Consider the following 72,089-nt stretch of genomic DNA (forward strand, 5'->3'; position numbering starts at 1 on the left):
GAAGTAAATTTCAGAGTGTCTATAAGAAGTTACTTTAATTTATTGCTTTCATCCTTATATAGTGTATATAACATGCTAGGCACTAAGCACTTTACACATATTAACTATGTTCATTTATAGCATGTTATAACATGTTTATCATCCAATAATCCTAAAAAGTATGTACTAGTACAGATGAGGAAACTGAGGTGCAGAAAAGAGGAATGACTTGCCCAAGGTCACACGGTTATTCAGATCCAAAATTTGAACCCAGGCTTTCTGGCTCCAGAATCTTCGCCCTTAACCAGCACCCTTAGACTTCAGAGGTGTTCCCATCATGGGGTTTGAACCAGTGATACTGCTATTTTGTTTAACAAGCCTGATGGTCTTATCCTTTCTGAGCACAGATCCACCTTGAAGATGAAATACATTCAAATTAATGACTATTTTAATAGCTAACCTGGGGCTTATTAAAATAATTGCTGTGATTTAGGCTTTTGGTGAAAGAGAGCTATAAGACCTTGGGGGCTCTAATGTATGGGATCACGTCACTCTCTGAAGGCTCAACTAAGAACACAGCAGGGACTTCTCTTGTGGACACTGATTTTTTTTCTGGAAAAAAAGAATTATTGACTTAATCTAATCAGTATCTTCCGGTTGACACGTTTCAAAATGGGCTCTTAGCTGGTTCTGTAGACCCTAGATGTTTAATCTTAATATTTTGTTTTATGAAATAAATCTAGAGCTAAAAGAGAGATACAGCCATGGCATTCACATTTAACATAAGCATTAGATATTACTTCAAGACTTTCTCCATCTTATTACCTCAAAAGCAGACACTCAGGCAAGAGAGATCTGTGGGAAGGCTCTGACTCCCTTGCAAAACATCTCTAATTATCTTTTAATAAAGGAATCAGGTCCTGTCATTTGTCAAGGAGACATTTGCAGTAGTAAAACCTGTGTTTATATAACCCATTTTTATTAGTCATGATTATGATAACATTTTGTGTACACTTGTTCTCACAAAACACTTTTATGTGAATGTAAAGGTTAATTAATGCATTTCAGCAATCATTTTGCTAGACATCTGGAAATATAGCTTCTCTAGGAATTGTACTTAAGAAAAGAAGTCACACATTATACTGTAAAACCATAACAAAATTTTAAGGCTTTTCCTCATTTGCAATTTTGTTGACCTCCAGATTAAAATATTTAATACTATGAAAAATTATAAGATTTTAAAAATTTGTTTTTGTGATCAAAAATAATTACAGTTCTTGTATAGTCCATTAAATATAGTATTATCTGGAATTGATTTTTTTAATTGCAAAGCAATGCTTATAAGTGTGCTTATTTAGCCGTTATTCTTCTGGAATAATTGTACTTTGGATGTCAGAATTTGTACATCATCCATTAGCACAAGTCCTTAGTATCACAATAGATGATCAGTAATATGAAGCTGTCAGCCTTTTAGTTGTATGTCTTTATATCCAGAAAAGAAATGGATGAAATTCATCTAAACTTAGTTCCACAAATACTTGTACAAGAAAACCTTTTAAAGTTTAAATTTTCATTCTACTCCCTGTTTCAGAAGATATTTTTTCTCTGTTAATGGCAGCCATAAAATTTAATTTCCATTCAACAAAACTGCTTACAGTAAACCTAATAACAGTCTTTCAGTTTGGGCTTCCTAGTAAATAGAAACCTAACTCACATGATAAAGCTCAACGGTATAAAACATTTGACTGTTGCAAAACTGAGACCAGAAAATCACATCAAGATGTCATTGTTACCATTTCCAGACTCTAATGGGGAGGGGCACCAACCATCTCAGGCGATTGAACAGCAGCCAGTTACTGCAGCCTGCCTTGGAACGCCGCTTCAGACCATAATTGTCTTCACTACTGCGTGGTTCTTTTTTGTTCCAGACACACTAATATCTACTGTTGTTTTTTAAGTCTTATAGCTTTATCTGAGCAATGCCAGTTAGCATCCTTCTCATAGTCATTATTCAAACACATGACAAATTACCAGAGTTGATTCTAGCCTTTTCATGCACAGATTACATGATCCAAGACTCCTGTCGCTTTTAAAATCATCTTTTCATTCTATTTCTGACCTAATCTTTACTTTTAGAATAAAAAAAAAAAGGAGCAGATAAACACAGAAGATTGAAAACATTCAAAAGAAAAATTGGATATCATGATCTATCAATGCGGGACCTTGTAGTTCTCAGAAAATACTCACCTGTGCCATACTTTTTAACCTTCCTATAATCCTTATGAGATGGGCATAGTATACATGTCACTCTGTTTAAAAATGAGTAAATTTAAGCTCAAAGAATTTAGTAAAGTTCACATGTGGTAAGTTTTAGAGCTAGGGCCAGAACACAGGTCTAACAAAGATATATGTATCTATGTATACATACAATATGTGTGTGTGTGTGTGTATGTAATTTCACTGATATGTGGAATCTACAAAACAAATGAACAAACAAAACAAAATAGAAACAGAGTCATAGATACAGAGAACAAACTGGTGGTGGCCAGGGGGCAGAAAGGGGAGTTGGGCAAAATAGGTGAGGGAGGCTAAAAGGTACAAACTTTCAGTTATAAAATAAATAAGTCACAGGGATGTAATGTACAGCATAGGGAATATAATCAATAATATTGTAATAACTTTGTATGATGACAGATGGTAATTAGACTTCTTGTGGGAATCATTTTATAATGTATAAAAATATTGAATCAGGGCTTCCCTGGTGATGCAGTGGTTGACAGTCCGCCTGCCGATGCAGGGGACACGGGTTCGTGCCCCAGTCCAGGAAGATCCCACATGCCACGGAGCAGCTGGGCCCGTGAGCCACGGCCGCTGAGCCTGCGCGTCCGGAGCCTGTGCTCCACAACGGGAGAGGCCACAGCAGTGAGAGGCCCGTGTACAGCAAATATATATATATATATATATATATATATATATATATATATATATATAGAATCAATATGTTGTGCACCTGACACTAATACAATATTGAAGTCAATTATACTTCAATAAAAAGATATATATCTAATATATATTAATATATATATGTATTAGATAGGATTCGATTAGATATATATATGAATATACCTAATATATGTTACATCTATATTAGATATGATAATATATAATAAAAACAAAACTAATAAAATGTAGCACTTTCTCCTGTCCAGTAACAATAGGCACAAGTGAGGAAAGGCACACACTAAGTGGGTTTACCATCAGTCTAAATTTATTAATAGTTAATGGCATTCGCATAGTCCAGGGAGATCAGCTCGGTGCTTTGTGACCACCTAGAGGGGCGGGATAGGGAGGGTGGGAGGGAGGGAGATGCAAGAGGGAAGAGATATGGGGACATATGTATATGTATAGCTGATTCACTTTGTTATAAAGCAGAAACTCACACACCATTGTAAAGCAATTATACTCCAATAAAGATGTTAAAAAAATAGTTAATGGCATTAACTGCAGTAAAATAGATTCAAATACCAACTTTGTTCTGAAACCTATGCTAGGTAATGTAAAAATATAAATAATCATGGTCCTTACTCTTGGAGAATTTAGTCTTTTGAAGAAAACAGGACCCTGTACATACAAAAAAAATTAATAACCAGTAATAGTAGCTTGTAACTATAAATAGAAGTCTCCACCATTTTAACAATCTTATTACACTACCCTACAATATTATGAGGCAGCATATAATGATATACTAAGAGCATCAATTAGGAAGTACAGAGAGCCACTCAAGTGTTCTAAGAGACCTCTAGCAGATAAGAGGTGGGTATGGGGATTAGATGGATGTAATTTTACATCTTGCTCCACCTATTCAATAGTTGATAATCCTTGAGTGAATTATCATTTCTACACTACAATTTTCTCAGTTATATCTCACAGTATATCTCACGTATAGCTCAGTTATATCTCAGGGGGAAATAAGACCACCTAAATTACACGGTTGTTGTCAGACAGAAAGAAATACTGTATAATATTCCTTGTATGGGATTAACAAATACAAACTACTATGTATAAAATAGATAAGCAATAAGGATATACTGTATAGCACAAGGAATTATAGCCTTTATCCTAGTAACCTATTATGGAGTATAATCTGCAAAAATACTAAATCACTATGCTGTGCACCTGAAACTTATAATATTGTAAATCAACTATACTTCATTTTTTTAAAACATCACATGGTTGTTGAGAGGATTAAGTAAGCAATTCAGTGTTAAGCACTTTGTAATCCAAAAGAGTAATCCTCTTCTCTGACACCCTAGATGGATGATGAAAACACTAAATAAAAATATTAATTTAAAGTAAATAACTAAATTCTTATACTTTGTAAATTTCTACATATAATAACAAATCTGGAGTTACTTGGAATTCAGGAAATGAGCATCACTCAATAATTCTTTCTGGTAGAGGGAAAACTGATGTGATATTTATGACACAGCAGCCAATATAGAACACCTCCAAGATAAATCCATTCCAGGTAATGCCAGAATTAAAAATACATTTCTTTTGCATTTATTTCTCATCTCATGTTTCCCCGTTATACTTCATATCTCATCCTCTGTCAAATACGTATATAGCTTCAATAAAACTAAACCTTCTTGCCTACCCAGTAAGGCTCATCAACATAAAATGTCACATTCAGTAGAAATAAAAACTGATTCCAGAAACATTAAAATGTAAAAGTCTTCCCTGACGTTTCTTGGAGAGCAGGAAAGAGGAAATTACATCACATACCACACACACACACACGCACACAGAGTCTTTTGTTCCTAAAATCCTCTTAACCCATCAATTTCACCCAAATCTCACATCACTTGACTGTTTCATAATCTCTCATTTCTGTTTCTCCAGTCTCCTCCCTGCCTGGAACTCTCCTGCTCTCCTATTTCCATTTTCAACACCTATCCTTTAGCTAGATCTTTTCTTTCAGGGATAACTTCAGGTATTTCTTACCTGGATCAATTTAGCCTTGCTACTCTCCACCCATTAGTAGATAAGTACAACAAAAATACTAGAGCCGAACAGTACAAACAGAATATTCCTTAGATGACTGTAGTAAGAAAAAAGATATAGATACTTAGAGTTTAGTATTATTCTCCCAGTACTCATGAAAATAATACATTTTCAATCAGTAGTGTTCCAGGTACCGATCAGTAAAACACTAAAATGTTACTGGAATGTCATTATTAAAATAATAAAAATATCCTGAGAAATCAAATTAGCATTCATCTGACATCTGGCTTGACAAAGGCTTAAGGGAGCATAATTCTGCTATAAAAGAGCATTACAACTATTTTGTTTTGCCTCCAAAATATCATTTCATATAAACACATGGTACATAAAGTTGGAATTATATTTATGACATAATTACAGGCATATTAATAGAAATATGTTTACATTTACAAGTATAGTCCTTTTCAAATTAGATACTGTTGATAATAACAATCTACATATAAAAATACTCAATATTGTTCGTATTTATAAGCCATAAAATGCAGATGATAAGATATACTCCTACTTTCTCATAAACGTGAAATAATGACAAAGGAGGAGCTTTATATGAAAGCATCAATACAGTTTAAATCCTCACGAGGTCATAAGATATTGCAGTGGGTAGAAGAGTTCAGCTTTAAAGAAAATGTAGACATTCTTTCATTTTAAAAAAATTGAACAAGCTTCCGAAATGCCTAACCAAAACACAATGGTAGAAAGAAAACAACTGCATCTCTTCTATCAACCAAAAAGTTGGTTTAAAAAAAAAAGTTTAGTAGTAGAACAAATAAAAGAAAATGAAATTCAGTATCTAGCATGAGAATTTTTTCTAAGTTCAACATTAACATTGAAGAAATATTGAATTATGCTGCTTTGAAAGAACTGGATTCCACGTGCTGAAATTTGTCTTAAAATGAATTTTTTTCAAGCATGTACAGTAGCAGTCTGTATTTTTTATGAGTTGCAGGAAGCTGTATTCCAACTTATGCAAGAGAAGAATTGCAGAAAAATATAACTTGGGAGAGAATGATGAACTTTATGACCTGCTTGCATAGCCAAAGAGAATAAATGCCTACTCACTTTTGCAAAGGGACGATGCTGCTGACAACAAATAGCCAACATTTTATCACTTTTGCTAAATTTTAGACGTGAATGGTGAATACATAGGGTGAGGACGGTCAACTAAGAAGTCAAATAGGATTTCTCAGAATTGCTTCTGTAAAAGCTTTGTTCTGCTTGAGACAAAGAGTAGCAGGCTTTGCAAGGCAGCCTCAAATCTAGCTTTCCTTGATCTTTCTTCCTGTGAACTCTACAGGTTTACTGTCTAACAATGAGCTTGGGGATTAGCCACATACCTACTTGCAGCACCTTTTTGTGGTCATCATATTTCCCATCACTTATTGTCCCTTACTATGCATGAACCAGTCACATGTCATGTGTCCCTATGCCCTTTCTCCCATTTCATTTTTATGGCACTCTTAGGTTTCATTATTCCCACTGGACAAGGAAGGATAGGAGAAGCTAAGGGAAGTTAAGTGACTTTGTCGAAGTTTCACACCTTGTTCAGGGCAAAGGTGGGTTTCAGATCTCAAACCCTCTCTCTTCACTCCAGCTGCCTTACCGGGAAAAGTTGTTAACTGTGTGTTTTGCTACAGACATTTCTTTACCTTATATGCAACTATACTGAGGGCTTCTTTTAGGCCAGAACTACGTTTCATGTACTTTGTCACCCTCACAGCATCTTGTGGCCGGAAGTAATGATACTATTGGGTAATGTGTATTGAGTGTAGTGTGCCGAGTGCAGTGAAAGCTGTCCCAAGCACCTTGAGAAGATTATCATGCCCATTTTCACAGCTGGGAAAGGAAGGCAGGGAAGGAAACCTACATGCATCCAGTAGGTGCTAAGGTCAGGATTTGAAACAAATCAGTCTGACCATGGAGCCCTCTTAGGCAACCACTATACCTACAGTGTCCCTTGGACATAAGTAGGGGCTCTGGCTATGTTTGGTAATTTGATGAGCTAAGGATGAAGAGAAACCACAACATTACAAGAAGCAAGATGCCACAGCATTTCACTATAGCCACGGCCTGTAGACTTCAAAAATCACTCAAAGAATAAAGAGCAAATCAGAGAAGATTAATCTTTGCTAACAATATCTTACCTGAGTTAGCACTTCAGTTTCACAATACATTATTTAATTCGATCTTTACAATAATATCCCCATTTTGTGGATAAATAAACTCATGTTTGGAAGGTTTAATAAATTGTTAAGGTTGGATAGATCCTGAGCTAGAGCCCAAGTAAGTCTTCAGCTCTTACTCATATTTTTTCCATTATCCCAGGGTAATATCTACTCATCTTAAGTCAGTATTGTGGCCAAAAAAGCAACAGAACATATAAATGAATGCAGAGGAAACATTCACCTGCCTCCTTTTTCTCCTTGCATAGAGAGAGGTGATTACCTGTTGTCATGAAGTTGACCTTATGAAGGATAGAGGTAGGTGGGGCTGCTTAAATTTTGCCTGGGAACCAAGCAATTACAGTTGTGCCACTAACTAGTGCCATTTTGAAACTATCGCCATAGCTACAGCTGTGGGATAAGGACTAAGTGAGATAAGTAGGCCACTTCAAAGCACCCAGAAATACCAGTCTGTAGCATAAAAGGAATTTAGTAAATTTAGTGAAGATAATCGGTGAGCTCAATCTGGCTCCAACATCTGGACTCCTAATCCCCACTCTTAAACTAGTCTCAATGGGAAGCCAGCTGAGCCACTGACAGATCCAGGGGGTATCATTTGCAGCTGGTGACAGCTCCTCCCTGCTCAGCCACCAAAAGATAAGCATTTATAGAACACTAACTGCTACATATAACTACATGCATGCGTTAAATGAGACACCTTCTCTCGCCCTAAAAAAACAAATATAGTTGGGAAGAAATGATTAGCAGCAAACCCAACAGTAGAGGAATAAGGGCTAAGCTTTGTGAAACAAGCCAGGAACATGACTGTGTCTTTGAAAGGAAAAGAGACTCAAAGCCCTTTGCGATGGGAACAATTAAGTTTGAGTCACTTCTGTTTTTAGGGAGATGGGAACTCAGCCTTATGGAATTGCATGAGTCAAACATTGGAGACATTTCTGAATTGTCACCACATCCTCATACACAGATCCTCTGTCCTGCTCTACACATTATTACTTGGCCAACTTTTTGAAATTGTGAGCAATATCCCAAACCACAAGTACACTTTTTTATGAATGTATTTAGGCTGAATAAATCTAGAGAAAACAGAACGTGAAGGAAAGCCCATATTGTGCCTTTAAGTATTATGTATTACCAAGTTATGATTTTTAAAATAATATCAGCAATTTATTATGCCAAATTCTGATTCACATTTATTGATGCAGATCAAACACTTGATACCATTTGACCTTCAGTTTTTTACCGGGAGTGTTTATGACCAAGTCTTGTAGTACTAGCTGCCACAAAGAAAATAAGAAGCATAGGTTATTCTGATCTCACTCAGCCAGTTATACCAACATGTAATCTTTCTCATATCTTAGGAATGAGTATCATGGATTCAAAAGGGGCTCCAGATGGCATCCAAAAAGCTCATATTTTATGAATCACCTATTCAGCCTAATCATAAAATATATATATTTTATATATATTTAAAATAGATCTTCCTTGTAGTATGGGGAAAAGCTAAATTTGCTCAAATAGTTTGACAATTTGAAATTCACATGATGAGTTGCTTTATGAATCACATTATATATAACATTTTGTGTCTATCATGTAAATATTTATTATGAAATACCAAGATTTGGAAAGAGGAAACAATTTACAAAGCAGAAATATGAAGAGTAAGTTTTCATTTTCTTTAAAAATGTAATGCCTTAAAATAATTTGTTTAAAAGAAGGTAGGTAAAGAAAGCCCTTAGTGCAGAAAACACACAAAAAAATGAATCTGCATGTAACGAGGAAGTTAATTCATTTAAAGACAATATTTGCTAAATTTGTAGAATCATAGAATTCCAGAGCTTGGAAATACCAACTATCAATGAAAAAAAGGTCCAGAAAAATTAAATGACTTGTTCAAGTTCTTAACAGAAAAATCTTAAGTTTTGAGAAGACCTCACAGGTCATATAATCCAGTCACCATCTAATACTTATTTTCCTACCTGAAACATGGGGTTAATTAAAACTTGAGCTACTGTCCAAGAGCGAGTTTAATCACAACACATTACATAATTTTGTAAAGTAAAAGAGAAGTGCCATTCTTCATGAAAATTTTGTAAATGGAGGAATTCTACAAGTAATACATGGTACATATATATTGCCTTGGTCAGCAGAAGCAGCAAGTACCACCATTCTGGATGCATTCCAAGAATTTTGTATGTATACATGAGGCATTGGTCTTCACATGCAGATGAACTTGCTTCCCAAGAAGGATGAAAGTGTGTGAAGCCCTCGGAAAGGCTGTTCCAAGTGCTCTGGAAGAGGAGATCAATGATCCTTAGGTTTTAGGAAAGGAAAAAAAAAACTGCCACAATACAAATAAATTGCTTTATATCACCCAACATCAAAAATGCACAACCAGATTTAGAAGCAGGAGAAAGAGTCAAATATCGAAGAAAGATGATTTTTTAAAAGCCTTTCATCACTTCCACTATTACACCTTTCTCCCATTGCTGTTTTCCCCTCTGCCCCTGTCATCACCACCACCACACCATCTGCCAACCCTAAAGTGGGGGGAGGCCTTTAAAAAAACTAAGGTTATTAAGTTTGATTTCTTCATGTATAAAATGAGACTATCATTAGATTATTTAGATTATTTCTGCTGTTCCTTCCAGTTCTACGATGCTAAGGCTAGTGATTCCAATTGCATTAGACAAAATGCAGACTTATTAATAATCTAAACATATTTATATTGATGACCTTAAAGTAACTCTTTTTGAGGAACTGCTCACCAATCCAGGTCAACGAGATTTCACTAAAGTAGGAAAACAAAATGCATAACGAAAACAAACTAAAAACCTCATAATATGTTTCCTCAAAGTATGAACAAACCCTCCTGATCACTCAGGTATTTTTATTTGTATCTTATAGGTTAAGCGTGTTATGAAATCCACCTGTAAGAGAACATACAGTTACTTTTTAAATCTCTCTGGGGTTTTTTGTGATGCGTATTGCTTATTTCAAATAAATCAAAACCCAAATTTCAATCTCTTTATCCTTTCTGTAGCCATTTACTTTATTACAAAAAAGGCAAAGTGATACTTTGGCATACAAAGAACAATAACTTAACAAAACTACATTTATCATAGCACGAGCATACAAAACTTTTGCATCACTGAAAATTACCGTTTCTTAGAAGACCTTTTATTTCCAGAAGAAACAAAATGCATGTGGAAGAAGGAAAATTTAGAAAACTTTTCTTGGACCAAGTTGTCTTTTATATTTTAATCTTGTTTGTAACAGTGATGACACAAAATGGACTGTGGAATTCAGAAGCTCCCGACATTTTTCTTACTTGCTTTTTATACTGTTTTTCATTCCTGGCAGAAAATTTTACTAATTCAAGTTCTAGTATATGATGGGATGAATCCTATTTCAGAAATGCAATAGTCAGTCTGCATAAGAAGTATGTTTTGCTGAATTAAGAATGGATGCAAAGTATTTTTTTTTACTCTTCAACCAAAAAATTAAAAAATAATGGGAAGAGATTTAAATCACTTGGGTGTCACATTCAGCCATTGTGGAGACACAATTCAGAGAACATCATGACAGCCCTCAAATGGAGGTTGCCTCCCCATCAGGAGACTGAAGGGAAGGGGAGAAAAGAGTCATTCCTCTACGAGAACTCCACTCAGCCAGATGAATGGTCTCTCTGTTCTTTCACTCTGGCTTTGTCTCATTTAAGTCCCAACCAATTTAGCTATCATCCTAGGCTTGTGACTACTACAGGTGACTTAAGAAAAAGACATCCCTCGGTACCCAGAATTAGGCTTGCTGATAAAATCTTGAATTGCAGATAGAATAAAGTGTTCCCATTACCCCTGTAAACCACAGCGTAGTTTGGTCTCCATGTAGAACTACAAGAATTTCTTTATCAGGGGAAAGATAAAAGAACAAGACACTGCATGATACAGCGGAATTCTCATTAAACTCAACAGGCACTTGACCTGGAATCAAGAGTAAGGTGAGGTCCCAAATTGATACAATTTACTGCTTTTATTACAATTTTTATCACAAGGACTGATTCATGTCACCCAATTTCTTTTCCTTGTCACAATTGTTTTTCCAAGAATCAGTGGAATTGAAATTTAAGAGCCTCATATGTTTCTGTAAAATCCAATGATGGGTTGTACAGCTTTGACCTTCTTAAATGTTCCTTTACTTGATTTGATATCTATTCCTACAGAAAAAGTATGCTGCTCTGACTGATCAAAATATTAATCTTTCAGAACCTCCCTGGTTATTACAGCTTAGGAGATCATAATCCTTGTGGGGAGATGTGAGTTGAACAAATATAAACTGAATCCATATTTATATAGATTAGCATTACATCATCATGGCAGAAATATCTGAACATTACTTCATATCAGTGATCTTCTGGGATGTTAAAATAGATCTTGAAAAATCTGAGATTTCTTTTTCATGTAAATGTTGAATTCTCAATTACATATTCATCAAGCTAAGGTTTTTTTAGGGTCCAAATTGAAGCCAATATAGTATGCAAATGTTTAAAATAGAACCATTTTAGTCTATTTCATCTTTCAAGAAGAAAATCAGTGATGGAACTCCTGAAAGTATTTCTAAACAGGATGATAGATTTGACTTTTAGAAAATAATCTGACCTCAGGCTCTAGGACCTCAAAGCAATCAGACTACCAAACACAATACACATATACACATACACACACACACACACACAATAACACAATATGGCCAAAATCAAGTTAAGATGAGCTGCAGGACCTTAATTTATGACATGGATAAAGAAGGCATCAAAAAAAGGGCTTATAGGTAACGGATTCCCATCTATTTAAAGATAGATAATAGGAGGCACAGAGAGAAGTCAGATCTAGGAGATCAGTGGTAGAGTGTGGGTTCAGTGTTTAATGACTGTGGGTGTAAGTCTTGAGTCTTTTTAGAATCAATTAGCAGAGTACCATGTTTCTTCAATTATCTCTCATTTAAACCCTGGCAACAGCAACGAGGACTACCAGGAATGTCCACAACTATCGCCCCCAACTTGCCAGATCCTAAAGATGCCCCTACCTGGAAATGACAGCATTTTTTCCCAAAGAAAGAGGTGCTCTTAATTCACTGTTTATATAAATTGGAAAGCTTCAAATAAAAAAATGTTGTCAATGAAACCTCTTAGAAACCAATGCAAATCTACTTGCTGTAAAATCATTGCAAGGAACTTATATCCTGCATTCTGTATATCATCTAACTTTGTCCTTTACTTTCTTCCCAGAGACCTTTCAAAAGAAGAAATTTAGGTTGACTCCAAACTGAGTATCTTAGGACTTGTCAAGAAATCCCACCCCTACCCCCTACTGGACTAAAATGATCAATGATCGCAGGTAAAACATGAGAAAGGAAAGGAGGGAAAGCAATGTGCTAACAGACCCTGAGCATCCTTCATCGGAACCCCCAAAACACAAGTCCATGGTCAGGCAACGAGTTCCCTGAATGACTCTGTTCTTATGGTTAACACTGCTATGTGAGAACACAGACCAGTAGCGCATCCAGAGATTATGAGATATTTTCTTCCAAAGTAGTATATTAATGACATTTTCAGAGCATTCCTTAACTGTCTTTCACATGTTAACAGGAAGTCTAATACATATTACTTCTTTTTTATACTCTGCATTAGCCAAAACTGAGTCAAATAAAATTTTGCCCAGAATGAATAAATGGAAGATATTTTTGTGATACTACTGATTCTAAATAAAATAACAACAAAGTAAGTATGAGACCTCATATTGATGGTCGTTCCCACACAAGCCAGGTGAAATAGAAAATTGAACATTTTAAAAACACTTATTTTTAATTATTCAAGCCTGTCAAAAGTAATGGAGTATATTGTCATGAATAATATAGATTATTGTCTTGTTGAAACACAAAGTGTATAAAATTAAGATGTATTTGAAATTTTGAGCAAAGGGCTTAGAGCTTGTGATATATATTTAGAAAAATGGGAGAAATAATTTTATATGTATATACATATATATGTGTGTGTGTCTATTTCATATTTTACTAAGTAAACAAAATCTCTCTGCTATTTTAATCTATCCCAAGATCTAATCTGATAATTAAATCTCTAGTACGGATTGTATTGTTCTCCTCAACCACTCTTTGTTCCTCGAGGGAGGACTACAATCTCCAGATTCACACACACACACGCACACACAGGAAAAAACAACAAAAAAAAAATTGAGAAAATTTAGATGATTGCCTACCAAAATATATCATCCTTAAAATAACAATCCAAATAACTGATGAAAAAGTACTTTTATCCTAAAATACCTACCTAGATAATTACCACTTTCTCTTTTTACCTCATTAGCTGTAATATGAGTGTGTAAGGATATATTTACTCATATAATAAAATATACATATACTCAAAGTTCCTTTTGAGAAACTGTTCCTGCATTTTCTAGCCATCTCTGTACCAAGTAAAACCCATAAGTAAAAGAAAAGTTACATTTTCTTTCTATAAACCCCTACACTTACCTATAGCCATGTAGTCAATAAAGTTAAACAACAAATGCCAAAGAAAAAATGGGAAAGAAAAAAGTCTTGAACTCATTATTTTAAAAATCAGTAATAATATGCATTATTTTCTAGTTAGAAACAACGTGTAGATGGTGAAGGTAAGTGTAATACACCTGAACAAATTCTTGGGGAAGTGAATAACATTAGCAGCAAAGCATTTAGAGTCAGGCAGACCTACATTCAAACTAAACTCCACACTTTATCATCTACTGCACATTGGGCAAGCTACACCACTTCTCTGAGTCTTTTAATTTCATCTGTAAATCTGGACTAATTATAGTACCTCTCATTGTATTGTTGAGATGATTAAATGAGAAAATACACGCAACCAGCTAGCAGCATGCCTGGTACATTGTTTGGTCTCAACAAATCGCAGCTGTTGCCATTATTCATAGTTCATTGTAGCCATTTAGAAGAATGGAAAAAATATCAGCATTCATACACCATTAGGTTAAGTGGATATTGCTATTAAATCATTATGCATCATATGGGTTGAATTTTAAATGAATTTACTAGAGAAATACACTTACCTGTAAACATTAATAGTAAATAGCAAATGCAAGCAACAATGAAAAACCTTATATGGAATTACCTATCTCCTCCCACATCCTTACAAACCATGCACACTCTGCTTGGTGTTGGGTATAGTGAAAAGATTAATATATGCTGATTTCCAAAAACCAATGAAGAAAATGATTGTCAATTCAAAGTATGAAGTTTCAATAGTGAAATCTTAATAACGTGTTTCTAATAGCATTCACATTTGCTTGGGATTTGTTTTACTGTCAATAAAAAAGTTTATTCAAATTATATATATTTCCATATCTCAACCCATGGTCTATTTTCTACAAGGTCAGCTCATCCTAGATGAGCTGGACTCAGTTTTAGCGACCCTTTTTCTGGAAAGCTTCCCTTGGCTACCCATCCGTGAGGATCTCTCACTCTCTTCCATCTGCCCTTGACTCCAAATTTAGTTATTCTTTTCTATCAATTCATCTTTCATAAAGTCCCCTGCATCTTCCCTTTCCTTTTCCTCTGCACTACCATTTCCCCAAACCACGTTACCTGCTGAAATTTATTCAATTGTTTCTTAAGTGTGTCTCCTAGTGATGGGTCTTTTCTGCATAAAACGGCCAAATAGGTCTAAGAAGAGCTTTTATCAGGTAATTCCATTTTCAAAATGTTCAATAGCTTCCTATTGCTAGGATGACTCCTAATAGCCAAACGTTTTGACCGTGAATAGGGATGTTATTAATGGGCTTAAACCAGAACGATGCAGGCAAACCAGGACTCACAGCGAACCAACCTATTGCCAACTGTGCTTTTCAAACTTTCTCACCTAAATATTCCTAAGGGTGGACTCAAAACTAAACTCTCAAATTCAAATTTCTTTTACATTTACACATTTAAAATACTTGAAATTCTAACATTCTTGTATATATCCATGTTCGTTTTAATGTACACATAATGTTTTTAAGTTCCAGCAACCCTTTTACATGAGCAAAATTTCAAAACATCTTACCCAAAATCTTGGAGCCAAATTGACCTCAAAGAAGACTTACGATCAGGACACAACTTCTAAAAAAGTGTAGTCTGTGAAAAAGCTGTCTCCTGAAACACAGAGAAGGCCATTCACAAAGACCTGGAAGTGAATTATGCTCCCTGAAGTTGAGTTGAATCATCCAACCTTATGTAAACTCACTGTTCCACTCACAAAAGTTTTCCATATGGTCTCTTTATAAACCCATTTCCATGTCAACAATAACAAATATACCTCCTCTCTTCTTTGCTTTCCTCAACACTACTCAATCTTATGATCCTGGTCCACTTGCTCTGGTTGCCATATAAAATACAAGGTACCCAGTTAAATTTGAATTTCGGAAAAGCAAGGAATGGTTTTCAGTATGTCCCGTGCAATATTTGGATTAAAACTGAACTAGGTATTGGTATTTTTATTTGCTAAATCTGGCAACTCTAACTGTAAAGCCATTGCTGACCACCCTCCCCACAGCCCCAGGGCTTTGAGGTTCTTCTGAATTTCTAGTACAAATCATCTACCTCTATTTGACACTTACCCTATTTTGCATGTGTTTCTATCGCTTTTTATATCCATATACTTCATTTCCCTGACTTGAAAGCTCCTTAAGAATGAGGACACATATATCTCTTTTTAATTTCATAATGCCTCACAGAAACTCTTGACCATAGGTGGTGATCATAAATATTGATACTTGTCAATTGAGAGATTGATTTAAAATCAGTGAGCAAAATAGCCAACAACTATTTATTAAGCAACTGCTTTCTGTTCCATTCAGAACTATGCTGTAAATTATTTCATAAATGAGTAAGGTGCAGCATTTGCCTTCAAAGAGTTTAGTTTAGTAAACAAAAATTACACATCAAAAACCAGTAGTGAATGACCTGAAACAGTATATAATCAAGTATAACAGTGTATAATCATGATTATGTAGTATAGCCTACTAAGGACAGCAGGATATCAATGTGGGAGTACCCCCGAAGAGAGGGAAACGCTGAAGAGGGGTGATCTGAATTGGGATTCAGATCTTGGGAAGGATGTAGATGAGTGGAGACGATTAGGAAGGGTAATGTCATCTGGGGAAAGTCTCGGGCAACTGCAGCAAGTGGAAAGGAGACCCATCTTCACAGTATGCCTTTGCTGCATGGAAACAATCAGAATTTGCTTGGGCTGTGGTTGCAACTGGTTTTACAGGGTTCCATAAGATTCAGAGCAACTATATTAGCGAAAATCTATGCAATGGCTACTACTGGATAGAGTCATGCCATGTAGAGTCACAGGCCCTGATGTTTAAAAAAAATAATCAAAGTAAGGATGCCATTAAAGAAATCACCCACGGAGATGAGCTGGGGTTTGTCCCCAGACCACCTAAGAGAGGAAAAAACAAAACATTTTTATCAGTCACCATTATATATTACACATGGCCTCTAAATGTGTTGGTTCCTGACAACGTTTACACCTTTATCAATCTTAATTAGGTCAGTGACCTTACTGAAAATTGGTGAACTTCATTTCCAAGAAACTGAGGACAGATGTTGAGGAATGTTTTCTTCTGTAGGAATTCATTTTCTTTTACAGCTTTAATCTGTTACCTCTCTATAAAATGGAAAATCTTTTTTTATTGACGTATAGTTGATTTACAATATTGTGTTAGTTTCAGGTGTACAGAAAAGTGATTCTGTTTTATATATTTTTTGGATTATTTTCCATTATAGGTTATTACAAGATATTGAATATTGTTCCCTGTGCTATACAGTAAATTCTTGTTATCTATTTTATGCATAGTAGTTTTTAATCTCTTAATCCCAGACTCCTAATTTATCCCTGCCCCCTCCCTTTCCTCTTTGGTAACCATAAGTTTGTTTTCTATGTCTGTGAGTCTGTTTCTGTTTTGTATATAGATGCATTTGTATTATTCTTTAGATTCCACACATAAGAGATATCATATAATATTTACCTTTGTCTGACTTAATTCATTTGGTATGATATTCTCTAGGTCCATCCAGGTTGCTGCAAATGGCAACATTTCTTTTTTATGGCTGAGTAATTTTCCATCACATATATATATATATATATATATATATATATATATATATATATATATATATATATATACACCCCCTACATCTTCTTAAACCAATCACTGGTTGATGGGAACTTGGGCTGTTTCCATGTCTTGGCTATTATAAATAGTGCTGCTATGAACATTGGGGTGCATATATCTTTCCAAATTAGAGTTTTCACCTTTTCTGGATATATGCCCAGGAATGGGTTTGCTGGATCATTCGGTAGTTCTATTTCAGTTTTTTTAAGGAAACTCCATACTGTTTTCCATAGTGGCTGCACCAATTTACATCCCCACCAACAGTGGCTGCACCAATTTACATCCCCACCAACAGTATAGAAAGGTTCCCTTTTCTATGAGACAGAATATCTTTTATTTTGCTTTTGGATTGTCCTTCCCTAATAAATTTGATGTCTTTAACATGTGCTTCTAATATGTGCTTAGCTTTGCAAAATATTTTGGGTACCATTTAGCATCCTCTTACCAGAAAAAAGGTACAAGCCTACAAAGGCTTGCTGTTTTGGTTTTAATCAGTTCATGGAATTAAATGCATTGAACCACAAAATGCTTTTATGTGACAGATATTGTGATTCACGCTGAACATCCATGTGAAGATCGGCTTGGACCTTTATAAGTGACATAATTTTATTAACTGAATAGACACATAGGACAAAGAAATATGGTTTAAGCCTTCTAAAATTCCAAAGGCATCCAGTAAAATCTCTCAGAATGGGTATTGGCAGGACTATTCCGGCACAAGGCAAATTATGTTGCTTATTTTAAGGAAATAAGCTAAATAAGGATGGAGACTCTTTTAGAGAGATGCTCTGGATGTGTTAGGTTGAACCATATGCAATATGACACTACTGGTCTTTGTGTATGGTTCAACGGTGTGCAAGCATGTCCAGCCCTCTTGGCACATTGAATCTCATTCTGAAAGTAGAGCTAGAAGAAAGCCTCTTGGCAATCTTAAGACAGATTGATTTACTACATTTTATCCAGAGATCCCAACTTTGTCACCGTCCATATATGACGTCAGCCTCTGTGGGCCATTTCATTTGCAAAATTGATGGTACAATGGGTGGACAGTTGACTAAATGATCGCTTAGAATCTTCCCAACCTAAATTTCTGTAGCTCTGAAACATCCAGATACTGAATCTGTTTCCTACTGGCTAACCAAAGATGCACCTGGCAATAATGCCCAAACAATCTTCTGCAGATTCTCACCTTCCCAATGTACTCTTCTTCCATGGGTTACATAATGATCCAAAGACCCTGCCAAGAGGTACCTGCTCCCTGTGAGGTTCAATATGGTAGGACATCACCATTTGTTTATACTTTCTCACAAGTCAGTGCACATTATCTCTATTATTTTTCTTCCATTTTCCTTAATTTATTAATTTTGCTAATTAAATAACCAACAAAGGTGAGAAGATCCCACCTCTTTATCCCCATCGGGTCATCACTTGTCCTGGTGATGACCAACGTGATAAGAGGCCCTCCAAGTTTGCCTGGACAGGAGACCTCTTGAAGGACAAAGGGGAAAATGAAATGGGGGGGGGTTGGGGGGAGTGAAAGGGGAGAAAGGTCTGAACTCCGACAGCTGTTTGGCATCCAAACTGAGTGTGCAGAGAGGAAGAGACATCCTTATCAGATCTCAGGTCCAGGTTTTTGGTGTGTGTGGAAAGAGGGAAATAAAAAAAAAAAGTGCACTTGGGATGAAGAGAAATAAGCAACATTGGTCCCTGCAAGATATGTCAATATTTGCTTAATAACTCTCCTGATGAGTTCTCTGACTCTCTCCAAATGTGTATGTGGCCTTTCAGGGTCAACCAGCAAAGGACACCTCCTGAAGCTGATTTATATACAACAGACCTGCGTGCACATGTACTGGAATGGACCTTTCTCTTTGCCTATTTTGTCTGTTTCTGCTTCCTCTGTATCTTTCCTGTCTCTCCCTCCTACCCTGCTGGATCTCCTTTCCTTCAACCTTCCTTTCTTTCTCTAGCTCCCTTTCTCTCACTTCTTATCTCACCTGCAACAATTTGTGCTTTATGTCCTCTGTAATAAGGAATATGCACCCCAGGGTCTGTTTCCATCTTTCGTTCATTTATATTTTGTGAAAGAGAGCAGTGTCCCTGACAACATTCATTCTGCAGGAGGCTACAATTATTACTCAGGTTAAAACGTTCAGAGGAAATTCAGAAAATGATAGATACTAATCTTGAGCCTTTTGTTTCAGCCTACAAGGAAAAAATGAAGGAGCTGTCCATGCTGTCACTGATCTGCTCTTGCTTCTACCCGGAGCCTCGCAACATCAACATCTACACTTACGATGGTGAGATGCCTACAATAGAAATGCCCCTGCTGGCTGGATCAGTTGGCAAAGCTTGGATATATTTGTTTCTGTCTCACAGTTCCTGATATAATTAAATCAATATTTTGTAGATCATACTATTGACCTGCCGGGTCTAGCTAATGGGTCTTATTGATTGCCGTTTGCTCAAAACAGTATGAGTTTGATGCTAATAACAGCACATTAATGTCTCTTAAGAAACATGGCTGAGTGCTTATTAGCCATCGCATCCAGCATGTCAACATCCACAATACGTCCGAGGCTTTTCTTTGCAAATAAACATGATATGCTAAGCTGTAATTAGAGATCACAATTTGCAAGAAAATGCTTTGTAGTTAGAAAACTCAGGAGAGAAAATCAACCACCATCGCATCTTTTTAGTGTAGTCTTTATAAAATCCCCATATTTTGTGTGTGCATGTCAACAACCTAATAAGTTCCAGTAGTAAAACTGACCTATGACTGAAGCCCCAGATAAAGAGGATTTTAAAAGAAAATCCTGAAGAACTGGCATAGCTATGAACCTTATTTTGCAGTAAAACCCTTTTGGTTTGATTTATCCTGATTCATACTACTTAATTTGATTACCTTCCTGGTTCTGCCTCTATCTGCATGACCTCAGGCAAGTAACTTAGATTCTTTGAGCCCGATTTAACTCTAATATCTTCCTCCCTGTGGTGTTGTTGGGTTTCAATGGTTTCATGTTTAACATAGAGCCTGGCCTCTTGTAAGCATTCAAAATGGTAGCTGTCATTATCAACAATACCATTTTTACTTAATTCAGTCCATTTAATCAAAATGTTTGGTGCAGTTATATATGTAGTAGATAAAGCTGAGGCATATTTGGCTACCTGTTTGGCTCACAACGATTTTCTTTTCCACATGTATAAGGAAATACATTAAAGGTAAGGTGAAATGATCTATGGCAGTTAACCCCTTCTATGCCTTTAAAATATTCCAGGACTCAAAGACTTTTTCTTTCAAACTGATTCTGTCATGGCACAAGCATCATAAATATGAATTAACTGTTTCACAAGGAAATGTCTTTCATGCAAAAAGATTTTGGTTTCCAACCAAAACTCTCATTAGAATGCAGGTCCCATGCCTACTTCGTATAAGTTCGTTAAGTCAACAAATACACTGGTCCTATCCTTAATCTGCTAAATGTGGCTGTGACTAGTAATCCAGCTATGTTTCTTCTGAGACTGTATCTCACCATGTGTTGTCACTGAGGCTCCAGTGATGAATATGGCTCAGGCCTCTTCTTCAAGGCACTCATGGCCTAGTAGGAGAGAATTACAACATACAAATAACCAGTAAGTGGAACTCAGTGTGATTATTTGCTAAGGCAGCATTTACTGGTAGGACACAGAAGACAGTGATGGTTTCTGCCCTCTTAGGGACTGGGGAGAGGGAAACGAAAATCAAAAGTTATATATAAGCTGAATCTTAGAAGTCAAATAGACAATTCCACATCGCTCATGAACTGCTTCCTGAAAGAACTGATAGAGAATTTCAAATTCCCAAAGTCTTTAACCTTGTCTTCTCTTTCTATATTAAGTAATAATGTGAAGTGTTTATTGTAGACAAATATTATAACACGAATTAATAATAATAATTTATTATTAATAATTATTATTTATTATTATTTATAAACACTAAGTGCTATGGCCTGTGCTTTATACTTAGTATCCTTTATATCTTTTTTTGGAACATCTTTACAATTTAATTTTTTTAACAGCTGTATTGAGGTAACTTACAAATCACTGCACATATTTAATGTATATAATTTGATTAATTTGGACAAGTATCCTTCACCTTTTAATCTTCACAACAGTCTTATGAGAAAGGTGCCTTTTATCTCCATCTTTTAGATGAGGAAATGAAAGCTTAAAGAAGTGAATTAACCTTCCCTGTCTCACACCCTAGTAAGCAGGGCTTACTATTTGGATGCAAATACAGGCAGTTCTGATTTCAGTGTCTCTAACCCTATCCATTTAAAATCCCATCACCTCATCAAATAAGTGATTTTTATTTGCCTCTGTTCTCTTGAAATCATTTTCCATAAATTTACATAATTTTTATAGAATTGTACTTAAGATATAAGTACAAATTTGGATGCCTTCAGGAAGATTTAAAATATTTTTACATTTGTGAAAAAAGCCACCTCATTTTTAACATACTTACTGAATTGACTTTGTCTATATAATCTGTTAGCATTCACACATCTAAGTAAGTAAGGTCAGTTCCTGTTCACCTGGAGTCTTACCTGACCACAAACTGAAAGTGCACTAACCGGGCTGCTAAAAGAACATTAATGGAAGCTAATTTATAATTCTTCTCTGCTCTGCTCTAGTCAGAACTAGCCTGGAGACCTGGCCAGCTTGGTTGCCACAGTTTTCAAGGGACAGTAATAAACGAGTGAGACCTGTGAGGTTAGGGTATGATGCAGTAGTAAAGATCTAGAAACCGTGTCACTTTAGGACACTGAGGATGCTTTAGACTGGGGAAAATAATTGAAATGGAAAATCATAACTCTTTTCAAATACTATTGTGATGCACAACAGAGACTGGCCTGAATTTGGGTGGGTTCAGAGGACCAAACAAGGACTGGGGGGCCGAAATGAGAGGGGTGTAGTCTGAGGTTCAGAATAAAAAACACTCATCTAAAAGTTAGAGCTGTCCAATGAGCTTTTAAAAATCAGGATACTTTACTAAGCTGTAAGTTGTGTAATTACACTAATATCCTAGCAGGTGCTAGCTATCACTCCATTTTATATTATAAATGATATTATTTTACGTTATAAATTATATTATGCATTTATTTTCAGGTTTTTGCCCATTTAATTCCTATGCATATTATGCAGCTATTGAGTTAAATATTTTTTAAATGTACAGAGTGTATAAATCAGATAAGCAGATGTTGCCCCCTCCCTCCCCTGATACAATGCCTCTTCCCCCGGTTCCTGTCTACAGCTGAGGGAGATGAAGAAGGACATTCTAAGTAGCAGCAAAGTAGAAGCAAAGATATTACCATGGTACCCTGTCTTATTGTCTTCATTAGACTATAAGCACCTTGAAGACAGGGACCCCCATCACAGTGTCCTCCCCAGAGTGGACATTACACTGCTTGATGACTCAGATCAACAGACACACTGAAGGGCAAAACAGGAGCCAGCAGGATACCTTGCACATGAGCCTTGACTGCTGCAGGTATTTCCAAACATTCAGGGAGCTACATCGGTTCCAACACAGCTCCTGTGATTTCTAACCACAGGATTAGGTGTGAGAACTGGAGGACTTTGTTATTTTCCTCATTCTTTAATCCGAAAATGTTTCCAGCTATGCTAATTTCCCAAAAAATAAATAAATCTAATTCTATGCTCCTTGGTTTTCATATGAGGCTCATATTTATTCAAAAGGAAAATCAAGTTAGTTTAAAATTGATTCAGGCTATATTTTTCTGGGCACACCTACCATGATTCAACTCCCTATGGACATTATTGAATTTCCCAACACTGTAAATATTTATCCAGTTAAAATATATCTATAATTATACTAAAGAAAGGGGTCTTATAAGTTCAAGCAATGTAGAGTAAATGATCATATGCAGCATTTTATTCATCTTTGCCAGAATAACAAGGCTACTTTTAATTGCCAGAATTCAAATTATTTTAGTAAACCCATGCCTGTGTTCTGTGTGCTTAACCTCAAATATTCATCTCTCAGATATGGAAGTGAAGCAAATCAACAAACGTGCCTCCGGCCAGGCTTTTGAGCTGATCTTAAAGCCACCATCTCCTATCTCAGAAGCCCCACGAACTTTAGCTTCTCCCAAGAAGAAAGATCTGTCCCTGGAGGAGATCCAGAAGAAACTGGAAGCTGCAGAGGAAAGAAGGAAGGTAAGTTTTTCCATAGGGTTTTAAATTCTGCTCTCTCTTTTCCTTGCCTTCTCTCTCTCCTCTTCTCTCTCCCTTCCCCTCCCCAACCCCTCAGCTTTCACACACACACACACACACACTTCCATCAGAAGTTCCAGGGGAAAATGATGCCTGAACCTGCACATGTAGGTCTTCTAGACATAGATCCAGGCTACTTCAAGTAAAACTGCTGCTTTGAGGCTAGTTAAAACCAAAGATCTCAGACACTGAAAGAACTTCAGTGCCCTAGTGCCCTCTCCCCATCTTGGACCCATTTCGATAAAAGCCTCCCTGCCTTAGCCTATCCTGGCTGTCAAGAAAGCACAGCCTTAGGTACCGTAACTCCAGGGGTTGTGGTGGAGAGAGGTGCCCAAGTGGTGAGTCCTCGCTCTCAGACTCTGCATCCTGCCCCAAAGCATAGTACATGGTTTTCCTCGGAACTAGAAAGCACCAGATACTCCCTCTGAGATATTTCCTGCCCAGAAACACTGTTCACCCCAGGGTAAGGGTCAGAAGCTTGCCCCTGTCCCCAAGGCTTCACTCCCTGTCCTTGAAGTTGGTTCATCCAAGATCAGAACCCTCTCGTGAATATATGAGTATCTTCCTCTACCCATTTCTAAGCCTTGATGGTATTTTTTTCTTTTTTCCATTGGTCCTTGTTTGTATTAAAGAGCTTTTTCTTACAGAGCTAAATCTTTAATTTTCCACAATCAGCTGAGCCAAGGGTATTAAAAATGGAGGGCATACAGAAATCCCTAAGACTGTATACATAGAGACAGAAGTTATGTCTGAATATGTGTGTATCAGCTGTGTGATTATGGGGGTACATCCCATCGAGACACTCTTGAAACCCAAATGAATTACTGCAGGTAATTCATTCCTATGTTGTATTTTCCACTGACTTTATCATGATATATTTTTAGAATCATGTATTCACTAAGAATATGCTCCATGCATGGTCTCATGATTTAAATGGAAACTCTGCATTTATAATAATTTTTAAATTTTATTTAGATGTTTATAAAAAGTTAGCCAATGCATTAAACACTTCTATGTTGGATACTTACAAAGAAAAGGAAAATAGTCCTTCTCCTAAAGACTGAATTCTCTAACAGGGAGTGCAGAACAAACCCAAATGTGTGTGTATGTATATGTGTTTATATATACCTACACGCACACACACAAACACACTCACATATATGTACATACATATCTATAGCATCAAATAACAAGGCTCAGAGATTATAAATCCTAGATTAAGTTTTCTGAACCAAAAATACTTTTTGTTTTAATCTTTGTGGTTGGAAAATCTTCTTATACTGTGTAACTTTCTGACCACAATTTCAATTTTTACTCAGGTGAAGTTCTCTTTACATCCAGTGAGTATTTCTTTACATATTATTTATTGTATTTGACCAATTACTGTTGTTATAAATCTGGATTTCAAAGGAAGGAAACTAAGCTACTAACCTAAGCAGACATACAAGAAGTTGCTTTAGAAATATTTATCTTTATTTTGTTGTTGTTTATAGCTTTCTTCTCATAGTAAAACTGAATTAACGTATTCAGAGTTACAGTCCTTCGAGACTGTCGCCAACAAATATGAATAACTAACTACAATAGTAGAGAGCATGTTACAGTCAAGGTAATTTAAGTTCTCACTGAAGCATTGGCATCTTATAGCTAACAGTTGTAAGTAGAGGTCATAGGTTGACATATGAAGATGCCATGACTTGATTAGAAGTCAGTAACTGACCTGAAATTGAAAATTAGAGATGAAAATTCAACATCATAGTTCAGAATGTTGCTGGTATATTTAATTTGAAGGAAATTATTAAAAAGAAAAAGAAGAGCACAGAGATGATCAAAATTAACTGGATGTTCTCATAAAATTCCCTGAGTTAACTAATTACTGATTCTGGTAAAATTCATGTACCCTGACAACAATAAATTGTCAACAATTACACACTTAAACAATTGAATTTAACTAAAAATTGGCCACGTGGCTAAAAGACATTTACAAATGTAATCATCCAGCATTTCGACACCCAGGAAAAATATTCTTTGGAGCCCTTTAAAATCAGTATTCTGTCACATTCCTGCTCTTACTAAAATTTTCAAAAAAATGATTTTCAAAAAAATCATTATATAGATTATGTCCAGGTACTAGGGTTTTAATTAGAAGAAAATACAACTAATTAACAGAAAGTGACAGCTTAAGAAATCATTAATTGATTTTTTTTCTATTGGGTTGTACTGACTTAATTAGCACTCATTTGAAGGACTGTTAATTCTCTTTAAAGAGAATTCTTTAAATTCTTTAATTCTCTTTAAAGAGCCTTTAGCAAGTGCATATATCTCAGTAACTATCTAAGTGAGGACATGCATATAACCAAAACCCAACTCAACTAAATGAAGCAAAAAGAGGGTATGAGACTAAAATCCTCAGAGTTGTTACAGCTTCAAAAACAGCTTGATCCAGGAGCTCAATATTTCTTTTTACATTTATCATTTATTTCTGCAAACTAATTGGTCTCAATACCAAGGATTTTTTGTTTCAGTCAGTCCCAAATTATTTTTCTCACAAATTAGCAACTCCAGCAGAAAGAGAGCTTCTCTTTCCTAATAGTTCTAACAGAAGTCTTAGAATTGAGTCTCAGTGACCTGTGCCGGGTCACATGCCCTACCCAGTAAGATGGTACTAAATAAAGCAGGACAAAGAGAATTGGTAGTTCTGGGGTGAAAAGTACTATTCATATGGGGTGGTCAGAAAAGGCCTCTTGAATATGAGAACATTTGAAAAGAAGCATGAAGATTGTGAGGGAAAACATTTGAAAAAAAGGCAAGAAGGTAAGGAGTGAGCCATGGGACTCTTCTCTGGGGGACAGAGTTTGATGTAAAGAGAATAGCAAGTGCAAAGGCCCTGAGGGAGGAGTATGCTAGGACTATTCGAGAGATAACACAGAGGACAGTATGGTGGGAGCAGAATGAGCAAGGGGAGACTGAGGTAGGAACTGAGGTCAGAGGTAGCATTTTTAAGGACTCTGACTTCAAATGAAAAAGAAGTTCATTGGGAAGATGAAACCATTTCACTCCTTGTGAATCACAGCCTCTGTTCAGAGAAATATCTGCTTTAAAAAGCTGGGTGACTAGAAAAATAAATAGTGTTAGATAAATAGAGAAGACATGAAAGTGTTCTAGATGTAGAGAATGGTTCCAGAACTAAGGATACCCAGAGGTGAGAGTGCAGAAAGTGTGTTTTCAGGGCAGTGGGTAGACCAGTAGTTTGGGCTAGTGGCCTTGGGTAGGGAGTTGGAGAGTAGTGAGGTGAGATCGTGGAGGGCCTTCAATGCCTGGTTAGGTGTTCAAACTCTATTTTATCTAAGAAATGAGGAGTCATTAAAGGCTTTCAAAAATACTCAGATGTCCAACCTAGCCGAGTGACTGGCAACACTCATATTGCCCTGGTTCCATTTCCTTTCCTACAAGCTAAAAGTTTGTAAAGATTCCGCCTACCAAACATAATACATTTAAATAAGTATTAATCAATTCCTTTTGTCATGGTTATAATCAAAGCATCTATAACTGCTAATTAATATTTTTGATTATCATAAAATAAGCATTCTCTCACTAAATTAACATAATCCTAACTCAAAGTAAGGATAAAGATAGACACAGGGGGCTTCCCTGGTGGCGGAGTGGTTGAGAATCCGCCTGCCGATGCAGGGGACACGGGTTCGTGCCCAGTCCGGGAAGATCTCACATGCTGTGGAGCGGCTAGGCCTGTGAGCCATGGCTGCTGAGCCTGCGCGTCCAGAGCCTGCGCTCCGCAACGGGAGAGGCCACAACAGTGAGAAGCCCGCGTACCGCAAAAAAAAAAAAAAAAAAAAAAAAAAAAAAGATAGACACAGGTATTTCACAGAGGTGAAATATGACTTCTGATAGGGCTTTTAAAACAAAAAGGTTATGAGACCCCTCCCCCTCCAGTAGTGCCCTTGAAAGACTTGCTTCTGGGACCTGAGTTTAGAGATCATGTCTGGGAAGCAGTGACCTACCTCGGCTGTGCTGCTGGAGCCTGCTGGATTTAGAGCTGGAGGGCTGCCATGGACTCATCTCCATGTGGGCTCAAATTCACTTTGTGTTCAGTGTTTTGGAAGTTCCCCCAATTCCTCACTCCATCTGTTGATACTATTGCAGCACTGACCATATGATCACTAGGTTAAATGCTCCTCCCTTAGGCTCCTTTTTTTTTTTTTTGCTGTACGCGGGCCTCTCACTGTTGTGGCCTCTCCCGTTGCGGAGCATAGGCTCCGGACACACAGGCTCAGCGGCCATGGCTCACAGGCCCAGCCACTCTGCGGCATGTGGGATCTTCCCGGACCGGGGCATGAACCCGTGTCCCCCACATCGGCAGGCGGACTCTCAACCACTGCACCACCAGGGAAGCCCCCTTAGGCTCCTTTGAACCAGAATTAATGCTCCACTGATTAGTTGGTAGAAGATTATTATAAAAGGAATAAGTCCTTTTCCTGGCTTTTTTCTTCCTTCTTTGATTACCTTTGAGAATTCAGAATTCACCTCCATGAGACCACATTACCTCATGAGGTCAGATTTGAAGCTCATTATTTGAAATTAAAGTTTCCATACAGCAGCTTACCCATGTGGATGAAATGATATGAACACTTCGGTTATCCATCCATCCATCCATCTATGCATCTATCCATTTATTCATTCAACGAACATTTATTTAGTGAGAGGCAGTAGAGCTAAGCTAACCATACATTCCAGTTGGCCCTGGACAACCCCAGCTTATTCCTACTGTTTGGTTATCATTATTATTTCAATCTCGTAAATATCCCAGTTTGGACAATAAATTATGTGATATGGCAAGACAAGCACAGTGTTTAAGAGCATCTTTAAAAGCATAGTGGTTAGGGGCTTTCCTTGTGGCACAGTGGTTGAGAGTCTGCCTGCCGATGGAGGGAACACGGGTTTGTGCCCCAGTCCGGGAAGATCCCACATGCCGCGGAGCGGCTGGGTCCGTGGGCCATGGCTGCTGAGCCTGCGCATCCAGAGCCTGAAAGCATAGTGGTTAAGAACACATGGTTAAGAGAATGCCTGTGATCAAAGTCTGGTTTCGCCACTTAATAGCTGTGTGACCTTGGGCAAGTCACTAATCTCACTATGTCTTATTTTATCCATCTGTAAAATGAGACTAACAATAGAACTTACATCTGGAGTTATTGTGAGAATTAAGAGAGTTATTCCATATCACAAACACTGTGAAAGTGTCAGCTATTGTTGTGTAAAAACACATCCAATTCCAACCTCACAGAGATGATGATTTAGCAAACTCATGATTTTATAAAGAAAGCTTCTCATTAACACAGATGCTGAAATGTTACTGTATAATACATTTCATAAATATTTTTAAACATTATAAAATATTAGTTATCAAATTACAAAGGTGGTTTGATAGGTAACAGATATATAAATAGTTCAGCCCAACTAAAAGTGGCTTGAAAAATTAGTATTATAAAAAACAAAAATGATGGGGCTTCCCTGGTGGTGCAGTGGTTGAGAGTCCGCCTGCCGATGCGGAGGACATGGGTTCGTGCCCCGGTCCGGGAAGATCCCACATGCCGCGGAGCGGCTGGACACATGAGCCATGGCCGCTGAGCCTGCGCATCCGGAGCCTGTGCTCCGCAACGGGAGAGGCCACAACAGTGAGAGGCCGGCGTTCCACAAAAAAAAAAAAAAAAAAGATGAAAACTTAAGGAATTGAATGATATTGATAAAATCTCATGCTAAAATCAATTAAATTAAAAAGAAAGTTATTCAAACCACTCCAGTAAACTATAATTGGCATACTGATAATACTGGCACAATCAACTCCAAAGTCATCGAACCTCCGAAAGAAATCTGTGTTGCTTATTTTTAATAATATGGCCTCGAAGTGGACCATTTGTCACCAAACATGATAGACTTACCTTTTCCATTTGTCGGCATCTCACATTGTAGATGGCAACTAAAGTCGAATCCAGTAAAAGAGGGGTGGTTTGTATAGCAATGATTATGAGCTAAAGTGCTGGATTATTCACAATTCAACATTCAGGAAGCGTTCTGCTCCTTAGAGAATGTGACACATGGTCCACAGACTCTTCCCGTGTGTGCAGACCACCCCCATGATTCTTTTCCTAGGAGTTAACCGCAGTAAATGCACTACAGCCTCTGGCAGAGGGACTCATTCTAAAGGTGTTTGGATTTCACTCATTTTAAATTTCTTATTATGCTTCTGATTCTTCAACACAAAGTGAATATTAAACCCTTTTGTTTTACATAATTATACTCAATCATCATATTTAACAAGGCTTTATTTGTGACTTTAGCTGGGTTAATAATGTATTTTCATTGTTAACAGTAAAGCAAATAATTAGAGACACATCATCTAACCTACTACCGTAAAAGCACTTAGGTACTAGGGGACCTGGCGTCAGATAAACGGTTCTAGAAGGCAAGAAATATATCCAAATGATGAAAAGGGACAAGAAATAGAGAGGTATGGGGACTTTCTGGCAGTCTAGTGGTTAAGACTTCACCTTCCAATGCAGGGTGCGGGTTCAACCCCTGGTCAGGGAGCTAAGATCCCACATGCCTCGTAGCCAAAAAACCAAAATGTAAAACAGAAGCAATATTGTAACAAATTCAATAAAGACTTTAAAAATGGTCCATATCAAAAAAAAAAAAGAACTTTAAAAGAAAATAGAGGTAGAAATGTGTATACTTCAGAACACATAGAAATAAAAACTAGCACTATCTAAAATATAGTCTTAAATCTCCTCTGTGTACACAAAGTAAAATGAGTTTTATTATACCACTTAACTCAAATTTATCTTCCATTTCATTATACAGTAATTAAATGCTTATACTCAGTAATATAAGAAATGGTAATGAACCTCTTTGGAAAATTATATAGTTAAAGTGTTCCTAAATGTACAATAATTCTTCTCACCTTCTCATTATTTTTCCCTTCACGTATCTCTCTTGTAATTATTTCAGTGATACTGAGTTCAGTGTGAGGAAATTTATGCCTAGAATAGGTGTTCACCATCCATGTGGCTCCGCTATTACAATAGCAAGATGGAGATGTTCTTCATCTCCCAGAATATCATTCTGGATGTCTTAGCTCTATAAATACTTTGGCTTGACATTCGCATTATACCTGCTGATGATTATCATGCCCTCATTTTCTATTTCCGCATTTCAGTGACCTTCAACATTAGGTACATGCTATTCAGAAATGTTCCTCCATGGTCAGATCCTTTTCCCTTAAACAATTTATTTTTAACAACGTTTAGCAAATCCCACCTCTCTAGCCTCCCTATAAGTCAATCAAGATTCCTTTCTGCCAATCTGCCCAAACAATGAATAAAGTAAGAATACCTATTTGACCACATAGCAAAAACTTTACTCCTACTGAAATAAAGGAAAATGCTTCTACTTTTATATATCACATCCTCACACTCATTTTCTGTTTTAAGGCAGTTTTCTGGACAAAATACTTATTTGCTTATTGATAGAAATATTAGAATCAGAACCAGTGAGGTTGTGACTGGGAGATTAAAGCTGTATTCATAGAATCAATTTCTCCCCAGGAACAAATTTAGAGAGGTTATAGGTGGTAATATCTGGATGCCAGGCTATGTAAGAAGGAAGAAGAATTATGACTTCCTGCAGCAGTGGAGTTCCAGAGACCCTAGGAGCTGAGGTCAAAGCCCTCAGGGCTGTTAGCTCCATGGAAGAATTTAAGAGTTGAGTATGTATGAGGAAGAATCAAAACAGGGAGGCAGACATATTTTCTTGGTGAGGAATTCTTTCCATAATCAACTTCTCATTCTGTATTTTTCTTCCATGGACTTGAGCTTTAAATATTTGAAACATATATAATTATTAGATCCTACTAATGCATGAGTTGAGGCAATGGTGGTTATAACAATCCCTACCAGTGCATAAGGAAAGGCTCCATGGAAGCGAGTGGTCCTGAAGAGTGGCCTGGCCCAGTTAGGCAGGTCTTCATCACTGAGCAGCAGCCTCACGTGAGAACGTTCTGTACTGCCTTCTGTTTCTGTTTCACCCCATTAATTGTGCTAAAGGAATGCACTTGACACCTAGTCTGGGTAACCTCATTTAGCCCCAGTGACTGCAAAAGTATTAACGCCATTATTTGAGGCATTTCAAACTGGGCCAAATGCCACACTCCACAAATGCAAGAGACCTCCCTCCTTTCGTGATTATGGGCCCCCGAGGGAGTCTGTGTTCACACAGACCAAATGTGTCCCACCAAGGCAAGAGATCTGAAAAGGAATGTATTTGCTCTATTACCCTTTCAATGCCAAAGCCTTCCCTTCTCAATCCTATTCCCCTGCTGTCTCCTGACTGGTCTCGGCTCTTTCACAAAAGAAAATTAAGAGCACAAATATAAACATCAAGTTACAACACAATTTCACAAAGTGCCAAAGTTAATTTGAGCATCTGAAAATTTAAAATGATGCAGTTGCTTCTGGATAACTATCCACAGTAACTCTGCGAGAAAGGGCCACAGAAAAATCCAGGTAGATCCTATCCAGGGCAGTGCTGGAAGCACTGATCTATGGGAGAAAGAGGAGGGGAAAGGGACTTACTAACATACCGAGCAGAAAGTTCATGTATCTACTGGCTTCAGAAGACTTGGCTGATGGACCATGTCGTACAGAGGAATACAATCTAAAAGCACTGCTATAGAGGATTTTGAAAATTTTTGTTTTGCTTTATTTTGATTGATTTGGTGTTCTTTGGTTTCCTGAAGCTGCCCCATCGTTTTCTGCCCATTACAAGAGATACCTAAGGCCTCAACCTTATCCATAATTCTTGGACACATTGCGCCCTTGTTTTGTGATAACCCAGACTTCTCTCCCTCAAAAAGTTTTCTGGACTTAGGTTATGTAAATTGAATTGAACTTTCTGAAATGAAAGATCAAAGTCATTTCCTCTTACTTCTTTGTGGTGCTTCCTTAACTGAAAATTCTTAGCAGTACAGCCCCATTCAGTGTACGTGTGCTGGTGGACAGGACGGAGTTAAGGAAGGGCTGACTGTCACCAACCACGAGGACACAATCTACTCACCATCAGTAACTAAAGGAATGTGAACATATATACTGCACACGTGAGATAACCAAGACTCTACATCTGAGTTTAGGTGTAGCAGGAGGTTCAATTGCCATCCTCTCCTGTCACAAGTGTTTTGAGTTTTCCTTTCAATAATAATGGCTGCCGTTTGCTCAGCACTAGCTTACTCCATATTAGACACTGTGCTGAATACCTAGCAAACATTATTTCATTTGATGCTGGCAAATAGTCCTATGAGATAGCTACTATCTTTAGACATATGTCAAAAAAATAATTTCATGAAGACTTTTCTCAGAGAGAAACTTTAAACACACACACACCTTTAGTCAGTCTCTCTTTCCCTGTGTCACAGTTCAGTAGTCCTGGTAGCAGTAGATAAGCAAAATCAATGTAGGATGTTTTACCAATAGTCCCACCTAGAGGCAGGAGGATGAATAAGCTAGAAAATATTTTTTCATGTTTCTTCCAGAAAGGTTCCATTTGATCTTGAACTTACTTTGTGTTAACATTTTATCATTTTTCATAGTAGATTTTCTGCAAGCTATAACAAAGCAAGAATGAAATGGGTCCGCTAAAGATGTCAGTGAAAAGATTATGGGGTTAAAACAAGAAGTGGGGCTGGTTCCCAGAACTGTCTATTTAATCTCCAGTGAGTCACTAGACATACTCCTGATAAACTTCACAATAACCACATCAACAAAGACTCTTAAGGCTGTCTGATTTTACCATTCCTGTAGAATTTTATCCAAAGAAAAGTCTCTTTCCCTGTCAGACTTCGTATTGTTTATACATCACAATCTCTCCAGTAAGGGCCCATGACCACTCCCATCAACTGAAATATCTTCCTATTAATGTTTTTAATGGTAACCAATATTTAGCCCATGAAATATTTGTTTGATCTACCATTGTTTAGATATTCACATTTACAACGACTCCTCTGAAGCCTCACCTCAGAGGACCAGCTGATCCCAAGGAATTACCCAGGAACTATGGATGTGTAATAATTTAGTCTTAAACCTGGATAGTTCAGTAGTGGGTAAGACTTCTCTTAGCTGCATAATTGTGGAGAAGAAGGTGAATGTGGAAAGATGTTAATATATCCAGGGTCATTGACACAGTTAGAACTTAAACACAGACCTGACACCAAAGCCCATGCCAGTGTATTTTTCAAAAAGTAGGCTGTGAACTGCCTGCATTACAATCACTCGGGATGCTTATCAAAAATGTAGCTTCCTGGGCCTCCCTGGTGGCACAGTGGTTGAGAGTCCGCCTGCCGATGCAGGGGACACAGGTTCGTGCCCCGGTCCGGGAGGATCCCGCATGCCACGGAGTGGCTGGGCCCGTGAGCCATGGCCGCTGAGCCTGCGCGTCCGGAGCCTGTGCTCCGCAATGGGAGAGGCCACAACAGTGAGAGGCTCGCATACCGCAAAAAAACAAACAAAAAAAAAGGTAGCTTACCAAAGAACTGCATTGTCAGAATCTCGCGGGTGGATACCAGGCCTCGGCATAATTATCAAGCACCCTCTGACTGTTAACATACAGAACCGTATAGCCTCCTGATGCTGCAGGAGAATTATAGTGCACAAAAATGTTTGGGACATGCAGGAGTGGGGTACACAGGTTTCTGAAGTTTCTGCTGTAATCACTGAGCAATCGCAGGGTTTCACAGGTGACCCAGGTGGCCTTGGCATATTCAAGACGGGGCCAGAAAAGGACTTTCTGTTGTCTGTGACCATATGGAGCTGAAGTTTGCACTGTTCCCAAAGTCTCCAAAGAGAATTTGGTGCATGAAAAAAAAAGAGCAGAGGTGGGCATGGAATACAATGAGAAAGTGAATTTAACAATTTGGGGAAAGTTGAAAGGCTCATTGCAGGGCCCAGCCTACAACTGATCAAAAACAGTGAGGCAGGAAAAAGATGGGAACGTGCCCCAATCCTCACCTATTTTCCTCAGGCTTTCATGGATGTTGCCATCAGGTGATTAATTACAGCATTCCCTGTTGCATAAATGCTTAGCAGCAACTTATGAAAACAAAACTCTTCCAGGAGGGTAACATGCTTCTTCTTCTAAAACAATCTGTCCAAAAAACTCACAGCTGAAAATTCAGCTCACTACATTTCCCCACTCACCACATTCTATAGAAAATTCTAAGGCATGCAGATGAGCAGGGAATTGACAACAGTGCTCAAGGCTAGAAGTACTACTCATTTGAAAAGAATGCTGTCTTGAATCAGTGGACCATTATTCCACCAGGTTTGTGTCTGGGTGATTCTAAGATGCATATGTTTTTCTTCCCCAGTCTCAGGAGGCTCAGGTGCTGAAACAATTGGCAGAGAAGCGGGAACACGAGCGAGAGGTCCTCCAGAAGGCTTTGGAGGAGAACAACAACTTCAGCAAAATGGCAGAGGAGAAGCTGATCCTGAAGATGGAACAAATTAAGGAAAACCGTGAGGCTAATCTAGCTGCTATTATTGAACGTCTGCAGGAAAAGGTAATCATAACAGAGTCCTGAGCAGATGCACACATTCGTATGCAACACGGCCAGATGAACTCTCAAATGCCCAGGCACCAGAGACTTAATCAATCTCTGCTGCAGGTGCAGAAGGCACCTAACCCCATGGGCAGGGTTTCCCGGGGTAGCATGGCCTTAGTGGGCACTGAAACATGGTTGAGGAATGGGAGTAGGACTTAAAGCTGGAATTCTGTCAGATTTTCCAGTGGTGAATAGTTTGAGGGAGGCTGATTCCTGCTTTTCAAATGTATAACAGACTTCAGCACAAATCTTAGGAACCCATCTACTGGAAAAATATTAAATTGGAAATATTAAATATTTCATACAATCAGTAATAAATGACAATAATATATAGTAAAATAATAAATTTAATATTTAGTCTAATAATTAATATATAATATTAAATATGTAAAGGTTTTGTCAAAATATATTTGGACATATTTCCATACATTTGGAAAAACATATTTGTCAGAATATTTATGAACAGCGGAAAACCCATTCCCTCCATGTAGGAAAATCTACACTAAAAGCTAGTAGGGGAACTTCATTTACTCAATTTCTGGCATCCGGGTGTCTTTCTTCTCACCAACCTGAACATATAACTATTCCCATCAGTCAGGATGCACAGCCCCGTAAATCCTCTAGAAATTGTTCTCAGAGCCACTGTATCTTTTACTCAGGATAATTGTGAATCAACCTTCATCTCTCATCCTAGGCCCTAAAAAAATAAAAGCAAATGGCATTGCTAGGAATGGGGCATGCTGATCTTATTCCAGAATTGGCAATTAGACCTTTAATATCCAGCGCAAGATTTATATCAATCCAAGTGGCGGGATGAATTGGGAGATTGGGATTGACATATGTACACTGATATGTATAAAATAGATAACTAATAAGAACCTGCTTATAAAAAAATAAATAAAATTAAATTTAAAAAAATTAAATTAAATTTTAAAAAGACATATCAATCCAAGGCTATCCAGGAGCATTACTGTTTTTTAAAATTACACATACTCAAACACACAGCAGATCCTTCTTGATTTCAGTTGTAAAATAGTTCATAAAATTTGCATATTTAACTATTATTTCCAGAAGTGCTGGATTTTAATGGGCAATTTATTTCTCTCTGTGTATTTTTCTTCACCCACCCCTCTAGCCAGCTCCTTTATTCTCTCTTCTCGCTCTCACCCAGAATTGGTCTCCTCCCTCCATGCATACATACTTGCATACACATTTGCATGTCTACATACATGCATACATACATACATACATGCATACATACAGTTTGTCCTGGAAATAATCAACCTGTGGAATGCTTAATATTCCTGGCATCAAGCTGCAGAATCTCCAGGGGTGGGACCCAGGCATCCATATATTTTTTTAACTCTCCAGATGATTCCAGCATGCAGTCAGTTTTGAGAACTAGCGGTTTGTAGCTTTTTCTTTTTTTTTTTTTTTTTTTTTTTTTTTAATTTATTTTTTATTAGTTTCTGCTTTATAACAAAGTGAATCAGTCATACATACACATCTGTTCCCACATCCCTTCCCTATTGCGTCTCCCTACCTCCCACCCTCCCTATCCCACCCCTCCAGGCGGTCACAAAGCACCGAGCTGATCTCCCTGTGCTCTGCGGCTGCTTCCCACTATCTATCTACCTTACGTTTGGTAGTGTATATATGTCCATGCCTCTCTTTCGCTTTGTCACAGCTTACCCTTCACCCTCCCCATATCCTCAAGTCCGTTCTCAAGTAGGTCTGTGTCTTTATTCCCGTTTTACCCCTAGGTTCTTCATGACATTTTTTTTTTTTTTAATTCCATATATATGTGTTAGCATATGGTATTTGTCTTTCTCTTTCTGACTTACTTCACTCTGTATGACAGACTCTAGGTCTATCCACCTCATTACAAATAGCTCAGTTTCGTTCCTTTTTATGGCTGAGTAATATTCCATTGTATATATGTGCCACATCTTCTTTATCCATTCATCCGATGATGGACACTTAGGTTGTTTCCAGCTCCGGGCTATTGTGAATAGAGCTGCAATGAACATTTTGGTACATGTCTCTTTTTGAATTATGGTTTTCTCAGGGTATATGCCTAGTAGTGGGATTGCTGGGTCATATGGTAGTTCTATTTTTAGTTTTTTAAGGAACCTCCATACTGTTCTCCATAGTGGCTGTACCAATTCACATTCCCACCAGCAGTGCAAGAGTGTTCCCTTTTCTCCACACCCTCTCCAGCATTTATTGTTTCTAGATTTCTTGATGATGGCCATTCTGACTGGTGTGAGATGATATCTCATTGTAGTTTTGATTTGCATTTCTCTAATGATTAATGATGTTGAGCATTCTTTCATGTGTTTGTTGGCAGTCTGTATATCTTCTTTGGAGAAATGCCTATTTAAGTCTTCTGCCCATTTTTGGATTGGGTTGTTTGTTTTTTTGCTATTGAGCTGCATGAGCTGTTTATAAATTTTGGAGATTAATCCTTTGTCAGTTGCTTCATTTGCAAATATTTTCTCCCACTCTGAGGGTTGTCTTTTGGTCTTGTTTATGGTTTCCTTTGCTGTGCAAAAGCTTTGAAGTTTCATTAGGTCCCATTTGTTTATCTTTGTTTTTAGTTCCATTTCTCTAGGAGGTGGGTCCAAAAGGATCTTGCTGTGATTTATGTCATAGAGTGTTCTACCTATGTTTTCCTCTAAGAGTTTGATAGTTTCTGGCCTTACATTTAGGTCTTTAATCCATTTTGAGCTTATTTTTGTGTATGGTGTTAGGGAATGATCTAATCTCATACTTTTACATGTCCCTGTCCAGTTTTCCCAGCACCACTTATTGAAGAGGCTGTCCTTTCTCCACTGTACATTCCTGCCTCCTTTATCAAAGATAAGTTGGCCATATGTGCGTGGGTTTATCTCTGGGCTTTCTATCCTGATCCACTGATCTATCTTTCTGTTTTTATGCCAGTACCACACTGTCTTAATTACTGTAGCTTTGTAGTATAGTCTGAAGTCAGGCAGCCTGATTCCTCCAGCTCCGTTTTTCGTTCTCAAGATTGCTTTGGCTATTCGGGGTCTTTTGTTTTTCCAAACAAATTTTGAAATTTTTTGTTCTAGTTCTCTGAAAAAAGCCAGTGGTAGTTTGACAGGGATTGCATTGAATCTGTAGATTGCTTTGGGTAGTAGAGTCATTTTCACAATATTGATTCTTCCAATCCAGGAGCATGGTATATCTCTCCATCTATTTATATCATCTTTAATTTCTTTCATCAGTGTCTTATAATTTTCTGCATACAGGTCTTTTGTCTCCTTAGGTAGGTTTATTCCTAGATATTTTATTCTTTTTGTTGCAATGGTAAATGGGAGTGTTTTCTTGATTTCATTTTCAGATTTTTCATCATTAGTGTACAGGAATGCCAGAGATTTCTGTGCATTAATTTTGTATCCTGCTACTTTACCAAATTCATTGATTAGCTCTAGTAGTTTTTCGGTAGCATCTTTAGGATTCTCTATGTATAGTATCATGTCATCTGCAAACAGTGACAGCTTTACTTCTTCTTTTCCAATTTGGATTCCTTTTATTTCCTTTTCTTCTCTGATTGCTGTGGCTAAAACTTCCAAAACTATGTTGAATAAGAGTGGTGAGAGTGGGCAGCCTTGTCTTGTTCCTGATCTTAGTGGAAATGGTTTCAGTTTTTCACCATTGAGGACAATGTTGGCTGTGGGTTTGTCATATATGGCCTTTATTATGTTGAGGAAAGTTCCCTCTATGCCTACTTTCTGCAGGGTTTTTATCATAAATGGGTGTTGAATTTTGTCGAAAGCTTTCTCTGCATCTATTGAGATGATCATATGGTTTTTCTCCTTCAACTTGTTAATATGGTGTATCACATTGATTGATTTGCGTATATTGAAGAATCCTTGCATTCCTGGAATAAACCCCACTTGATCATGGTGTATGATCCTTTTAATGTGCTGTTGGATTCTGTTTGCTAGTATTTTGTTGAGGATTTTTGCATCTATGTTCATCAGTGATATTGGCCTGTAGTTTTCTTTCTTTGTGACATCCTTGCCTGGTTTTGGTATCAAGGTGATGGTGGCCTCGTAGAATGAGTTTGGGAGTGTTCCTTCCTCTGATATTGTTTGGAAGAGTTTGAGAAGGATGGGTGTTAGCTCTTCTCTAAATGTTTGATAGAATTCGCCTGTGAAGCCATCTGGTCCTGGGCTTTTGTTTGATGGAAGATTTTTAATCACAGTTTCAATTTCAGTGCTTGTGATTGGTCTATTCATATTTTCTATTTCTTCCTGAGTCAGTCTTGGTAGGTTGTGCATTTCTAAGAATTTGTCCATTTCTTCCAGGTTGTCCATTTTATTGGCATAGAGTTGCTTATAGTAATCTCTCATGATCTTTTGTATTTCTGCAGTGTCAGTTGTTACTTCTCCTTTTTCATTTCTAATTCTACTGATTTGAGTCTTCTCCCTTCTTTTCTTGATGAGTCTGGCTAATGGTTTGTCAATTTTGTTTATCTTCTCAAAGAACCAGCTTTTAGTTTGGTTGATCTTTGCTATCGTTTCCTTCATTTCTTTTTCATTTATTTCTGATCTGATCTTTATGATTTCTTTCCTTCTGCTAACTTTGGGGGTTTTTTGTTCTTCTTTCTCTAATTGCTTTAGGTGCAGGGTCAGGTTGTTTACTCGAAATGTTTCCTGTTTCTTAAGGTGGGATTGTATTGCTATAAACTTCCCCCTTAGAACTGCTTTTGCTGCGTCCCATAGGTTTTGGGTCGTCGTGTCTCCATTGTCATTTGTTTCTAAGTATTTCTTAATTTCCTCTTTGATTTCTTCAGTGATCACTTCATTATTGAGTAGTGTATTGTTTAGCCTCCATGTGTTTGTATTTTTTACAGATCTTTTCCTGTAATTGATGTCTAGTCTCATAGCATTGTGGTCGGAAAAGATACTTGATACAATTTCAATTTTCTTAAATTTACCAAGGCTTGATTTGTGACCCAAGATATGATCTATCCTGGAGAATGTTCCATGAGCACTTGAGAAAAATGTGTATTCTGTTGTTTTTGGGTGGAATGTCCTATAAATATCAATTAAGTCCATCTTGTTTAATGTATCATTTAAAGCTTGTGTTTCCTTATTTATTTTCATTTTGGATGATCTGTCCATTGGTGAAAGTGGGGTGTTAAAGTCCCCTACTATGATTGTGTTACTGTCGATTTCCCCTTTTATGGCTGTTAGTATTTGCCTTATGTATTGAGGTGCTCCTATGTTGGGTGCATAAATATTTACAATTGTTATATCTTCTTCTTGGATCGATCCCTTTATCGTTATGTAGTGTCCTTCTTTGTCTCTTCTAATAGTCTTTATTTTAAAGTCTATTTTGTCTGATATAAGAATTGCTACTCCAGCTTTCTTTTGATTTCCATTTGCATGGAATATCTTTTTCCATCCCCTTACTTTCAATCTGTATGTGTCTCTAGGTCTGAAGTGGGTCTCTTGTAGACAGCATATATATGGGTCTTGTTTTTGTATCCATTCAGCCAATCTGTGTCTTTTGGTGGGAGCATTTAGTCCATTTACATTTAAGGTAATTATTGATATGTATGTTCCTATTCCCATTTCCTTAATGGCTTTGGGTTCGTTATTGTAGGTATAGTCCTTCTGTTGTGTTTCTTGCCTAGAGAAGTTCCTTTAGCATTTGTTGTAAAGCTGGTTTGGTGGTGCTGAACTCTCTCAGCTTTTGCTTGTCTGTAAACGTTTTAATTTCTCCATCAAATCTGAATGAGATCCTTGCTGGGTAGAGTAATCTTGGTTGCAGGTTTCTCTCCTTCATCACTTTAATTATGTCCTGCCACTCCCTTCTGGCTTGTAGAGTTTCTGCTGAGAGATCAGCTGTTAACCTGATGGGGATTCCCTTGTGTGTTATTTGTTGTTTTTCCCTTGCTGCTTTTAATATGATTTCTTTGTGTTTAATTTTTGACAGTTTGATTAATATGTGTCTTGGCGTATTTCTTCTTGGATTTATTCTGTATGGGACTCTCTGTGCCTCCTGGACTTGATTAACTATTTCCTTTCCCATATTAGGGAAGTTTTCAACTATAATCTCTTCAAATATTTTCTCAGTCCCTTTCTTTTTCTCTTCTTCTTCTGGAACCCCTATAATTCGAATGTTGGTGCGTTTAATGTTGTCCCAGAGGTCTCTGAGACTGTCCTCTGTTCTTTTCATTCTTTTTTCCTTATTTTTCTCTGCATCAGTTATTTCCACTATTTTATCTTCCACCTCACTTATCCGTTCTTCTGCCTCAGTTATTCTGCTATTGATCCCATCTAGAGTATTTTTCATTTCATTTATTGTGTTTTTAATCGATGCTTGATTCCTCTTTAGTTCTTCTAGGTCCTTGTTAACTGTTTCTTGCATATTGTCTATTCTATTTCCAAGATTTTGGATCTGGGAAATAGAATCTTGGATCAGCTTTACTATCATTATTCTGAATTCTTTTTCAGGTAGACTGCCTATTACCTCTTCATTTGTTAGGTCTGGTAGGTTTTTATCTTGCTCCTTCACCTGCTGTGTGTTTTTCTGCTTTCTCATTTTGCTTATGTTACTGTGTTTGGGGTCTCCTTTTTGCAGGCTGCAGATTCGTAGTTCCCGTTGTTTTTGGTGTCTGTCCCCCGTGGCTAAGGTTGTTTCAGTAGGTTGTGTAGGCTTCCTGGTGGGGGGGACTAATGCCTGTGTTCTGGTGGTTGAAGCTCGATCTTGTCTTTCTGGTGGAAAGGTCCACGTCTGGTGGTGTGTTTTGGGGTGCCTGTGGCCTTATTATGTTTTTAGGTATCCTCTCTGCTAATGGGTGGGGTTGTGTTCCTGCCTTGCTAGTTGCTTGGCATAGGGTGACCAGCACTGTAGCTTGCTGGTCGTTGACTGAAGTTGGGTGCTGGTGTTGAGATGGAGATCCCTGGGAGATTTTCGCTGCTTGATATTATGTGGAGCTGGGAGGTCTCTTGTGGACCCGTGTCCTGAAGTTGGCTCTCCCACTTCAGAGGCACAGCACTAACTCCTGGCTGCAGCACCAAGAGCCTTTCATCCACCCGGCTCAGAATAACAGTGAGAAAAAGTAGAAAGAAATAATTAGTAGAAGAAAGAAAGAGAGATTGAAAGAAAGGAAGAAGGGAAGTAAGGAAGGAAGGAAGGAAGAAAGAAAGAAAGGAGGGAGGGAGGAAGGATGGAAAGAAAGGAAAGAAAGGAGGGAGGGAGGGAGGAATGAAAGCAAAAGGAAGAGTGAATGGAAGAAGAGAGGGAGGGAGGGAGGAAGGAAAGAAAGAAAGAAAGACAGGAGGGAGGGAGGGAGGAAGGAAAGAAAAAGAAAGTGGAAAGAAGAAGGGTGGGAGGGAGGGAGGGATGGAGGAAAGAAAAAGAAAGAAGGAAAGGAGGAGCGGAGGGAGGGAGGGAGGAAGGGAAGGGAGGAAAAAAAGAGCAGGTAAAGTAAAATAGAATAAAGTATGAAATATAGTAGCGTTATTAAAATTAAAAAGTAATTATTGAAAAAAAACACGGACCGAAAGAACCCTGGGACATATGGTGGAAGCAAAGCTATACAGAGAGAATCTTACACAGAAGATTACACATACACATTCACAAAAAGAGAGCAGGGGGAAAAATCAAAAATCTTGCTCTCCAAGTCCACCTCCTCGATTTGGGATAATTCGTTGTAAAAAGAGGAAAAGGGCGAAAAGTCTGAAATCTTGCTAAGTCCACCTCCTTAATTTGAGATAATTCGTTGTAAAAAGAGGGAAAAAAGGGGGGGGAAAGTCTTAAATCTTGTCCTCAAGGTCCACTTCCTCAGTTTGGGATGATTCGCTGTCCATTCATGCACTCCACAGACGCAGGGCACATCAAATGGACCGTGGAGCTTTAATCCGCTGCCTCGGAGGCTGCACAGAGAGATTTCCCTGTCTCTGCTCTCACAGCTCCCGGGTCTCAGCCTTGGACCTGGCCCCGCCTCTGCGCGTAGGTCGCCGGAGGGCGTCCGTTCTTCGCTCAGACAGGACGGGTTTAAAGGAGCCGCTGATTCGGGGGCTCTGGCTCACTCAGGCAGAGGGGAGGGAGGGGAATGCCCTCTCCTCGCGCACCAGGCAACAAAAGGGAAAAAAGTCTCTTGCCTCTCCGGTAGCTCCAGACCCTTTCCCCGGACTCCCTCCGGGCTAGCACTAACCCCTTCAGGCTCTCTTCCTGCCGCCAGCCCCAGACCTCTCCCTGCGCTCCGACTGAAAGCCGATACCCGAGCCTCAGCTCCCAGCCCCGCCCGCCCTGGCGGTCGAGCAGACAAGTCTCTCGGGCTGGTGTGTGCCTGAGGGCACCGATCCTCTGTGCCAAAATCTCTCTGCTTTGCCCTCCACACCCCTGTTGCTGTGCTCTCCTCCGCTACTCCGAAGCTTTCCCCCTCCGCCACCTGCAGTCTCCGCCCTCGAAGGGGCTTGTAGTGTGTAGAAACCTTCCCTCCTTCACGGCTCCCTCCCACTGGTGCAGGTCCCGTCCATATCCTATTGTCTCTGTTTATTCTTTTTTTCTTTTGACCTACCCAGGTATGTGGGGAGTTTCTTGCCTTTTGGGGGGTCTGAGGTCTTCTGTCAGCGTTCAGTAGGTGTTCTGTTGGAGTTGTTCCACGTGTAGATGAATTTCTGATGTATCTGTGGGGAGAAAGGTGATCTCCGCGTCTTACTCTTCCGCCATCTTCCTCCGGCCTTACACATCTCACCAGCACTATAGTTCTTTAGTCATCAATGACTTCATCCAATTCCTCTCATTACTATCTACGCCATCTTGTGTAGCTTTTTCTGATGTAAATCTCAGCTGACAGCATTTTATCCTGTGCTGAATGATGCAGCCCACATCATTTTTAGGGCCACATTTTCCCTGGTATTCCATAGCTAAAGAGACACTTTTCAAATCTAATAGAATCTTTGACCAGGGACAGCCAAGATCTGTTATCTTCTAAGTAAAGTGGAGATTATCCTTAGAGCATACTAACTTTACTTCCATTTGATGTATTTTAAATACATTGTAGATTTTTTGTTGACATATGGTATATGTGTTTGTATGTACTAAAACTATTATGCTTCTTCCTAAAATAAGACAAAGTTAGTTTTTTATTGTGACTTTTTCTGAATGAAATTACTGCAATGAAGTTAGAAATTAAAAAGAGGATCAATAATAATAATTATGCTGAAAGTGCATGAAACTGCCAATATAACATAAGCTTTTCTGGAATCTCCCGCATCAAAAAATAATTATCACTGAAATGACATCTATTAGTTAGATAGTCATGAGGTGACCACACTAAGTGCCCACCATTTTGACAGCCCTCACTGGCCCTACCGATTAGCCAAGAGATGTGATACAATTCCACGTGAGCTTTTGCAGCAATCTGCCTACCACCCAGCCCTCAGTCCCCCTCCTCCTCAATTAATCGAATTGAGCATTTGAGCAGAGCATGTCCCTCGATGGTGGCTACGATGGTATCCTCAGTGTCATTCACTGATGAATTCCCACAGACCTCTCAGAGTCTCAGCCATGTTAGCACAAGGCCTTTAGATAAGACTGAAAGCCTAAAGCAAAATCAATCCCGGTTGCATTTTAGAACCTACTGAAGAGCTCTTTTAATTGCGTGAAGGCTAAAGATATATGCAAAATAATCTGGATATAGAAAGGATAAAAAATGTTTTTTCTTCAGGGAGTAACATTCTGTGATTCTTTTTCTAAGAGATGATTTTGATGATATATAACTCTTTAGATAGAGATTTCAACCATTATCAATTTCCGTCTGTTGTAACCTTTCATTCTTCTCATCTGACTTTTTTTCTTTATCATTCTGATTCACGAATGCTATTTGTGTAACTATTTCCTATGGAATATGTCTGATAAATGAATAATGAAAGGAAAAAGAGGATTAAACTAACTTTCACTGATTTCTCACTGTAGGCCAGGCATTTGACACATACTATGGAATTTAATCCAAACTACAGCCCTAGAAGGAAATACTGTTATCATCCCCATTTCACATCTAAGGAACCTGGTCCTTAGAGAGGTTAAGTCATTTGGCCAAGATCACAAAGCTAAGCAGATCGCAGAGTCTCAGTTTGAACCCATGTCTTTTTGACTCCAAACTTTTATACTAAGCTAAAGCTGTAACTTTGGCCATCCTAAAACTGCACAGTAAGCAGATTTGGCAGCGGCATTGGATGTTGATAGTGCTCCCATGAGCAACGTCATCTTCATGTATGAAAATGTGCTTTCCTGCACTCCTGACTCACTCCTGACCCCTCTTTTGTATTGCAAGCTCATAGTTATCAGCAAAAAGAAGGATTCTGATGATGTTGAATCTCATCTTGCATTTAAATACTCATATAATAGGATTTCATGGATTGGAATTGATACCCTAGGTCATCTAGTTCAATTCTTTTCTTTAGATTTGATACTTAGTGAGGTGAAGGGGATATTAAAAGGTAAAGTAAAAGAAAGACCTCATATTTCTTCACTTCCGGTACAGAAATCTCTCTAATCACATTTTCTCCAAGAGTCAGAATTTTTTCCTAAAACCATCTCTTACACATTTTTGCATATCAAAAGAATATTTGCATACAAGTGCTTAAGCACTATTATATTGATGGGAGCAAGGGGGTAAATTGTAGAGAACATTGTAAATTTAGATCTGCTTCACTCTGTCTAACCCAGCGTGTCTGACAGTGCCTGGCAAATATTAGAAGCTCAATAATGAAATGAATATTATCGAAGAATAGACTTGACCTCTTGATGCGCTTTCTCAGAGTGTCACAACTTCCTCAGTAACCTCTTACTCAAGGTCTGACAATTGCCAACATTTTGCTGATTAAAAAAAACAGACTATGTTGAAAATTACACGCCCCCTGCATATCTGCCTTTGATCCTCCCACATTTTTATACAAAATCACATTACAATTTTGAGTATATATTTGATGATTTGAATGTAAGGTTTTCAAATAATAGATTTATTAAAATGCCTGAAAATAAACAATATTTTTCCCAGAAACTCAGCATTTATTTAAATTTCCTTTTTTTTTCATGTTATCTCAAGCTCACAGGTTATATTTGTTCTTTCCTATGGCAAAATCCATTTCTTTGCAACTAATTTTGAGCTGAGTAAGGAGTGTGCTCCAAAGTAGCCTACTAATACTGATTATAATCTTTCCTGTTATATTATAAATTTGAGTTTATATGAGTCTTTAGACTTGAGGCTGGTTTTTTTCCTAACATAGTGATGGTCTGGGCTTTCTCTCCAATTTTTGTCAGAGCTCAGGTCTTAATAATTAGTTTCTTTCTGCATGAGAAAAAGATTTTATGGCATCTTTTTCCTCACCATAGCAGAACAAAAAGAAAGAAGAGTCAGCTGCATTCATGCTAGTTCCCCTGTGACATTTCCAGACAGGACATGATTTCTCTATACATGCTTTTTCCCTCTTCTCTTCATGGCTTTTGAATACAGACAAAAAGCTCATTTAAACCAATTAAATAAAATTGCTTTTAAACTCTTTCTCTAGAATCAACTTCCTGTTTACTCTAACTCTGTATCTTTGAAAGAAATGTAGGGCTGTACATGCCTTTCTCTCCCAGAACCTACATTTGAAAAGACACATTTTTCCACACAACTATAAAATTTTCTCCTCACGTTCACATTGAGGCTACATAGCAGTGGTTGAATGGGGGCTGTATAGCCAGGCTCCCTGGGTTGGAGTCTCAGCTCTGCTGCTTCTTAGTTTTGTGATCTTGGGCAAGTGACTTAGCCTTTCTGTGCCTCAGTTTCTTCATCTGTAAAATGGGCACCAGAATAGAGCCTCCATCACAGGATTGTTTCGAGGATCAAGGGAATTAATACAGGTAAAATCTGTACCTATGCAGAACTGGTACATATTAAGTACCTAATAAATGCTTAGTATTATAAGGAACCTATAAGCAGAGACTCCTTGAGATTAATAAAGCTTAATGATAAGATTTACTTTATAGCTGGTCAAGATCATTGCCTCTGAGCTAAAGGAATCTATAGAGCAGCAGTCCCCAACATTTTGGCACCAGGGACTGGTTTCGTGGAAGACAATTTTTCCACGGACCTGGGGCGGGGGGTGGAGAATGGTTTGGGGATGATTCGAGTGCATTACATTTATTGTGCACTATATTTATATTATTATTACATTGTAATATATAATGAAATAATTATACAACTCACCATAATGCAGAATCAGTGGGAGCCCTGAACTTGTTTTCCTGCAACTAGATGGTTCCATCTGGGGGTGATGGGAGACAGTGACACCCGAAGTGTGTTGCTTATGTCCAGTCTCGTCCATAAGATGCAGCTTAATTGTCACTTGCTACTCACTCATAGGATTTTGATATGAGTCTGCAAGCAGTTGATTTATTATGGTCTCTGTGCAGTCAAACCTCTCTGCTAATGATAATATGTATTTGCAGCCGCTCCCCAGTGCTAGCATCACCGCCTCAGCTCCACCTCAGATCATCAGGCATTAGATTCTCATACGGAGCGCACAACTTATATCCCTCGCATGCGCAGTTCACAGTAAGGTTCGCGCTCCTATGAGAATCTAATGCGGCCGCTGATATGACAGAAGGCAGAGCTCAGGCGGTAACTCAAGCCATGGGGAGCGGCTGTAAATACAGATGAAGCTTCGCTCGCTCGCCGCTCACTTCCTGCTGTGCAGCCCGGTTCCTAACAAGCCAGGACCAGTACCTGTCTGTGGCCTGGGGGTTGGGGACGCCTGCTATAGAGCCACAAGAAATTTCTGGAGCTGCAGGGGGAGAAAATAGCAATATAAATAATATTCTAAATAGAAAAATAAATAATACTAATAACAATTAATATTTTAAAAATTCAATTTCAATTTAACACCCACTTATTTATCACCTATGATAGGCAAGCCCATGTGCTTATAATCATCCAAGGCAGAACTGTGTACTAAAAATAGAATTCCACCTTTCCTATCAGTTCCCTGCTCAGAGAGTTTAGTTCCCAAATCAAGTTTAGTGCCCCAGATCCTCATGTAAATAAACATCTATTGATCATGCACTATGTGCAAGAGAACCTGCTGGGCCCTGTAAGTGGAACAAAAGTGAGAAAATGCAGCCCTGGCCCTCAGCGGGCTTCTAAATAAGCATCTGCCTAAGAGAGCTGATGAGATAAGAACAGAAATGACCAAAGCACAAGTTAGAATAAAACGGCTGTCACGTAAAAAGGGAAGATTAATGCAGGTTTTCAAATGGAAAGTAAAATAGTTTTCAGTCTTATGAAAGTCTTCACGGAGAAAGAGACAACCGCTACAGGGATTAAAGAGTCTGTTTACTATCCTGGTGGATAGAACTGGAAGACTAGGAATCTCAAGCCTTGAAAAGTGCATGAAAAGACACTTCTGTTAAACCGAGAAATCAAGCAGGCGTAGGAGACGGGTGGAGGGTAAGACTGGAGAGGTCATTTGGACTCAAGTTTTGTTGTTGTTGTTGTTGTTTTGCGGTACGCGGGCCTCTCACTGCTGTGGCCTCTCCCGCTGCGGAGCACAGGCTCTGGATGCGCAGGCTCAGCGGCCATGGCTCACGGACCCAGTCGCTCCGCGGCATGTGGGATCTTCCCGGACCGGGGCACGAACCCGTGTCCCCTGCATCGGCAGGCGGACTCTCAACCACTGCGCCACCAGGGAAGCCCCTGGACTCAAGTTTTGAAAGACCTTGACTAAGGGGTTAAGAATTTAGGAAGTATACAAAAAGTCTTGTTCCTGCATCTCATCCTCCCAAAGTGTCCACTGTCCATTTTAATCCCTTAAAATGTTAGGGAAAAGGAAAAATGCTGTTCAAAATGATAGAGAAGACAGGATGATATTTTATTGCTATTCTCTGGATTTATACAGTAGTCCTAATAGTCAAAATTCTCTTAATCAAAAATTTTTAAATTTTTTTTAAATTCTCTTAATCATATGATCTTTTGTTCATCATTTTAATCAAATACAGTGATAAAATTTTTTTAGACACTATTAGTCTTCTATGATCTTCTGTAATGTGACCCTTATTGGGTTCCACGTTTTCCTTTCTTTGAAATGAGAACATTTCCTAAAGGTAGATGCTAAAGGGGGTTACTTCCAGTCAAGCGCATAGTAGTCAAATTAGTGGGCAGGCCCTCCTCGTTGTCTGTGGACCAGGCGAGGCTTCTGATGTCTCGTCTGCCTTCGGTGTTTTTCAGGAGAGGCATGCTGCGGAGGTGCGCAGGAACAAGGAACTCCAGGTCGAACTGTCTGGCTGAAGCAACGGAGGGTATGGCACGCCCCACCATTAGTAAATCCCCCTGCCTATATTATAATGGATCATGCGATATCAGTATGGGAAATGTATGACATGGTTTAAAAAGAACTCATTATAAAAAACAAAAAACAGAATCAAAAATAAAAAAAAAAATCAATGCGGTCTCTTTGCAGAATGTTTTGCTTGATGTTTAAAAAATACCTTGGATCTTATTTTGTAAATACTTACATTTTTGTTAAAAAATACAAGTATTGCATTATGCAAGTTATTTCATAATCTTACATGTCCTGTAACAGGCTTTTGATGTTGTGTCTTTCCACTCAAATGAATTTGCTAGGTCTGTTCTTTTTGAAGCTCCCCATGTCTGACTCCATTCCCTGCCCTTTTCATTCCAACAGAAAAATGAGGTCAATAGACAGTCTTTGGTGCTAGAAACCCACCATTGCCTACTGACCTAGACAGCTTGGTAATCTCTGAACTTGACTGAGACCATACCTAGATCACAGGTATTACAACTCCACACAAATCACCACATTTGTCCGCTCATAATCTACTAACTGCCTAGGAACTACAAAACCAGGCTAAGAAAAACCACTACTCGTAGCATTTACTTCTGCTTCTACTGGATTATGTGCTACAAATGTGCTTTGGCGTTAGAAAGGGATGGATGAAAAAGACAGATCTGAGATCAATCTGGGTAGAAGCAAAAAGCTGAACCTTTTAAAGTGCTGAACACAGATCCTAACCCAAATGGTTCAAGCAGCCGTGAAATTGCTTTTCATGAAGTGGGCTTATTCTCTAGTTTAAGTTCTTTTGATGGAATGAATTAATGTGTCAGGTGGCTTATTTGTGGATGCCATGATTGATGATGTTCATTTTAAGCTCTTACCTATAGTACAAGTACATGATGCTACTGAATATTTTTCCACTTGGAAACTGTGAGCTGATTGTTGCATTCAAACACACACGCAAACAAAATCAAAAACACTGCGGACTTTCACTTAAGCTGGTCTTTCTTCCCCAGTGTGAGGCAATCCTGCCTATTTAAAAAAATATTTATATAGATTACTCCATCTATGAGGGCTGATGCAGTCAAGGGGGCTAGGCAGGGCGTTTGTGCCAACTGAGAGAATCAACAGATACCCACCATAAGTACCTATCGCAGTTTTGAAGTCGTTTCTCCCCCAACTCCCAACTCCCGAAGGTTGCTGCCTGCATATTTACTCTTCATTAGTGCTATTTTCCTGTATGTCATTGTGAGCAAGCTGTGATTAATAAAGAATTGGAGTTCTGTGAACTAATACAGGTTTGGTCTGTTCTCTTGCCCCTCCATGTGTTAGACCCTGGAGTTCAGCTTTTAAAAGGGTGGCTGTTGGATTAGGCAATCTCAGAAGCAAAGACAGTAATTAGAGTTTGAAGGAAACCAGGGCCCTGCTGATTCACTTCCCTTCTGGAGCAGCAGGAAGTATCACTTTTCTCTCTCCCTCTGACAGTCCAACACAGCAGGAGAGGGCTTCAATCTGTTCCCCTTAAAAACATTCAAAATTGAAAGAGATACCACAGGTTTAGACTGATAATTCTGCAGGAGACAGCCCTTCTCAAAGAGCTTGGAAGCTTCCTGGCACCGCCTCATGTTCTCCCACGCGGCCACAGGACACCTTCCCCAGCCTGTTAAAATGTGATTTCCCTGCCATACTGCCGAATTTTGCACTGCCAATAAACACACTGCACACATGGACACAGCGGGGGCGTGTCAATGACCCAAATGGATACTGCAGGACCAAAGGAACCACATCCAGATTTAGCAGAAAATCATAAATAATTGAAACCACACAGACTTATGAATAAGCAAACTGAGCTATTTGTCCATAGGAGTGCTAACAAGCCAAGTTTAAGGTGGAGGCCACCTGGTCCCTATCTTGAATATCCTTTATTTGTGGGCATCTAACACTGCAACCATTGATACACATCCTTAAAATCGTGAATTCCATGATCTTCCTTTCAGAAGTCAATCAGAGCTTCTGATTAGCATAAAATAAACTATATTTTCACACTGATTTTTATGTTCCTTAATTCAGTAAACATTACTTGAAGGGCTTCCACTGGGCCAGAACCTGTGATTAAGCCCTGGATTTCCTCAGGATTACGTTTAAATTGTGTATATGACTTTGAAATGTTCTTTAAAGAAAACTCACATAATCCCATTGATTTGAAGATTCACCCTCCTCTCATCTCTTCTACTCTCAAAGATGTGTGAAACAGCTGAGGCCTGATAAATGTCATTCTCCTCCCTGGATCAGGCACCAGACTTTACAACACTTCAGAGGAGAAAGCAGAAGTAAAAATGCACTGATAGCCGTACTCTACGCCTCGCACCACCCCTCCCACTGAGGGAGAGAATGAGAAGGGAGACACGGCACCCTTGACTTTAGCAAGCAATCATCTCTTGCATTCCCAGGCTGGACAGGACAACGGTCCTTGACTTCTAATCAGGCAATTTGCTGAAAACTGCTAAGGCAAACACAGAGCCTAAAGCAAAACTAGCATCCTCAAGCTCCCCCAAATTATCCCAGATCATCTTAGATTCCTCTCTGTCCCCAGTGCCCACCTCCAAGTGACCATCAAAGCAGGACTGATTTGACTTCCAAGTTGCCCCTCATTCCTTGCTTTTCTGCTTTCATAACGACTGCCCTAATTTGGATGCTATTAGACTCTTACAGGAGCCAACTAAGAAGTCTCTTCTGTGCCAGTCTACAGCCTCCTCTACACGCTGATCAGGTCTCTCCCATATTCTACTACCGCCTCCCCTTTACCAGCAGAATAAAATCTGCACTTCTTCACATGACATTAAATTGTCCCCAACACACCTCTCTTTTCTCAAGAATGTCATTTTCCTTAGACACCAAACTATGCATCCTGACATACCAATGGCATGAAATTTCTGGCCTCCATGCATATGCTGTTTCCTCTGTCTAGAATTATCTTCACTACAATATCAGTCACAAGAGCCTAGCTTGCTCTGTAGTAAAACCCCCCAAATGTCAGTGAAATAAAACCACAAAAGTTTATTTCCTTCTCCTGCTGTACATGTCCAACATGAGTCACAGTGGACACTGCTCTGTTTCACTGCTCACTCTGGGGCCAAAGACCTACAAGGACTGCCTCTATCTGGAACATTGCTGGCCACCATAGAAGAGGAAAAGTGTAACCAAGGCCAATCACGTGCTGACTCTCTTAAAGCTTCCTCCCATAAGTAGCACAATTTTTATGTCATTGGTCAAAGTAAGTGATACAACCACATTCGATTCCAAATGATCAGGAAAAGTTCCATCCCATCATAAGCCCAGAAGGAGGAAAGCCAAAAATATTTGGTAAGCAGCACCAATGACTGCCACCCTACTGGTCACCAAATAGCAGGTTGACTCTCCTTCCCACATGTAAAGTACACTCACACTGTTCCTAAGATATAAAATCCCCAAGTGTCAATTGTCCATGACATCAAGCTCAATGTCCAGGATCTCTGGCTGGTGCACAGTACTTTTTCCGACAGATGTGGATGTGAGTTCTCTTGACAAGAGGCAAATAAATTTAAAATACAAGTTATCTTCCCTAACATATTCAATACACGGTGGTGAAATGAGGACAGATAAATCACAATAAACAAGCTTGTTCTAAAGGGGAACAATAGGGAATACATGGCATTCACTGAAGATAGAAATTCTGGTGACCCATTGGCCTGTCATTATGAGGGTCCTCCTCCTTTGGGATAGGGAACATTCCTTGCTTCTGTCTCTATTCTACTCCCAGAGAGGGGCTCCCCACTCCATGGCTCTTGGCTCTGTCACCTGAGCAGATCTTCCTGTTCCTTTATTCCCCTTGGGGCATTGGAGAATACGCCCTCCATGGAACCTGAGTAGCTCCTTGCCAGCTCGCTGCCCACCAAACTTGTAGATCCAAGACTCATTACATTTTTACTATCATACCCTCACATATTATTCCTCAACCTGGCAAGAAACAGGTGGCATACTATAAAGGGGTAAATGAAGTATATTTAATGAAGATTCTTTTATAAGGATGTGGACAGATTAAAAGAAACCAACAAAGGATGGTGAAGGACCTAGTGTGTACCACCAGAGAGAAGCCATTTCCACCTATGGCCTATAGATCCAAGAGAAAGTTGTAGCTGTATAAGAAGGCTGTCTGATCAGGGGCTATGACCTTAAAGAGAGGAATTCAGTCTCTAGTAAGTGCAGCCCGGCAAGGAGGGATCCACAGAATAGAGTAGCTTTCTTCTCTTACTCTTCCATCTGTAGCCAAGGACTCACAGTGGCCAAATCCAACGATAAACCAGAGGGCAAGGGAGCCCAGGTGAGGCAGTGTGTAGAAGTCAGCCTCTGGGGCTGAGCAGGATGAAGAAAGGCAGAAAGAAAATCTGGAAGGGCAAACGGAGGATATGGCAACCTGTAGTACAGACCGCCGACATAATTAGAGAACAGTGCTGATGACAACTAGGATACCTTCTATTTGTTTGTCATTAGTGCTATTCACTAAATATTTCTGGCTTCTTTTTTTCTGGGATTGATTGCTTCCCTGACACTTCTAGTTAGGCGTGGTTGTGTAATTCCCTTCGCTCAGTGCACGTTGTGTGGGAGTAACCCGTGTCCCTTCCAGGTGGAAAACTTAAGAGGAAATTCACAATTCACCATGCCCGATTTCCCCCTGCTACGACGACCTGGAAGAAGATAAAGCAGAGCTCAGCCCCCATCTGTGAGAGACATGTATCAGGAATGGGGTAAACTCTATTTGTTTTATGCCCTTGAGCTTTGAGGTTGTTACTCACTAATAATTATTAATGAATTGAAATTCTTTTTACCATCACACACCGTAACTTTTAGCCAACCACATCATCCCCAGTCTGAAATTGAATGTTTCAACAGCTTTCAAGTGGCTTACGTATTTTCAGTTCATTTGAGTCCTAAATGGCAAAGAAACCATTTAACACTATGATATCGGGAAGGAGGCCTGACCTAACCAACTGAACTATTTATCTCAAATATGAAAAGGCGAATTGAATTTTTTCATTGGTTTATTTTGAACTGTAGTCACCTGCATTGTTTTAAAAGATAAGAGAGCATAAAGTTAAAAACCTTATACAAATTCTAGCATACAAAAATCTTCACATACATACTTGTGCCAACTACCTCTAAAAGTTATTTTCCTAACACACATATTCCCATGACTGAGGCTTCAGTAGACCCTTCTGTGTATGAAAGGAAGTAATACGTTTGACTAACCTGACACAAGCATGGAATATTGTGAAGGATTCCATTTCAATTAATGGGCACTTCCAGAAAGTCTTTTAAAACCTGCTTGTGATGTTTCCTAAATACTAGATAAAAAAATGTATCAGTTCAATTCTGTAGGCTACATGACAGACACTGAGCTAGACTACATGTTATATGCAATGGCACATACAGTCATTGAAATGATCCTCTCTCTCTCTCTCTCTCTCTCTCTCTCTCTCTCTCTCTCTCTCTCTCTTTTTTTTGGCCGCGCTTCATGGCATGTGGGATTTTAGTTCCCCAACCAGGGATCAAACCCGTGCCCCCTGCAATGTAAGCATGGAGTCCTAACCACTGGACCACCAGGGAAGTCCCACCTCTCCCTCTTTTTGAGTCGCATTCAACTCTTCTCTGTCCCTCACCTCCCACCACCCAGCAGGGTCATCTCGTATGGAGGGACAAAGATGTGATAGAAGCCAAACTTCAATCCAACGGGGCCTCTCTACTAACTCTCAGGTTAGCATTAAGCACTCAGGTCTCTGAAGAAAAAAAAATGCTATCTTCTATCCTATTCCAATCCTATTGTTGTATTTTTTTCTACCCATTTTAGCTTCTAGAACCTGTTTCTCTTCCTTCACCTCCCAAGCACCTTTCAACCTAACACCATCTGCCTTCTGCTCTCACCTCTCCAGTGAAACTGCTTTCACCACTACCAATGGCCCCTTTGCTACTAAACTCCCAGGCTGGCCAAATACTACTCAGGATCAACTCCAGTCCCTTCCTTCCCTACAGATCCGTCCTTGAACACTTCATGCCCCAATAGGCTGGTGAGCCGCATCGCCTATGTGCTCCCAAAGCACCCTGTGCAAAATAGTGTAGTGGTCAAGGGCATGGGCTCTGGAGATTAAGGTCCCTAGCTCTCTGACCCTGAGCAAGTTGCTTATCTTCTTTAAATGTCCTTATCGATAAGCTGGGGATGATCTCATAGTCAATGTCTATAGTTGACTGAAGCATTGTCTCAGCTCTTCACTCTCTCCATGTGACTGCAGGACCTCTCACTGGAGAAGGCAGAGTACATTTCCCCACCCACTGATGTTGGGCTTGACTACGCATCAGACCTTGGCCAATGGAATAATACTGGATTTGCCATGAGTCAAGGTTTTAACCGAGCAGAGGCTTGCCAGCTTATACTCCTATGATCTGTCATGGAAACATGTCCTGGAGGAGCTGTTGTAAACAAGGAGAATGTGGAGGCACGTGAGCAGACCCGAACCCAGTCAAAAGCCTGGAGCCAAGCCCAGTTGACCAACACTCTGAAACAGAAAAAATATATATATATATGCAAGAAAAGTAAATATTTATGGTCGTGAGCCACCGAGGTTTGAAATGGTTTGTAACACAGCGTTGTTATGAGATGATTAATGTAGTGTCTGAGAAGACTGCTGACAAGATTAAATGAGCTAATGTAAAGGATCTTTACACAGCACCTGGTGCATAGTAAATATTCCATAATTATTATTAACATATATCCCACTATATTATAATTTCTGTTTGCTTAGCTGTTTCTCTCATTTAACCATAAGCTCCTCCAAAGCAGAGAGTCTTTTTCTAATTTATTGTTGAATCCCTAGTATTTAGCAAGGGTTCAATACACACACATGCACACACACACACACACACACATACTTTGGGTGAGTTAATGAATGAATGAACAAAATGAATCGATGAATTCGAATGAGAAGAATACTTACCGCAGTGCTTGGCATATTCAACGCTTAATATGAGTTCCCATCTTCTTTCCTTCCTCTATAGTCTAATGTCTTCTTGGTTTCAAATTATTTGAGCTTGAAATTAAGCTTTAGGTATACAACACCATTTTAGATGATCAGAAAAATAAACCTCCGCACAAAAGGGAAAACTTTTTAACATCTAACCATAGAGAAAAACAGAATAAAATCACTTGGAGGCAACTCTTTAATTAGGAATTTAATGGTAACACTTTCAGCAACATACCATGAAACCAACACTGGTCCCAGCAGGTCACACCACGTGGGGTGCTGATTCTGCCCGCAAGTCATGCCACTTAAAGCAGCAGCTAGTCCAGGGCTCTGAAGCCTGAAGTTCCCATTTGTTCCTGAGGAAATGGAGTCTAACTAAACTGAACTCTCTTCCAAAATGGGAAAGTACAGCAAGGGCACAGTTCTCAGGGTCTGGTGACAAAAAAATTCCTGGAATTTATGTGCTGAATACTGTACGTGCATTGTCTCCTTTAAGCCTTAAATTCCCCACGTAAACAATGTCTTTCCCAATGGAAATTCCCAAGGGAAACAATGTCTTTCCCTCTCTCCCCTGGGGATTCTGCTTCCCCTGTAGGCTTCTCAAGGAGTGTGTTCTTGTTTTCCACATTCAGATCATTCTAACACCTCCCTGAAATACCCACCGTTGCATCTCACGTCACCAGACTATTCAACCTCTTGTCTTCATTGTTGGGGTTCACTACAAACCCCCAGGTCACGTTCCCTCATTTCTCTATGATTTTTAGTTCTTGGATCACTGTTATTCGCTTCAACTCTATTTCTGTGTTAATGATAATATACACATAGATGAAGCTCCCACATTCTGCTCTGAGTTCTTTGACCTCTCCTCCTCTAGGGATCTTGATCCTCAACTTTTCCTCAGTCACTTAGTCTCCTGGTTATTGCCTAGACCTTATCAATAATCATATTATTATCAATTATTATCAATAATCATAATCCCCCAATTATCTCCCTTCTATCATCGCACTCTTTGATTACCACCTCCTTTTTCTAGCTGAATCCCTTTAGTACTTTGACTCCTACCCTTCAGTCACACTGAGACTCCAGTTCCTTGATAGAACCTCTTCATGTTCCTTAAACTTCTCAGTCATCCCTTCCCTCCTTACCAGCTTGTTTTCCATGGGCAATTATTGCAATCTCTCTCTTACACATCCCTACAACCCCCTCCGTGTAATGTGTTGTTCTCAGTTGACCAAACCCACACCCGAGCTAAATTACCTCTCCATCTAGTCCATGCTGTACCCATGCACATGAACACAGCTGTAGAAATCACACAGCCATTCTCACTGGTCTTTCTTTACTTTCATGAACTCCGAATGAGCCCTTAATTTTTCCAGGAAATCACACTTTATTACTCTAATTTTATTCTTATTTATTTATTTATTTTTTTAATTTTATTTTTTTTTATTAGTTTCTGCTTTATAACAAAGTGAATCAGTCATACATATACATCTGTCCCACATCCCCTCCCTCATGCATCTCCCTCCCTCCCACCCTCCCCATCCCACCCCTCCAGGCGGTCACAAAGCACCGAGCTGATCTCCCTGTGCTCTGCGGCTGCTTCCCACTATCTATCTACCTGACGTTTGGTACTGTATATATGTCCATGCCTCTCTTTCCCTTTGTCACAGCTTACCCTTCCCCTTCCCCATATCCTCAAGTCCATTCTCAAGTAGGTCTGTGTCTTTATTCCCGTTTTACCCCTAGGTTCTTCATGACATTTTTTTTTTTTTAATTCCATATATATGTGTTAGCATACGGTATTTGTCTTTCTCTTTCTGACTTACTTCACTCTGTATGACAGACTCTAGGTCTATCCACCTCATTACAAATAGCTCAGTTTCGTTTCTTTTTATGGCTGAGTAATATTCCATTGTATATATGTGCCACATCTTCTTTATCCATTCATCCGATGATGGACACTTAGGTTGTTTCCAGCTCCGGGCTATTGTGAATAGAGCTGCAATGGACACTTTGGTACATGTCTCTTTTTGAATTATGGTTTTCTCAGGGTATATGCCTAGTAGTGGGATTGCTGGGTCATATGGTAGTTCTATTTTTAGTTTTTTAAGGAACCTCCATACTGTTCTCCATAGTGGCTGTACCAATTCACATTCCCACCAGCAGTGCAAGAGTGTTCCCTTTTCTCCACACCCTCTCCAGCATTTATTGTTTCTAGATTTCTTGATGATGGCCATTCTGACTGGTGTGAGATGATATCTCATTGTAGTTTTGATTTGCATTTCTCTAATGATTAATGATGTTGAGCATTCTTTCATGTGTTTGTTGGCAGTCTGTATATCTTCTTTGGAGAAATGCCTATTTAAGTCTTCTGCCCATTTTTGGATTGGGTTGTTTGTTTTTTTGCTATTGAGCTGCATGAGCTGTTTATAAATTTTGGAGATTAATCCTTTGTCAGTTGCTTCATTTGCAAATATTTTCTCCCACTCTGAGGGTTGTCTTTTGGTCTTGTTTATGGTTTCCTTTGCTGTGCAAAAGCTTTGAAGTTTCATTAGGTCCCATTTGTTTATCTTTGTTTTTAGTTCCATTTCTCTAGGAGGTGGGTCCAAAAGGATCTTGCTGTGATTTATGTCATAGAGTGTTCTACCTATGTTTTCCTCTAAGAGTTTGATAGTTTCTGGCCTTACATTTAGGTCTTTAATCCATTTTGAGCTTATTTTTGTGTATGGTGTTAGGGAATGATCTAATCTCATACTTTTACATGTCCCTGTCCAGTTTTCCCAGCACCACTTATTGAAGAGGCTGTCCTTTCTCCACTGTACATTCCTGCCTCCTTTATCAAAGATAAGTTGGCCATATGTGCGTGGGTTTATCTCTGGGCTTTCTATCCTGATCCACTGATCTATCTTTCTGTTTTTATGCCAGTACCACACTGTCTTAATTACTGTAGCTTTGTAGTATAGTCTGAAGTCAGGGAGCCTGATTCCTCCAGCTCCGTTTTTCGTTCTCAAGATTGCTTTGGCTATTCGGGGTCTTTTGTTTTTCCAAACAAATTTTGAAATTTTTTGTTCTACTTCTGTGAAAAATGCCAGTGGTAGTTTGATAGGGATTGCATTGAATCTGTAGATTGCTTTGGGTAGTAGAGTCATTTTCACAATATTGATTCTTCCAATCCAGGAGCATGGTATATCTCTCCATCTATTTATATCATCTTTAATTTCTTTCATCAGTGTCTTATAATTTTCTGCATACAGGTCTTTTGTCTCCTTAGGTAGGTTTATTCCTAGATATTTTATTCTTTTTGTTGCAATGGTAAATGGGAGTGTTTTCTTGATTTCATTTTCAGATTTTTCATCATTAGTGTACAGGAATGCCAGAGATTTCTGTGCATTAATTTTGTATCCTGCTACTTTACCAAATTCATTGATTAGCTCTAGTAGTTTTTCGGTAGCATCTTTAGGATTCTCTATGTATAGTATCATGTCATCTGCAAACAGTGACAGCTTTACTTCTTCTTTTCCAATTTGGATTCCTTTTATTTCCTTTTCTTCTCTGATTGCTGTGGCTAAAACTTCCAAAACTATGTTGAATAAGAGTGGTGAGAGTGGGCAGCCTTGTCTTGTTCCTGATCTTAGTGGAAATGGTTTCAGTTTTTCACCGTTGAGGACAATGTTGGCTGTGGGTTTGTCATATATGGCCTTTATTATGTTGAGGAAAGTTCCCTCTATGCCTACTTTCTGCAGGGTTTTTATCATAAATGGGTGTTGAATTTTGTCGAAAGCTTTCTCTGCATCTATTGAGATGATCATATGGTTTTTCTCCTTCAACTTGTTAATATGGTGTATCACATTGATTGATTTGCGTATATTGAAGAATCCTTGCATTCCTGGAATAAACCCCACTTCATCATGGTGTATGATCCTTTTAATGTGCTGTTGGATTCTGTTTGCTAGTATTTTGTTGAGGATTTTTGCATCTATGTTCATCAGTGATATTGGCCTGTAGTTTTCTTTCTTTGTGACATCCTTGCCTGGTTTTGGTATCAAGGTGATGGTGGCCTCGTAGAATGAGTTTGGGAGTGTTCCTTCCTCTGATATTGTTTGGAAGAGTTTGAGAAGGATGGGTGTTAGCTCTTCTCTAAATGTTTGATAGAATTCGCCTGTGAAGCCATCTGGTCCTGGGCTTTTGTTTGATGGAAGATTTTTAATCACAGTTTCAATTTCAGTGCTTGTGATTGGTCTATTCATATTTTCTATTTCTTCCTGAGTCAGTCTTGGTAGGTTGTGCATTTCTAAGAATTTGTCCATTTCTTCCAGGTTGTCCATTTTATTGGCATAGAGTTGCTTATAGTAATCTCTCATGATCTTTTGTATTTCTGCAGTGTCAGTTGTTACTTCTCCTTTTTCATTTCTAATTCTACTGATTTGAGTCTTCTCCCTTCTTTTCTTGATGAGTCTGGCTAATGGTTTGTCAATTTTGTTTATCTTCTCAAAGAACCAGCTTTTAGTTTGGTTGATCTTTGCTATCGTTTCCTTCATTTCTTTTTCATTTATTTCTGATCTGATCTTTATGATTTCTTTCCTTCTGCTAACTTTGGGGGTTTTTTGTTCTTCTTTCTCTAATTGCTTTAGGTGCAGGGTCAGGTTGTTTACTCGAAATGTTTCCTGTTTCTTAAGGTGGGATTGTATTGCTATAAACTTCCCCCTTAGAACTGCTTTTGCTGCGTCCCATAGGTTTTGGGTCGTCGTGTCTCCATTGTCATTTGTTTCTAAGTATTTCTTAATTTCCTCTTTGATTTCTTCAATGATCACTTCATTATTGAGTAGTGTATTGTTTAGCCTCCATGTGTTTGTATTTTTTACAGATCTTTTCCTGTAATTGATGTCTAGTCTCATAGCATTGTGGTCGGAAAAGATACTTGATACAATTTCAATTTTCTTAAATTTACCAAGGCTTGATTTGTGACCCAAGATATGATCTATCCTGGAGAATGTTCCATGAGCACTTGAGAAAAATGTGTATTCTGTTGTTTTTGGGTGGAATGTCCTATAAATATCAATTAAGTCCATCTTGTTTAACGTATCATTTAAAGCTTGTGTTTCCTTATTTATTTTCATTTTGGATGATCTGTCCATTGGTGAAAGTGGGGTGTTAAAGTCCCCTACTATGATTGTGTTACTGTCGATTTCCCCTTTTATGGCTGTTAGTATTTGCCTTATGTATTGAGGTGCTCCTATGTTGGGTGCATAAATATTTACAATTGTTATATCTTCTTCTTGGATCGATCCCTTTATCGTTATGTAGTGTCCTTCTTTGTCTCTTCTAATAGTCTTTATTTTAAAGTCTATTTTGTCTGATATAAGAATTGCTACTCCAGCTTTCTTTTGATTTCCATTTGCATGGAATATCTTTTTCCATCCCCTTACTTTCAATCTGTATGTGTCTCTAGGTCTGAAGTGGGTCTCTTGTAGACAGCATATATATGGGTCTTGTTTTTGTATCCATTCAGCCACTCTGTGTCTTTTGGTGGGAGCATTTAGTCCATTTACATTTAAGGTAATTATTGATATGTATGTTCCTATTCCCATTTCCTTAATGGCTTTGGGTTCGTTATTGTAGGTATAGTCCTTCTGTTGTGTTTCTTGCCTAGAGAAGTTCCTTTAGCATTTGTTGTAAAGCTGGTTTGGTGGTGCTGAACTCTCTCAGCTTTTGCTTGTCTGTAAACGTTTTAATTTCTCCATCAAATCTGAATGAGATCCTTGCTGGGTAGAGTAATCTTGGTTGCAGGTTTCTCTCCTTCATCACTTTCATTATGTCCTGCCACTCCCTTCTGGCTTGTAGAGTTTCTGCTGAGAGATCAGCTGTTAACCTGATGGGGATTCCCTTGTGTGTTATTTGTTGTTTTTCCCTTGCTGCTTTTAATATGATTTCTTTGTGTTTAATTTTTGACAGTTTGATTAATATGTGTCTTGGCGTATTTCTTCTTGGATTTATTCTGTATGGGACTCTCTGTGCCTCCTGGACTTGATTAACTATTTCCTTTCCCATATTAGGGAAGTTTTCAACTATAATCTCTTCAAGTATTTTCTCAGTCCCTTTCTTTTTCTCTTCTTCTTCTGGAACCCCTATAATTTGAATGTTGGTGCGTTTAATGTTGTCCCAGAGGTCTCTGAGACTGTCCTCTGTTCTTTTCATTCTTTTTTCTTTATTTTTCTCTGCATCAGTTATTTCCACTATTTTATCTTCCACCTCACTTATCCGTTCTTCTGCCTCAGTTATTCTGCTATTGATCCCATCTAGAGTATTTTTCATTTCATTTATTGTGTTTTTAATCGATGCTTGATTCATCTTTAGTTCTTCTAGGTCCTTGTTAACTGTTTCTTGCATATTGTCTATTCTATTTCCAAGATTTTGGATCTGGGAGATAGAATCTTGGATCAGCTTTACTATCATTATTCTGAATTCTTTTTCAGGTAGACTGCCTATTACCTCTTCATTTGTTAGGTCTGGTAGGTTTTTATCTTGCTCCTTCACCTGCTGTGTGTTTTTCTGCTTTCTCATTTTGCATATGTTACTGTGTTTGGGGTCTCCTTTTTGCAGGCTGCAGATTCGTAGTTCCCGTTGTTTTTGGTGTCTGTCCCCCGTGGCTAAGGTTGTTTCAGTAGGTTGTGTAGGCTTCCTGGTGGGGGGGACTAATGCCTGTGTTCTGGTGGTTGAAGCTCGATCTTGTCTTTCTGGTGGACAGGTCCACGTCTGGTGGTGTGTTTTGGGGTGCCTGTGGCCTTATTATGTTTTTAGGTATCCTCTCTGCTAATGGGTGGGGTTGTGTTCCTGCCTTGCTAGTTGCTTGGCATAGGGTGACCAGCACTGTAGCTTGCTGGTCGTTGACTGAAGCTGGGTGCTGGTGTTGAGATGGAGATCCCTGGGAGATTTTCGCTGCTTGATATTATGTGGAGCTGGGAGGTCTCTTGTGGACCTGTGTCCTGAAGTTGGCTCTCCCACTTCAGAGGCACAGCACTAACTCCTGGCTGCAGCACCAAGAGCCTTTCATCCACCCGGCTCAGAATAACAGTGAGAAAAAGTAGAAAGAAATAATTAGTAGAAGAAAGAAAGAGAGATTGAAAGAAAGGAAGAAGGGAAGTAAGGAAGGAAGGAAGGAAGAAAGAAAGAAAGGAGGGAGGGAGGGAGGATGGAAAGAAAGGAAAGAAAGGAGGGAGGGAGGGAGGAATGAAAGCAAAAGGAAGAGTGAATGGAAGAAGAGAGGGAGGGAGGGAGGAAGGAAAGAAAGAAAGAAAGACAGAAGGGAGGGAGGGAGGGAGGAAGGAAAGAAAAAGAAATTGGAAAGAAGAAGGGTGGGAGGGAGGGAGGGATGGAGGAAAGAAAAAGAAAGAAGGAAAGGAGGAGCGGAGGGAGGGAGGGAGGAAGGGAAGGGAGGAAAAAAAGAAAGAGCAGGTAAAGTACAATAGAATAAAGTATGAAATATAGTAGCGTTATTAAAATTAAAAAGTAATTATTGAAAAAAAACACGGACCGAAAGAACCCTGGGACATATGGTGGAAGCAAAGCTATACAGAGAGAATCTTACACAGAAGATTACACATACACATTCACAAAAAGAGAGCAGGGGGAAAAATCAATAATCTTGCTCTCCAAGTCCACCTCCTCGATTTGGGATAATTCGTTGTAAAAAGAGGAAACGGGCGAAAAGTCTGAAATCTTGCTAAGTCCACCTCCTTAATTTGAGATAATTCGTTGTAAAAAGAGGGAAAAAAAGGGGGGGAAAGTCTTAAATCTTGTCCTCAAGGACCACTTCCTCAATTTGGGATGATTCGCTGTCCATTCATGCACTCCACAGACGCAGGGCACATCAAATGGACCGTGGAGCTTTAATCCGCTGCCTTGGAGGCTGCACAGAGAGATTTCCCTGTCTCTGCTCTCACAGCTCCCGGGTCTCAGTCTTGGACCTGGCCCCGCCTCTGCGCGTAGGTCGCCGGAGGGCGTCCGTTCTTCGCTCAGACAGGACGGGTTTAAAGGAGCCGCTGATTCGGGGGCTCTGGCTCACTCAGGCAGAGGGGAGGGAGGGGAATGCCCTCTCCTCGCGCACCAGGCAACAAAAGGGAAAAAAGTCTCTTGCCTCTCCGGTAGCTCCAGACCCTTTCCCCGGACTCCCTCCGGGCTAGCACTAACCCCTTCAGGGTCTCTTCCTGCCGCCAGCCCCAGACCTCTCCCTGCGCTCCGACTGAAAGCCGATACCCGAGCCTCAGCTCCCAGCCCCGCCCGCCCTGGCGGTCGAGCAGACAAGTCTCTCGGGCTGGTGTGTGCCTGAGGGCACCGATCCTCTGTGCCAAAATCTCTCTGCTTTGCCCTCCACACCCCTGTTGCTGTGCTCTCCTCCGCTACTCCGAAGCTTTCCCCCTCCGCCACCTGCAGTCTCCGCCCTCGAAGGGGCTTGTAGTGTGTAGAAACCTTCCCTCCTTCACGGCTCCCTCCCACTGGTGCAGGTCCCGTCCATATCCTATTGTCTCTGTTTATTCTTTTTTTCTTTTGCCCTACCCAGGTATGTGGGGAGTTTCTTGCCTTTTGGGGGGTCTGAGGTCTTCTGTCAGCGTTCAGTAGGTGTTCTGTTGGAGTTGTTCCACGTGTAGATGAATTTCTGATGTATCTGTGGGGAGGAAGGTGATCTCCGCGTCTTACTCTTCCGCCATCTTCCTCCGGCTCCTCCCAGAAATGTCTCTAATTTTATTCTTATACTCTCTTAAACCTCCTCAAACTTCTAATACCACCTCCCCTATCCTGACACTCAGCTTATGACTCTCCTTCACTGAGCAAATGAAGTCATTGGAAGATAACTTCCACAGACTCCTACCAACACATCTATCCACCTACCACACTTATGTCTGCCTTCCTGTCTATTACTACAGATGAGCTATCCAAAGCCAGCCCTCCCATTTGTGTGCTAGAGCTCATCTCCTCTCAAAAGCTCAGATATATTGCTCCAGGAATTCTCTCCTCTCCCTCTTATTTCATCATTTTTTTCTTTCTACAGTGTCAGCATAAAAACATGTTATTATGTCTCCCACTTTAAAAATTGTTTTCTATTTATTTTTCCCACCAGCTACTGACATACTTCTCTGCTCCCTTTTGCAGCAAAACTCCTAAAGCATTGTCTCCCCTCACCATCTCTTCTCTCCTCTTCTGCCATGAACCCTCTCCAATAGGGCTTTTACCTGCATTCTACTATACCTACACTATTCTATTTTTTTTTTTTTTTTTTTTTTTTTGCTGTACGTGGGACTCTCACTGTTGTGGCCTCTCCCGTTGTGGAGCACAGGCTCCGACGCGCAGGCTCAGTGGCCATGGCTCACGGGTCCAGCCGCTCCATGGCATGTGGGATCTTCCCAGACCGGGGCACGAACCCCAGTCGGGCGGACTCTCAACCACTGAGCCACCAGGGAAGCCCAACCTACACTATTCTTGTCAAATTATCTATGATCTCCAGGTGCCAGATCCGATGGTAAATACTCAACCCTCGTCTTATTTGACCTATTACTTGACATAACTGATGATTCTCTCTTCCATGATATCTTCCTTCACTTGGCTTTAACTACCCCAGATTTTTTTTTGGCTTTCATCTCAGTGTTTCTGCTTCTTCTTCTCCTTTGCTGGACCCTCTTCTTCTACCCATCCTCTAAGTGTTGGAGTGTCCCAGGGATCAGTCCCTGGACTGATCTACTTTCACTCTTATTCCCTTAGTGGTCTATACGAGTCTCAAAGTTTAAACATCATCTATATGTGTACAGCTCCCAAACTTTTAGATCTATATTTGTCACCTGAACTCCAGTCTCATATAGCCAACTGACCCTCAACATCTTCATTTGTATATACTGCATACATCTCCACTTATATATTTGTATAATAGACACCTCAACTTAACATGCCCAGAAAAAAACTTCCAATATTCCCCCCAAATCCTGCTCCCCATTCTCTTACATTTTCATCCTTTAAATTGCTCAGCCAAAAACCATGTAGTCATCTTTGATCCCCTTCTTTCTCTCATACTCCATAGGCAAATATCAGAAAATTTTGTTGACTCTATTCTCAGAATCAATAGATAGATAGATAATAGATGATTGATAGATAGATAGATAGATAGATAATAGATAGATAGATAGATAGATAGATACTTTATCACCTTCGTCTAATCTACCTTCATCATTTGTTGGGATTACTGAGATAGCCTTCTAACAATGTAGAAACATGGTGTGCTGGCCAATAACATGGGGTCAAAGTGTATGGGTTCAAACCCCACCTTGGTTACTTATCAGTGTCAGTAAACAAATAACTTAACCCCTCTGCCTCTGTTTCTTCAGATATAATGGAGGATAATAATAGTACCAACCTCATAAAGTTATAGTGAAAATTAAATGAATCAGCAACTTTAAGTGCTAAAAAAAAAGCTTAACCTCTAGAAAGTAGTACTTACTATTTATAAAGTATTAGTTACTTTGGTTATTTTTTATCTAGAAGGAACTGAAATGCAAACTTTTCTGTCATGAACTTTATATTAAACTCATCACAGCTCTTTGAAAGACATTTTATAATTACACCCAGACCATTTTGATTTTCATACAAGTTTTATTACAGATTTAGCTTTCAAACACTTCTCTGCCTGCAATAAGGGCTTATATTTACACATATAAATATCTCAGATGGTTTTTGGAACAGAGTAGGGCATTAAATAAATATATTTCCACTCACAGTTATTGTAGCCATAAAGCCCAAACATATTAGTAAAATATACTTATTCTGCTGAAGGAACACAACATTTAACACAACAGTAAGAATCACTTATAAATTTAAGCAGTTGTCAGCAACCTTCTATATGTAATTTATTTGTTTACTCATTAACAAGGACTTGTGTAACCACAATATTTTGCCTATGTGTCTTTTTCATTATCTACTGGGAGATGGATAGTTAATTACCAAATTACATACTGAAAAGAAATAATGAGGAGCAACAGAGTAAGTCAAAGTTTCCCCTAGAGTTTAACATTTTGAGTAATACCTCTTTGGGAAACTTTTAATGTTTCATACTTTCAATATGAAATTGATGGTTACAGAAGAAAGACACATCATTTCTAGTCCAGAGCTATAAACTAAGCCTAGTTATATATTATCACAAAAAGGATGGGAAAATCTATTAAACTTTAGCAATTATAGAATGTCCATTATAGAAGATCTATTACAGAATCACATGCAACCTTCTTATTAAACTGGTTTGTATTCTCTTGGCTAGGTTTTCATTTTTGTAAAATGAATCTAACAGCAAGTGGAAGAGAAGAGCAAGAAAAATGTGTAAGAATAGGACAGTCTTTTACAAAGAAAAAATCTTACCCACTTCTAGTCTGTTCTACATACTACAGCCAAGGTGGGAGTTCATAAAATTGAAATCTGATTGGGTCCCTTCTCCACTTAAAATATTTTGGTGGCTTCTCATTGCCCTGAAGTTATTCTAAATTCCTTAGTGTAATTTACAAACTTGTGGTCTCACTGCTTTCATCTCTTATCATCATAGCCCTATAATCTATGTAACAACCTTACTTTCTTTAGTTTCTGGAAAATACCGTGATTCTCTCCTCCCAACATTTACAGAGTGCCTGAAAACATTTGTGGAGTGTAAAAAAAAAAAAAGAATGAATGAAAACAAGTGAATGAAACAAAGAGAACATTTCCATTTTCTTAATGATTTGATTCATTTCCTCCTTTCACGGCTCAGCCCACAAACATGGCTGATGACAATATTTTAAAAGGACAGAGAGCAAAAAAAAACAAAACAAAAGTTCAGAATCAAAAGAATCTCAAAGGATTAACAAATTGATTTCTCCGTCATTGAGTAGGTCTGCACAAAATGTATCAGAACAGAGAGAACAATAACTTTTTAGTTGTTGTGTTGTAAATGTGGAATAATAATTTTGAAAATCAATTTTTTAATTAAAATTTTGAAAGCAAAGGGCGATTTCCTCTTATTTGAGCAACACCATAAATGGTTTAAGGGACTATTTCTTTAGGAAAACATAATTGAGAAGTCACCAGTTAGACCAAGATGGAGGGTTGGATACATTCATTTCTCATTGTTTTTACCCCAAATCTGTGAAATAGCATAAAATATATTTAAGATAGAGTAATTCCATTGCAATAATAGAAAATAGAAGTGCTGTAAATAAGCCAGAAGTTTTGAGCAAACTTTGAAAAATGGAGACCAGTTGGACTCAGATCTGTAGAGAAATCCAGCTCAAGGAACGCATGTATTTCAGAGGTAGATGCAGTTGGGGGGAGTTCTAAGTCCAGAGTCAAGAGGTAACAGGTGTGGGGCAACCAGGTATCAGAGTGTTTAACTGAGAGCATATATCTTGAGTATGTAGGCCAGCTGACTCCTTTCCCCTTTCCAGGCTTTAATGAGAGTTAGACAACACTATCTTTATATTCGAACTAAAACAATGAGTGTGAGCCCTAAGGATATAGAGGCAAAAAAAAAAAAATTAGAATAAATGAAAGTGGAAAAACAACATACCAAAACTTATTGGATGACAGGAATATTTCTAAGAGGGAAGTTTACAGAACTGACAAACCTTTATCTAAACTTACCAAGAAAAAAAGAAGGAGGATTCAACTAAATAAAATTATAAATGAAAGAGAAAACATTACAACTGATACCCAATAAATATAAAGGATCATAAGAGACTACTATGAACAATTTATATACTAACAAATTGGACAACCTAGAAAAGATGGATAAATTTTGAGAAACATACAACCTACCAAGTCTGAATTGTAAAGAAAAAGAAAATCTGAGCAGATCAATAACAAGTAAGGATTGACTCAATAATCAGAGCCTCCCATCAAAGAAAAGTCCAGGACCAGATGGCTTCACTGATGAATTCTACCAAACATCTAAAGAAGAATTAAGGAAAATTCTATTCAATCTCTTCCCCAAAAAATATTGAAGAAGAGGGAACACATTCAAACTCATTTTACTCTCTAAAGCAATTTACAGGTTCAATGCAATTCCTATCAATATTCCAATGACATTTTTCCAGAAATAGAGCAAATAGTTTTAAAATTTGTATGGAACCACAAAAGACCCTGACTAGCCAAAGTAATCTTGAAAAAAAAAGAACAAAGCTGAAGGCATCATGCTTCCTGATTTCAAATTATATTGCAAAGCTATAGTGATCAAAACAGTATGCGATTGGCATAAAAACAAATCAAAAGAACCAAATAAAGAGTCCAGAAACAAACCCACGTATTATATACTCAATTAATTTATGGCAAAGGAGTCAATAATATAAATGAAGAAAGCATAGTCTCGTCAATAAAAGGTATTGGGAAAACTGGACAACTACATGCAACAGAATGAAACTGGACCCCTAACTTACACCATACACAGAAATCAACTCAAAATAGATTAAAGACTTGAGCATAAAACTACTAGAAAAAAATATCAACTGTAAGCTCCTTGACATCAATCTTGGCAATGATTATTTTGGATTGGACACCAAAAGAAAGAACAGAAGAAAGATGGATTGAGGGTTCCAACATTCATCTCAGAGCTCTTCTAGATTACTTGGGTGAGAAGGGGAGCAGTTTGTGTAGGAAATAAAGACATAACAGAAGAAAATTTCCTAGCACTACAGAGCAACATGAGTCAGCAGATAGAAATAACCAACTAAGTGCTAAACAGAGCAAATGCAAAAAGACTGCACCCACACAAATGCTGAAATTTGGAAACATCCAATCCTTTCAATTGCCAACAGAGTTAAAAATAATTTACCTACAGACAAGTGAAAATCAGATTGATTCTGAGTCCCTGTTGGCAACTCTGAATGCTAAAAGATAAAGGAGAAATATCTTTAAAGTCTTGAGGAAATAAGGTAGGGCTCTATATCCATCAAATGACCAATCAAATGCAAAGACAAAATAAAGATATTTTCATATATATAAGAACTCATAAAATGTACTGCCCAATTTCTGAGAAAATTACTCAAGGGTATACTCTGTCAATATAAGGAGCCAGTAAGATTTATAGGCTTTCTAATTATTGTTGATGAATATGTTTGATATTGTCTAACATCATTCCATATCGTTCTCATCCCTCTGTACTCTCCCCAAGGACTACAAGCCTGTGAACCACACTTCCTATCTTCTTTGCCAGCAGAGTTCCTGGTACTCTATAGATTCTGCCAATGATATGAGCTTGCATTAGATTTGGAAGATGGAAGGAAAGTAGAAGTCATTCTTTCCCCCCTGGATTTGGGGGGAAAAGCAAAGATGATCTTTTGTAGCAGTCACATTTCTCTGACAATGCCTTACTTCAGGACACTTGTGACCAGGGACACTGGCCTTTCCTGCTGTCTCCAGACTCCTACATGGCAACAACCACTTCCTGATTTTCTGGACCACACAGCTACAGTGCCTCTGACTTTCACTCTTGCAGCACTTACAAAGTTCTGGAAAACACCAAATTCCCTTAAATCTCTTTCAGTTTGACATAATTAAAATAGTTTCTGATTGACTTTTTACCAGTAATGTTCTTTTCAAAAGTAATAACAATTTGGAACTTTTCAGAAAATGTTATCCAAAAAAGTGTTATTTATAAAGAGAAACTCTCTGCAGTTCAAATCAAGCTTCTTTTCAAGCCTCTTACCAAACTCCTTCCACACTATCTTATCACTAAAGAATTCAGTAAATTTAAGAATACAGGAAGCCTCAGTAAAAACAGATGATTCTTAAAAATTTCACAAAATCCAGAACACTTGTAAATTGTTGTACTTGATTCTTAAATTTTCAGATCCTCCAGAAACTGCAATAAATTCTAGAAAGGCCTTACCATGCAGTGGAATTCACTCTCAAGTAATGTATTTATTAAGAGACCCATGAATTTCAGCTAGATTCCACAAAGAGAAAAACATGTAAGGAAAACTACTTCAAAATGGATTTTGTTCTATGTATAAGTTTAAGGTAAAATCCTACTCTATGAATAAGCCAAAACATAATTTTCATGGTAGCACACTCAGAACAAAGCTTCTAAACTTCTAAGTAGGGGTCAATTTCCAGAAGTGAAACCCAGATTTCAGGGGGCTTTCCTCACTCATTTCACAGTTGAAACCTTATGAAAAGTAGGTTAAATCTAAGCAAATCAATGGTCTCGCTCTTTAAATGGCATATACAACGAAGGCACTACAGAATGAGCAGTACAACACCAAACCGAGAACAAAGGTAGAACTTGACTAATTCAACTGGCCCAATACCTGGCACATGGTAAACGGGGA

The 72,089-nt window shown here is 38.7% G+C and overlaps 1 protein-coding gene across 1 annotated transcript; it reads left to right on the top strand.

Moving 5' to 3' along the window:
- Window positions 1-19,652: 19,652 nt before the first annotated feature.
- Window positions 19,653-49,701, top strand: STMN2 (stathmin 2; the record flags this gene model as incomplete). Its single annotated transcript, XM_079722576.1, has 4 exons — window positions 19,653-19,749; window positions 23,496-23,668; window positions 35,151-35,342; window positions 49,642-49,701. The coding sequence occupies exons 1-4, from the start codon at window positions 19,668-19,670 to the stop codon at window positions 49,699-49,701; spliced, it is 507 nt and encodes a 168-aa protein (XP_079578702.1). The 5' UTR covers window positions 19,653-19,667.
- Between the last annotated feature and the right edge of the window lie 22,388 nt (window positions 49,702-72,089).

This window comes from Hyperoodon ampullatus (assembly GCF_949752795.1).
Source record: "Hyperoodon ampullatus genome assembly, chromosome: 17".
NCBI classification, from domain to species: Eukaryota; Metazoa; Chordata; class Mammalia; order Artiodactyla; family Ziphiidae; genus Hyperoodon; species Hyperoodon ampullatus.